Here is a 60,948-nt window from a genome sequence, read left to right on the forward strand (position 1 = left end):
TGAAATTTTGTTAAAAGAAATAACTGAATTCATTAATTAAAGAAACTCGTTATATATAGGAATATGCACTGTAGGATCGAAACTTACTATTATGCTACAAATTTAAGCTATTAGTAGAAGTACAACTCTAATTTTGTTAGTTAGTAGCCCAAACGCCATGGCTTGAATGGGTCTAAGCCGGATTCTGGACCAGCATATATAATCCATCAACAATTACTAGTTGGTAAATCGTTCATCCAAATCAACTGATCATCAGTGGAAGTGAGAGGTTCTTTAGCTATGCAGTGTGCAAGCTGCAGGATTGAAATTTACAAGTAGTGATACCCAAGCTTTCGAATTGAAATATCAACGACTCAAAGAGACTGATGGGAAGTGCTTGGCCACCTTCTAACTGTGCTGTGTTGGAGCCCCAAATATAACCTTGTCTTTTTGGTAAAATATTATTTAATTAATTCGATTAGCGTCGGATAGATCTATTAAATGAATAAAGTATTCCCTTTCAATAAAATTTGAACTCAAGACGTTAAGAAAAAAAGGCTCCATACCCATTCCATTTCACCTATTGAAATCATTTAATATTATAAATTAATAAATCGAGTAATTAAGTTAATTTCATGTGGTATGAGTAAAAGAAATTCAGAAAGGCCGAATGAAAGATGTAGGAGTATAAATGAACCAATTCATTGATGAGCTATTGAAGGTTTGATTCGATAAAAATTTAATTAGACTTGGCTTTTTTTCTAAACAAACTAAATTCAAATTAAATTTTGAGCTTATTTAGTAAATGAGCTAAGTCTAAATTCTGCCGTGATAGTCTTGTTAAAATTTATGAGGTTAATTCATTTTAAAGTTTATGAACAGATTTAGAAATAATCTCGTTAAATATATCAAATTTAATATTAAAGAGAATTAGACTTAGAATTTACGTATGACTTAATCCCAAATTTTCTAAATTTTAGCTCTATACACTTTAATTATTTTCCTAAAACTTATAAATATTTGGCTTGTTAAGATTAGATAACTGTTTTTTTATAGGTTTATGAATTATTTTATATATATATATTTATTTAATTAATATTATTTAATTTTAAATTAAAACTTATATAATTATAAATAAAATGAACAATTCATTAAATATTCAATATAAAATTTAATAAAAATTCGATACGTCCAAAATTAAAATTTATTAATAATTGATTTGAGTTCAAAATAAAATTTAAATTTAAAAATTTTTTGATAAATTTAAATTTAAACTTTTAAAATTTAATTTGATCCGGTTCATTTACGCTCGACAAATTTTTATAATTAGAGTATTAGCTTGGTGGTTTTTATGTTCCGCTCATGATTTTTACCTCCATGTTAGCAAAGCTCTATGGGCTGTTAATTAGTCTTAACTTAGCTTGAGATCTTGGCTACCATAAAATTAAAGCAGAATTAGATTTTGTAGTTTTTGAGTTTGCGAACTTAGTGTAAGCATCTTATGGACTGCCCATGGGATTTTTGTTTCAACAATTGCTTTGAAGAAGCCACTATGGTCGATGATAAACTGGCAAAATTGATTGTGAATGCTGCTGCTGGTGTTCATGTGTTGCGTGATCCTCCTAGCTTGGTGTTAGACTTGCATGGTGGCCTCACCGTATTAGGAGATGTAGGTAAAAAAAAAAATAAAAAGGCGATTTACTTTCTTTTATTTGGATAAATTATTACAACAGCGAGAAATAAAATTTCTATAATGTAAAAAATAATTTATTATGCTTTTAAAATTAAAAAATAGAGATTTTCAAATAATGAGAGTATATGAATATTTTAATATAATTAATTCTCACCTAAAATTAAGGGAATATGAATGAAAATTACCAGAATAACAAATGGACTCCGATTATTGATACAGAATGGCGAATCTGGCCCAATATGGGCACCAACGTACATCGGGTTGACCCGACCGATGTTTCTTCATTGCCCGAACTGTAAAACCATAACTATAAAGAATCCGAAATCGAAATAAAGGTCCCCCCTCTGCCTCTCTCTGTAAAGGAAGCTTTCAAGTCCAAAGTCCCTCCTCGGCTCCTCCCTCGCTCCAATACATTCATCTCCTTCTCTCTGCAAAGCCTCTCCCTTCCCACACCTTCAGCGGTTCGAGGATCCCATCAATCTCTCAGCTAACCCTCTCTCTTCTCGTTTTCTCTATCTCCATATCCCTACATATATCTCTGTGTCTCCATTTTTGCCAATTGCAATGCTTTAGAAACAGAGCAGCCTTCTGGTGGTTCTTGTTATGGACTATGAACTTTCAGATAGTAGTGGTACGTTTTCTAGTTCCTTTTTCTTCTCTGTTTCATCGTTTGTTCGTTTTTGCATTGTGTACGCTGTAAAAGATATCTGTTTTATTGAATTTGTTGTGATAGTGGGAATTGGTTTTGAGGGTTAGGGTTTTGCTGGATTTTATTTAATTGGGCATTCTTGTTGTTGGGGGTGTTGGTGACTGGACTGGGTGTTTCTGTCTTGAATGGACTTTCTTGAAAGATACTAGGGTTCTGGGTTTCGAAAAGTAAATATAGAACTGTCATCTGGAGTTTTAAGTTTGGATATTGAGTGAGATTGATTTGTGAAATCTAATTAGCGTAGAACTTGTTCTGGCCTTCTGTTTTTTTTTTTGTTCACTTTCTGCTGTTTTTATAGTATGGTAACCTTTTGCTTATGATACTTAGTGCTGCTTTGAAATGTTTTGAATTGCTATCATGGCTTTTTGTGCACATGGATACTGGTTTATTAAAGAGGCAAAGAAAAAAGGTTAGCTTGAATTGAAGTTCTTAATTATATTGTTATCTTACATGACCTGAAGCTTCTGCAATTTTTAAAATTTTTTACCCGATCGGTTTTAAACGTGTTAATATTGGACAAGAGAAAAAGAGAAAGAGGAAATGAAGTCCCTTTTAGGTTTGCATAGTTGTCACTTATCTATCCAAAATGGATTATCTTCTTTTGAACTTTGCAGGCTCAATATGTTGCCAGGATTTGTTGGTCATGGTAAAAGTTGGGTTGGAACTTTGAAATATAATGAGCAAATTGTTGCATAGTAAATGAATGCGAATAAAATTTGGAGGAGTCTAGTTCTGCATAAGAAAAAATAAGCCTGGGGGAAAATTGAAGTGGAAGTTAGAAAATGTGAACAGTTGATATCAAAACCTGTAAAAAGGGTGAGATTCAACTGTATCTGTTTTACTACAGGTTAGAAGCCAAAAATTCAAATCTGGCTGGTGTTAATGTTCTATGAATGCCTTTATATATTCATTTATTTCTTTTTCAGTGAAGGAAAATTTTCCTAATGAAAAAAGAAGGTAATAGTTACAGAAAGAAGCATACAGCATCCTCTTCAAATTTCAGATCTGAAAAGAAAAAGGAAAATGTCAACATCATGAAATTAATTGTATTTTAAGATTCTTTTTTATTCGAGCATTATTTATTAGCATATTCTTATACATTTTTGCACTGTGTAAATTGTCTAAAGTTCAAACTTTCAGCAATTGTTTACTATAGTGTTGAAGAAAAAAAATCTGTTCAATGAATTCTGTTTGATTCTTTAAATATTTGGAAGTTATAACATGATGAAATGTACACATACTGAGATTATGCTTAATTATTTTGCAATTGCAATTATTAAAGAAGCGATTACAAATGGAAGCAATTGGAGATTTAAAGATGCATGAAATTTAAATCGACTCAATCCATGAATCCATGCTTAATTTAGCCCTTATTTGGAAATAAAGTTTATGAGGACCTAAAGAAAGTGTTTATAACCTCATAAACGTCTTTGTATTTGCACATGTGCAAAGATATTATATGAAGCTTAGCATGTAATTACAATCTTAAAATTATGGATATGTGATGGCTATTTTTTTTTTATCTTTTTAATTAAAGTACTAATAACATCATGACCCCGATGTTCCCAAACTGCAGGTACTGATGATGATCTACCTCCACATCAAAATACAATTGCGAAGGGAGAACGGTTTTTAGGAAACGGAAGATCTGCTGTTGGTTGTGCCGCATATTCTAGAATGTACACTGACATGGAGGCTCAAATTCATCACCTTGAGCAAGAAGCTTACAGTGCTGTATTGCGTGCTTTTAAGGCTCAGTCTGATGCCATTTCTTGGGTATCTACTTTCTCTTTGCACATCTCTGCATACTTGAATTCTCCACCTTTATGTTCATATTTAAACTATGTTACTTGGACTTGTATACAAGTGTCGGAAATGGGTGACTATCTTTATGTCTGGTTTGTCAATTTTCTAAATGGAAAATACAGGAATGTTGATCTAAGTTTAGACAAGAATGCTTGGATACGTTATGTTATATAGAATAAACTAGAATAAAAATATAAAATTATATAGTAATAATTATAGTCTAAAATAGATGATCAGATACAACCAAATATATCATCCAAAATACAACTAAATAACTAATTTTTTAAAATACACTCTTCATTTTGAGAAAAAAGAATGTTTTATTAACTATGCATGAATATGTCAATCAAGTGTTTGAGTGCATGAATATGTGTTGGACACATATTCCATATCATATCCCACAAAGTGTTGTATCAACACGGTTACGACATGGAAAAATGAAGAGTGTGAATATCAGAGTGCTTAAATGCTCTTTCATGTCCTTTTTCAGGAGAAGGAGGGTTTAATAACAGAACTTAGGAAGGAGCTCAGAGTATCAGATGATCAACACAGAGAGCTTCTGACCAAAGTTAATGGGGATGAGATCATCAGAAGGATCAGGTTTGAATGCTCTGCAAAGCAGCTGAAATAGTTAAATTTGGGAATTATTAGTCAGTATGAAATGGCTTATATGTCGGAAACACTAACAGGGAGTGGAGACAGACAGGTGGCCACCAAGCTGCAAGGAGCAGTGCATCACAACCAGTTCATAATGTTGTACCCAGTCCTAGTGTTTCAGGCTCCCGTAAAAAACAGAAGACATCCCAATCGGTATATTTTCTTGTGTTTATGCAGTGTCAGACTTTATCATCTTTATATCAGTAGATCTATCCATTGGTTTCTCTCTGGCCTTGGCTTTATAACCTGTCTGCAGCTGTCCTAAACTATTGCATGGAGCTGAGAATTGAAGTGCGACTGACAGCCTAGTTCAGAATGTTGATTGTTTTGAATAGAAGTGTAAAGTTAAGTTTCAGCTTGACCTCAATTTGGGTTCCTTTTTGTCCACTTTCTTCAGCAGGGATCAATGCCTGGTCTACCCTCTATGAAGTATACGCATTACCCTTCTAGTGTTCCTGCTGGAAATCATTATGTTAACCGTAGTTCTTCTGGAGCCCTTGCTGCAAATGAACATACTGAAGCAGCAACTTCTGATCCATTAATTGGAAGGAAAGTGTGGACAAGATGGCCAGAGGACAACAGCTTTTATGAGGCCGTCATAACTGATTACAACCCCGCTGAGGTATGTATAAAAAAGGCATACATCATAGTCATTTGCAAGGCCCATCTGAGAATGAGGCATCTAGTCTTAAGGATTCTTACATACAAAAGAAAATTTTGGCATGTGCTTGCTGCGCATGGCATGGATGAGGTCTTATTTTCTGGATCTGTGAAAGTCTCCACTTTTGAGACAATAGTTTTTGTAACTGTTAAATTTTATTTTAACAATTTGCCCGAGATTTTTTAAGTGTGGCTGCTGAGCCCCCCAGCTTAAAGTGTGTTAATCAAGACCCTATACTTCCCAATTTGAGAGTATCAAGTACCTTTTTGCCAGACTTTAAAATGTGTAATATGTGTTTTGGAATTCTTGTCTGACCGAGGTACAATTGTAACTTAATTATATATAAAATATCCTTTTTAATTTTTTTTAGTAATATGTTATGGATTTCTTAAAAAATTCTGCAGCCATTGCCATGGCATAACCAAATATACACGATCCATTATGATGATCACCCTGTGAGCATTTTGCCTACTCCTCAATCCTAGAACTTGCATGCATGATTTCTGAACTGTAGACAAAGTGTACATATAAGGAGAAAATTATACTCTTACTGTTTGTTTCTAATGGCCACAAATCACATCTAGTTTTTTAAAGGAGATGGCCTGTTTAGTGTCAGTAAATGCAGTGAAGCCATAAAATATGATGACTTGATAATGAAGCCATGAAATTTGCTGACTTGATAGTGAAGCCATTGGTAGTGGTGTATATGTTGTAGAGGAGGGAATCAGAGTTGGAACTTGGAAGTGTGTTGTCAAGGGAGGATCACTAGGGGGATTGTAAATTAGTGTGATGTCTCATGGATTGAGAGGGTCATTGTCCTGCATGACAGTTGGGGGTTGCATATGGTGGTTAGGGATGTTCTAAAGAGGTAGTGCCACATTGTGTTAATGATTTTGGATGAGATTGTCTTTAGTTTCATGGAGATTCATGAGATAGATGAAAGAGAAGAAGAATTGGAGTGAAAGTGAGAAATAGAGAGGGAGGGGGGTGTCTCCAAGTGACTTCTGGAATTTTGTTATGTCTGATTTATAAATGGATAAATCATAGTTGCCAGATTGAGCTAGCCCCTTTGGCTGCATGACCCAGATAGCGTGTATTCACTTGCTGTTTCCATCTCACATCACTTGGGCATGTGATCCAGGTTGCCAAATCAAGTGATCCCATTCACTTGACACAAAATCAAAGAGAAAGTGGACATGAGGAGAAGAAGCTTAAGAATTTGAAGAGCTGTAACTGAAATTGTACATTTGTTCTGAGCTTTTCTTGTCAGCAGTGGAGGTTCATAATTCGTCAAGATTGGCTCTCCTGCTGTTGTTACGACAATGCAGTGGTATAGGGAATAGTGCATGCCGTCCCTACAGTAGGAAGACAAGGAAATGTAGCTAGCAGACAAGAAGAGGTAGAAGGTTTGAGAAATGACCCATTTGAGAGGAGAAGAAAGTGGTGGAAATCTCAGAAGGAATCACCACTCGAACTCTTTTTGCCCCTTTATATGTGAAAATGTGAAGAAAGGGGAACGAAGTATATTAGTCTTAATGATAGACAAAGAGAAGAAACAACCAAGAGAAAGATTTTGAGTAAGTTGAAATAAAAGGGTATGAAGAAGATAGGGTTAAAACAGATGTGTTAGAAAGGGAAATTTGGTTGGCTTCAGTGCAATTAAAGTTGTACAGCCCATTAAGAGATTAGAAGCTTAATGCCAACTGACTGAGCGCCCAATTACCCTTTATATAATCAAGGATCATTTTATGCCTTTATTCCCATACCATGTTCTAGATAACTATGGGATAAATTGTGCAATTTTAAAATCTTCAATTTTGATTAACCCTTTTTTCAATTTTTTTAATTCTTTGATGTTGCATCAAATACCTGATGCTCTCAAATCTAAAAGTGCAAAGCCTTCTCTGAAAGTTGAAGGATTCAAATGCCAAAAGCTGGCAAAGTTCAGGAGCTTTATTTTTGGCACCACAAAGTAAAATGTTTCAGGAGCTTATATTTAGGTTTTCTTACATTTCCAGTGTAATTAGTACCATCTTTGTTGTCTTAGGGTCATGGTTTGTTTTAGTAAAGGTGCTACCTAATTATATTTTATCTGCTTCTATCTTTGTCACTCTATCCCTCCCTGTTATTCTTCCTGGTATTGTTAACATGTAACCCTATTTTCAATCTTTTCTCTTTCTTGAATTATGGATTATAATTTGATCTTGGTCACCTGATTGTATTAATTTACAGGGCCGACATGCTCTAGTCTACGATATAAATACAGCTAATGAGACATGGGAATGGGTAAATCTCAAAGAGGTAATTTTTTGGTATTTTGCATGAGCTGAAACTCATTTTGCTTCCATATTCAGTAGTTTTTTCTTTTATGCTGAACCATTTTGCAAGCTTGTCGTAGGCTCGATGGATTTAACGAATCTTATCTAGGTGGTAAGGTTATTTTCAGATGCCTGCAAAATGTCCACAAAACTTAATTTCCCTTGTATTATTAGAACTTGAGAGCTGTGAGGTTGGTCATGGAAGGAGGCATAACAGAGGTTGGTTAGGACCCATGTAGTCTTGTGATTGAACAAATTGGACTGTTACAAATTATATGCAATTTGAAGGAATGCTGACTTCTATTGTTTGTTATCAGTTTGAGAGACAAGATGCTTAAATTTGTTTTCCAGATTCATTATCTCACCATTAGGCTCTATTGAAGCATGAATATTAGTTTTAATAGTCTTGCCATAGGCCATATCATGTTGGGCTGAATCTAAATGAGCATTACTTTATTTTTAGTTAAGTTGAGAAATTGTTAAAGCACAGCTATTATGCACTGACACTCTGATTTCATGGCAAAATATGATATCTTGATTCAGATAATCTCTTCTTACTGCAAAATTGTGACTCCAATGTTGAGCTTTGCTCTGTAAGGACAAATGATAAAGGAAAATCGTATTATGATCCTGTGGACTATGCCTAGACAAATTTATAATAATAGGGGATGATGAGCACAGTTAATCATTACCGTCCATATCGATCAATAAAGTGGACAATTCAGAAATGTAGCAGGATGTTATGCGCTCTGTAAGAGAAGATAATAGGCTTTTCTTTTGAAATTTGTTTTTAATTCTGATAATTTCAGCATTATATTTTCAATTTTTTCTCCTAGAAATTTGCTATATGCTGATATGTTGTACATTGATCCCGCTGGGACATTGAACATGAACAACTTTGGTCAATATTTGCTTTGGGAAGTAAATACGCTGATCTGATAGGAATGATAAAATGATTGCATGATATTGGGATGACAAAAGAAACTAATTTGAAAAAACAAAATTGAAAACCTTAAATACCAAGTTAGAATACATTGTGGAATTTAGCTGACAAAATGAAAGTATCACTCAGTGATAGGTTTTAGGCAGGTGATTGATGCATGGTAGAGGTTATAAGCTAAAGATTTAGCAGTAAATAGCTATGTAAGCATTATTTGTTACTTCCAAAAATTTAGTCTTTTGTAGTGCAAATGAGTGGTTAAGATGCTTAAATTACATCAACATGATACAGAGTCACTTTTTATCAACAGTATGCTTTTGGAAGCAAATTGGACTCAAGTCAAGTTACTGGATTAGATTCTCTGGGCATGACAATTGTTGTATGTGCAAGATTCTGTTTCTTTTAGCCTGCCCTGTTCTCTTAGCCACTTGCTCTATGTGCTACACCTAGTTTGAGTAATAACCTTTTAAGTTTTAACTACACCTAGTTTGTTTGAGTAAAAACTTTTTAAGGTTTAACTTTGTTGCTTCTGTTAGTTTGCTTTGTCTGTATAAGGCTCCAGTCTGTTTCTTTCTTTCCCCGGTGAGATCTTTTTAAAGAGGAAAATGTTTGTGTCCTTATCTTTTCAGATACCTCCAGAGGATATCCAATGGGAAGGTGTGGACCCAGGAATTTCTCTTCGTGGTGCCCATAGTGGGCCGGGCCATGGAATCAAGAAATCCATGAGCCATGTTGGTTATCCTAGCGGTGGAAGAGGGAGAGGAGGATCCATAAAGGGAGAATCCAGGAGAGAATTTCTGCCAACACAGAATGGTTTTACAAAGAAAGTTTCTGATGACATTGAATTATTCAACACAGAGACGTTGGTTCAGGAGGTATGTATGGTAACATGGCATCTTTTTCATTTGACATGTCAGCTTCTTCACTTTTTTGGTTCAAATTCATGTTACAGGTGGAGAAGGTTTTTGCTTTGAATCATCCTGATCCCCATGAACTTGAGAAGGCAAAAAGGATGCTGAAAGTAAGACCATTTATACATTGTTCTGTGTGTCTACCGTCTCTCCTTACTGCTTGTGAGTTGTTGCTAAGTGCACAACTTTTTGCATGATGCAGGAGCATGAACAGGCACTTGTCGAGGCAATTGCAAGGCTTGCAGATGCATCTGATGGTGAAAGTGGTAATGAATATATGCATGCATGAGATAGATCTGAATCTGGTTGTCTTGGAGATGACAATTGCCTCTGTACTCACCCTGTGCTGAAAATAGTTTGTTACTCTTTTTTATTAACCAAAATTTTGTTCATCCTCTTAACTTGTTGAATTCTCGGATCATTATTTTTTAATTATTATAATGGAAGTTTGAGGGACTAGTTTCAATTTTGTCAGCATCCAGGTGCTTGAGAAACAAGTTTAGGGTCATAGATAAAAGACCAATAAGGGGAAATTTCCAAATTGTAGAGAATAATTATATTGGCTGTCAGAAAGATACCTGCATATCCAGTCAGCATTGTATTGTTTGATGATTTGGTTATGTGAATCTCTTAAATTCCTTCCTTTTACCTCCCTTTGCGCTCCATATCAGGTGAACACCAATTCTTGCATGGCCAGGCAATGGATGGGGATAGAGGTTGAGAAAAAGAATTTGGCAGAAAATTTCAATGACGATCAAAGGAAGGGTGCATGGTTCTTGAACTGTTAATTTAGTGATAAAATTTCATCAACCAGGCAAGATTGTGTGACATTGTTTTCCGTACCTGGTTGGATTTGTACCTTTGATCTATTCAATAGAAAATTTCCATGCTTGTAACACAAACATGGCCCAACTTTTTGTGCACACCCTTTAGAAAAATAGCCACTTTGTTTTTACCTTGAAGGGAGAAGCGGTGACTTTGTAGACAGTGATATTTTCAGATTTAGTTGAGCAAATTGTTTCATTCATAGGTTTGGACCATATTGTAAAATTATGCATTGGCATCTAATGAAATGAAATTTAAAGATTTGATTCTTGATGTTATAATTGCTTCTTATTCTTCTGGGTTTTATCTTCTGTGATCAAGCTCTTCTGGGTTGATCCTTGATTTGCATCAGATATTACAAGTCAGTACGCTAAATGGTTTATCTGAACCTATTCCTTCCTGAAGACAATGAAACCATCTTTTCATTTTCGTTGAGCATTGCAGATTGAGGAGAATCATCAAGTTTTTTACCTAGCTATTGTTTACAGATTAGTTCATACGAGTATTTTGGTCAGCTAGGAATGCTAATCTCTACCATCACAGACAAGTGGGAAATTCAGGCTGCTCATTGCTTCAATGGTGCAACAAAGCCCACAATTAGGTCTACCATCCGAGCTTCATAAGCAGGACCCTCGACTTCAAAGTGGCCGACTCCTACGATAAGATGGGCTTGAACACGGCCACAAGCAGACATCAGCTTCTTCTCCAACTGTTGTAAACTTGTAAACTCATCCTTTGTGCCCATTATGAATAATTTTGGTTTTCTTGATCGTAAAATTGCTTTATAGTGTCTCCCGAACAAAACAGAGGCTGCCAATCCAAATGGGTAACCAATACTCACATACCCAATCACTTCCTCCACCTGATCAACGACAGAACCAGCAATGGGAGCTCCTACAGCCAACAAAACGAACCTTCTCAGTCAGAAAGAAGGCAAAACAATAAGAGAAAATTACTATTTGCTAGTTAAGATCGGTTTTGAAAAATATATAAAATATTACATATTAAAAAATTTATTAATTAATCATTTCATTTAATATATTATTAAAAAAAGTTTAAAACATCGTTATTCTAAATGATCCAATTAATAGAACAACTAAAATTAATGAAAACATTAATTAATAGATTTTTTAAAATCTGGATAACAATTTAATGTAGATCCATGATATAAAGAATAAATTGTAAATTGTTTTACTAATAATGTTAATAAATGTAAATTTGCACCGGAAGAATCCAAATAGTTGAGCATGCCAGTGTTAATGGGATTTATGAACAAGAGGCATACCTGCAGAGGAACCCACCAACAAAATCTTTTTAGCAGGCAAGTTCTGTGAGACCCATCTGCAAACAGCAATAACATCTTGGATTTCAGGCAAGCCAGTGAGCGAACACCTGCCTGTAGATCTTCCAACACCTCTCATATCAAAGGTTATGGCAAGGAAGCCTTTGATGGCTAATCTCAATGCCATTCCCTGCATGAGTCCTTGGCATCCACCCAGCTTCGAGTACGGATGCACCAGCACTATTGCAGTGCCTGAGCTGCCGTTTTTGGTCGCTTCTTGGGGTGGCTTGAAAATTCTTCCTTGGAGACACACTCCATCTGTGGTCGAGACCATGCATGATTCCATTGCTTTAACAAAGAAACTTAAAAAAACTCGGGGACTAATCAATAAACACTAAATGGAGTTTGGGTGCTTAAGGTTAATAGAGATTGAAATTGTTTTGGTGGCGAAAGAAATGATAACTTTTTTTCATAAATAACCATGAAAATTTTATTTTTAGGAGATAAGCAGTTTCATTAGCAGTTTTTTTTTCTTATAATAGTATTAATACTGTTGTTATTACTGTTATTATATATTTCAGTGGAGTTTATACCAAATCATTTTGACAAGGATACTAACTTAAAAGGATCTAAAATAGGAAAACACTCTCATTCAACAGGAAACTAATTAAATCCTATTTGGAGACTCAACTTCATTCCCACGTATATGTAGAGGGAATCAGAGTAGGGGGATTGTAAATTAGTGTGATGTCTCATGGATGGAGAGGGTCATTGTCCTGCATGACAGTTGGGGGTGGCATATGGTGGTTAAGGATGTTCTAAAGAGGTAGCGCCACTTCGTGTTAATGATTTTGTATGAGATTGTCTTTAGTTTTTTGGAGATTCATGAGATAGATGAAAGAGTAGGAGAATTGGAGTGAAAGTGAGAAATAGAGAGGGAGAGGGGTGTCTCTAAGTGACTTCTGGAACTTTGTTATGTCTGATTTTGTTGGGAATTGGAGCATAGAATAGATAACTAAATACTGAAATTAGATATTTAAAACCAGCAATGAACTGAAAAAAATAGAGCAACTTATTACATCTCTAATTCTCTTATTCTCTTACTGAGAGATAATGATTCATTGATTATATAACCAAAACGAAACTGATTACACATATTACAAGAGATATTAGCAATTCACACAAGTAAAATAAAAAAAATATAGTTAAGGTATAGTGAGTTGTACTGCAATCAGCTACCTAACCTTTACATTATTACATCTACAATAAGAAGTAAATTTTAAACAAAACATTAACTAAGACTTAACCAACCTAAGCATCTAGGAAAAGTCTCATCAGTCAGCACTTATCCTTGAGATTTTTCTTTGATACTCCATGCTTCTTCCTTAGTTTTTGGACAATGCCTTTATAAGTATATCAACAAGTTGTTTATCAGACTTGCAATACAATAGCTTGATCTCTGAATTCTTCTCTGCTTCTCTTATGAAATGAAATTTCACCTTGATGTGCTTAGTTCTCCCATGCTGAACAAAATTATTTGCAGTGGCAATGGCTGATTTATTATCACACCATATAACAGTAGACTTGCATTGCTCAATTCCCAAATCCTGTAGTAGTTTCCTAAGCCAAATTGATTGACTTGCAACACCAGCAACTGAAATATATTCAGCAGTAGATTAAGCAACCACCTCTTGCTTCCTTGAATTTCACGAGAAAGGATTTGAACCAAGGAAAAAAACATAGCCCTCCCGAAATGCTCTTTGAATCATCAATATTTCCAGCCCAATCACTGTCCAAATAACCTTCAAGTTTGACAGTTTTTCCTCTTTGAAACCACAATCAAATTCAACAGTACCCTTCAAGTATCTTAGCACTCTCTTACCCGCAGCAAAATGTAATTGGTTACGAGAGTGCATGAATCTAGATAATAAACTTGCTGAATACATTAAATCAGGTCTAGAAGCAATCAAATATAGTAAACTACCAACCAAACTTCTATACAGTGAAGCATCTACTAGTTCAGCTCTATCATCCTTGCTAAGATTCTCATTCACAATAAGCGGAACAACCACAGACTTGCAATGATCCAAATTAAACTTTCAGCATTTCAAGAGCGTATTTCCTTTTTAGACACAAAGATACTATTAGCACCTTGCTCAATTTTCAATTCAAGAAAATAGCTCATAATTTTCAAATCTGACATTTCAAATTCAAATTATATTCTCAGCTTAAAATCATCCCATAATTGAGAATTTTCACCAGTCACCAATATATCATCAACATAAAGTGACATAATCAACTGAGATTTATCTCCAACATTGTTCACATATAAGGTTGGCTCATTCTTACTCCTCTTGAATTCATTTTGGATCAAATGTGAGTCAATCCTTGCATACCAAGCTCTTGGAGCTTGTTTCATACCATAAAAAGGCTTCTTAAGCTCGTACACTTTGTCTTCTCGTCCCTCTATTTCAAATCCTTCAAGTTGCTGCACATAAATATCCTTATTCAGTAAACCATTCAAGAATTTAGATTTGATATCCAAGTAAAATCTTGTCATCAATTTTGGGCTGCTAAAGACAACAACAATCTGATAGTGTCATGCCTACCATTGGAGCAAAAATATCTCCATAATCAACCCCTAGTTGCTGAGCATAACCCTTCATAACAAGCCAAGCTTTGTACTTGAAGATAGAGCCATTAGGATTTACTTTAACTCTGTAAACCCATTTCACACCAATTGCATTTCTGTCCTTTGATTTGGAAGTCAATTTTCAAGTTCCATTTCTCATTTGTTTCAATTTCTTCTTTCATGGCATGCTGCCATTCTTTAACTAGAGAAGCTTCTTCATAACAGCTTGGTTCTACTATTGCCACATTACACCTCTCATAAATCTCATAAAGAGACTTGAATTTAGGAGCGCGTGCTTCATTATCGAAATTATACTTTTTTGCAGATTTTGAATTAGAATTAGACTCATTTTATATTCTAAATCAGAATTAGACTCTTTTTGAGATTCTAAATCTCTATTACTAGAATTTCCATAAATAACTTTTAGCTGCAGAGAATTTGCTACTCTAATAATATGCTATTTCTCAAAATCTCAATAGGCTCCTTCATCAAACTTTTTATCTATACTAATAACCACTTTTTTTTTTTGTTTTCACATTGTAGATCTTATAGCCTTTTGATGAAGTTGCATAACCCAAAAAAATACTCAAATCAACTTTATCACCCAACTTCACCCTTTTGACATCAGGAATAAGCATGTAACAAACTGGTCCAAAGACCATCAAGTGACTTGCAGAAGGCTTTGATCCAAACCATGCTTCAATTGGAGTTTTCCCTTCCACTGCTATTCAACAAATACACAACTATATAAATAGCTTCAGCCCACAGCATCTTTGGTAACTCTTTCTCTTTCAACATACATCTAGTCATCTCAACAACTATTATATTTTTCCTCTCAGAAACTCCATTCTGTTGAGGTGAATAAGGAACTAAAAGTTGATGTTGAATACCAGTATCTTCATAGATTTTGTCAAATTCCTTTGAGGTATACTCTTTACCATTATCAGTCCTCAAAGTCTTAAGAACATAACCACTCTACTTTTCAACTACAGTTTTAAATTTCTTAAACACATTGAAAACTTTACTCTTATTGTTCAGAAAATACACCCAAGTCATTCTAGTCAAGTCATCTATAAACAAGATAAAATATTTATTTTGGCTCAAGGATGGCACACTCATAGGCTCACACACATCAGTATATACAATCTCTAATTTTTTAGTAGTCCTCCTAACTTGATGCTTAGGAAAAGAGTATTTATGCAATTTTTCAAATTGACAACTAGATCACATCTCATCACATATAGAAACAACATGCATGCCTATAATCATATCATGAAATTGCATAAACTTCAAAGAACTCAAGTTATAGTGTCCATATATTTTATGCTACAATCAAGACCCATCTATAATATCTTTACATGTAGATTCAGTAGCATCACAAGACATTCAAGGAAAGCTATTACCAATCATTCTAACCTCCACGATTCAGAGTAATTTGAGTCATAAATATGGCATGAAAAGTCTTTGAAAGATAAAGAATATCCTTTTTTTATCATTTGAGCATCATTCGAGCAACACACAATAAATTCTCATCTAGATTAGGAATGTAGAGAACATCAGAAATATTTTTGGTACCTTTCTTTTTTTTTTTTTGTATAGCAACGGTGCCCTTACCAACAGTCTGAACTATCTCTCCATTTTCTATCTTCACAGTAGCTTTTACTAATTTGTCTATGGAGACAAACAAGATTTCATCTCGAGCCATGTGATTTGTACAACCACTATCAATGAACCAATTGAGGTTATCAGCAACTCTATATGACTGAAAAGCCAGAACAAATGATCTTCCTGGTGCTTAGGTTGATCATTGATGAAATTAGGCTACTGACTCTGCTGTTAGTTTTGAGCTTTGCGTCTGACTAATCTTTAGAAATATGACAATATTTCTTGCAGTAATGGCATTGCACAGGTTTTATACCATTTTTCTGCCAGCAATCCTTCTCCAAATGATTTGTTTTTCTACAGGTTGGATAAGGTGGAAATTTACCCTTTTTTGCAGCACTACTTCCACTTTCATATTGCTTGCCTTGCTTTCCTTTTTTAGATTCCAGCACTTGTTTTCCTTTCTGTTTTGCAACAAATGCCTCCTCAGAAGCATCTTCTTGTCTAAAAAAATCTCCTTTGTTCAGTAGCTTGCAAAGAATTTATGAACTTAGGCAGAGTGATCTTGCTAAGATCTTTAGAGTTCTCCAAAGATGGATTTTAGACTTAAATCTTTCAGGCAGGCTCACAAGATCCTTCTCCACAACTTTTTTATCTGATAAATCTTCACCCAAAAACCTGATTTTGTTGATCACAACCATCAATCTATCTGTATACTCCTTCACAGTTTCATATTCTTTCATTTTTAGAACCTTAAACTCTCTTCTCAAGTTGAGAACAGTCATTTGCCTTGAGTTTTCACTTTCTTAGGACTCCTCCTTGAGTCTGTCCAAAGCTTATTTTGCAGATTCACAAGCCATAATTCTTGTGAAAATCACATCAGAGACAGAAGCATGAAGACATGACAAAGTTTGAATCCCTTAGCACACTCTTCACTATGAGCCTTAATCTGAGTATTGATTATCTCTCAAGGGAGCCGGTTCTCTACCAGTTTCAGTCACCTCCCACATATCAAAACTTTTGAGATAAACCTTCATCTTTCCAGTCTAGATCGTGTAGCCTTTTTCAGAAAATAAAGGTGGTGAAGAAGCAGAATACCCACTAGAAACCATCATTCTCTACTCTAGTATTTTAAAGTTTTTTAATGAAAGGGTTGTTACTTGTTTTTTCTCTTTTACAGGCCCTTAAAGAGCATAAGGGATTTTGATATCATTGTTGAGAATTGGAGCAGAGAATAGATTATTAAATATTGAAATTAGATATTTAAAATTAAAAATAGATATATAAAATGAGTAGCGAACTGAGAAAAAATAAAGCAACTCAAAATGTCTCTAACTATCTCATTCTTTTAATGAGAGACGATAATTCATTGATTATAAGCTAATTATACAAATTACAAGAGAAATTAACAATTCTTACAAATAAAGTAAGAAAAAATAGTTAAGTTACGGTGAGTTGTCCTATAATTGGCTACGTAACTTTTTGCATCATTACAATTACTATAAAAAATAAACTTTAAATGAAACTGATTTAAGCAACCTAGATATCTGCAAAAAAGTCTCATCAGTCAATAGATTAGATTGAGCTAGCCCCTTTGGCTTCATGACCCAGATAGCGTGTATTCACTTGCTGTTTCCATCTCACATCACTTGGGCATGTGATCCAGGTTGCAAATCAAGTGATCCCATTCGCTTGGCACAAAATCAAAGAGGAAGTGGACATGAGGAGAAGAAGCTTAAGAATTTGAAGAGCTGTAACTGAAATTGTACATTTGTTATTCTTCCTGTCATTGTTAACGTGTAACCCTATTTTCAATCTTTTCTCTTTCTTGAATTATGGATTGTAATTTGATCTTCGCCACCTGATTGTATTAATTTACAGGGCCGACATGCTCTAGTCTACCATATAAATACAGCTAATGAGACATGGGAATGTAATTTTATGATATTTTGCATGAGCTGAAACTCATTTTACTTCCATGTTCATAGTTTTTTCTTTTATTCTGCAACCATTTTGGAAGCTTGTTCACAGGCAAAATGGATATAACGAATCTTATCTAGATGGTAAGGTTATTTTCAGATGCCTGCAAAATGTCCACAGAACTTAATTTCCCTTGTACTATTAGAACTTGAGAGCTGTGAGGTTGGCCATGGAAGGAGGCACAACTGAGGTTGGTTGGGGCCTCATGTAGTCTTGTGATTGAACAAATTGGACTGTTACAAATTATTTACAATTTCAAGGAATGCTGACTTCTATTGTTTGTTATCAGTTTGAGAGACAAGATGCTTAAATTTGTTTTTCAGATTCATGATCTCACCATTAGGCTCTATTGAAGCATGAATATTAGTTTTAATAGTCTTGCCATAGGCCATATTGTGTTGGGCTGAATCTAAATGAGCATTACTTTATTTTTATCTAAGTTGAGCAATTGTTAAAGCACACCTATTATGCACTGACACTCTGATTTCATGGCAAGATACGATATTTTGATTCAGATAATCTCTTCTTACTGCAAAATTGTGAGTCCAGTGTTGAGCTTTGCTTTGTAAGGACAAATGATAAAGGAAAATCATTTAATCATCCTGTGGAGTATGCCTAGTCAAATTTATAATAATAGGGGATGATGAGCACAATTAATCATTACTGTTCATATCGATCAATAAAGTGGACAATTCAGAAATGTAGCAGGATGTTATGTGATCTGTGAGAGGAAATAATAGGCTTTTCTTTTGAACTTTGCATTTAATTCTGATGATTGCAGCATTATATTTTCAATTTTTCTCCTAGAAATCTGTTAGATGCAGATATGTTGTACACTGATCCTGTTGGGACATTGAACATGAACAACTTTGTTCAAGCTTTGGTTTGGGAAATAAATACTCTGATCCGATGGGGACGATAAAATGATTGCATGATATTGGGATGACAAAAAAAAATTTTGAAAACCTTAACTACCAAATTAGAAGATATTGTGAAATTGAGCTGACAAATAGGAAGTATTACTCAGTGATAGGTTTCAGGCAGGTGATTAATGCATGGTAGAGGTTTATAAGCTAAGGATTCAGCAGTAAATATATAGGCATGATTTGTTACTTCCAAAGATTGTCTTTTGTAGTGTAAATCAGTGGTTTTTTCCCCTTTCCCTTTCTAACTCTGTCAGATGGAGGGAGAGGAGGGAATTGTGACTACTAGGAGGTTAAGGCTTAAATCATATCAACATTATACAGAGCCACTTTTTATCAACAGTATGCTTTTGGAAGCAAATTGTCCTCAAGCCAAGTTACTGGATTAGATTTTCTGGGCATGATAATTGTTGTACGTGCAAGTACTATTTCTTTTAGCCTGCCCTATTCTCTTACCTACTTGCTCCATGTACTGCACTTAGTTTGAGTAATAACCTTTAACTTTGTTGCTTCTGTTAGTTTGCTTTGTCTGTGTAAGGCTCCCTTACTGTTTCTTTCTTTCTTTCCCAGGTGAGATCTTTGTAAAGAGGAAAATGTTTGTATCCTTATCTTTTCAGATACCTCCAGAGGATATCCAATGGGAAGGTGTGGACCCAGGAATTTCTCTTCCGAGGTGCCCATGGTGGGCCAGGCCATGGAATCAAGAAATCCATGAGCCATGTTGGTTATCCTAGTGGTGGAAGAGGGAGAGGAGGATCCATAAAGGGAGAATCCAGGAGAGACTTTCTGCCAACGCAGAATGCTTTTACAAAGAAAGTTTCTGATGACATTGAATTATTCAACACGGAGACATTAGTTCAGGAGGTATGTATGATAGCACGACATCTTTTTCATTTGGCATGTCAGTTTCTTCATTTTTCTTGGTGCAAATTCATGTTACAGGTGGAGAAGGTTTTTGCTTTGAATCATCCTGATCCCCATGAACTTGAGAAGGCAAAAAGGATGCTGAAAGTAAGACATGCATACATTGTTCTATGTGTCTACCCGTCTTTCCTTGCTGCTTGTGAGTTTACTAAATGGACAACTTTTTGCACAATAAAGGAGCATGAACAGGCACTTGTCGAGGCAATTGAAGGCTTGCAGATGCATCTGATGGTGAAAGTGGTAATGAATATATGCATGCATGAGATAGATCTGAATCAGGTTGTCTTGGAGATGACAATTGCCTCTGTACTCAACCTGTGCTGAAAAAATAGTCTGTTATTCTTTTCATTAACCAAAGTGTTGTTCATCCTCTTAACTTGTTGAATTCTTGGATCATTATTTTTTAATTATTATAATGGAAATTTGAGGGACTATTTTCAAATTTGTCAGCACCCAGGTGCTTGGGAAACAGGTTTAGGGTCATAGATAATAGACCAATGAGGAGAAAATTTCCAAGTTGTAGAGAATAATTGTATTGGCTGTCTGAAAGATACCCTGCATGTCCAGTCGGCATTATATTGTTTGATGATTTTGGTTATGTGAATCTCTTTAAATTCCTTCCTTTTACCTACCTTTGCGCTCCATATCAGGTGACTTCCAATTCTTGCATGGCCAAGCAATGGATGGGGATAGAGGTTGAGAGAAAGAATTTGGCAGAAAATTTCAATGATGATCAAAGGAAGGGCTCATGGTTGAACTGTTAATTTAGTGATCAAATTTCATCAACCAGGCAAGATTGTGTGACATTGTTTTCCATACCTGGTTGGATTTGTACCTCTGATCTATTCAATAGAGAATTTCCATACTTGTAACACAAACATGGCCTAACTTTTTATGCACACTCCTTAGGAAAATAGCCACTTGGTTTTTACCTTCAAGGTAGAAGCGGTGACTTTGTAGACAGTGATATTTTCAAATTTAGTTGAGCAAATTGAAAATTGTTTCATTCATAGGTGTCGACCATATTGTAAAATTATGCATTGGCATCTAATGAAATGAAATTTAAAGATTTGATTTTTGATGTTACAATGGTTGCTTATTCTTCTGGGTTGATCCTTGATTGTATCAAATATTACAAATCAGTAGGCTAAATGGTTTGTCTGAATCTATGCCTACCTAAAGACCATGAAACCATCTTTTTCATTTTCGTTGAGCATTGCAGATTGAGAAGAACCAAGAAGTTTTTTGACCTAGCCATTGTTCACAGATTAGTTCATACGAGTATTTTGGTCATTATGAATGCTAATCTCTATCATCACAAACAAGTGCTGGGAAATCAAGCTGCTCATTGCATCAATGGTGCAACAAAACCCATAATTAGATCTGCCATCCGAGCATCATAAGCAGGACCCTCGACTTCAAAGTGGCCGACTCCTACAATAAGATGGGCTTGAACAAGACCACAAGCAGACATCAGCTTCTTCTCCAACTGTTGTAAACTTGTGAACTCATCCTTGGTGCCCATTATGAATAATTTTGGTTTTCTTGATCGTAAAATTGCTTTATGGTGTCTCCCAAACAGAACAGAGGCTGCCAATCCAAATGGGTAACCAATACTCACGTACCCAATCACTTCCTCCAGCTGATCAACTGCTGAACCAGCAATCGGAGCTCCTACAGCCAACAAAACGAACCTTCTTAGCCAGAAAGCAGGCAAAATAATAAGGGCAAATTACTATTTGATTCCGCGTGTTGAAATTCATTAGTTATTCTATGGTAAATAAATTAAAAATAAATTAAAATATCGATGATATTTTCAAAAATTTATTAATTAATTAAGTATTTTAAAAAAATAAAATTTAAATAGTAAAATAATGAATTAACTAATGATTTTTTTCAAATTACAAAACTAATCAATAAATTTTTAAAATGTTTTAATATATTTTTTAAAATTAAAAAATCAATTAATAAGTTTTCACAAAATATAAAACTAAATAATAAATTTTTTTAATAATAATAGTAATAAATGTAAATTTACACCGGAAGAGTCCAAATTGTCCACCATGCCAGAGTGAATGAGATTTATGAACAAGAGGCATACCTGCAGAGGAACCCACCAACAAAATCTTTTTAGCAGGCAAGTTCTGGGAGACCCATTTGCAAACAGCAATAACATCTTGGATTTCAGGCAAGCCTGTTAGCGAACACTTGCCTGTAGATCTTCCAACACCTCTCATATCAAAGGTTATGGCAAGGAAACCTTTGATGGCTAGTCTCAATGCCATTCCCTGCATGAGTCCCTGGCATCCACCCAGCTTCGAGTACGGATGCACCAACACAATTGCAGTGCCTGAGCTGCCTTTTTTGGTGGTTTCTCGCGATGGCTTGAAAATTCTTCCTTGGAGACACACCCCATCTGTGGTGGAGACCATGCATGATTCCATTGCTTTAACAAAGAAACTTTAAAAAACTCCGCCACTAATCAATAAACACTAAATCTCGTAGTAATCAAAATGTAAAAGTTCAGGTGCTTAAGGCTAGTAGAGATTGAAATTGTTTTGATGGCGAAAAGAAATGATAACTTTTTTTCATAAATAACTATGAAAATTTTATTTTTAGGAGATAAGCAGTTTCATTTGCAGTTTTTTTTTTATAATATTATTAATACTGTTGTTATTACTGTTATTATTTATTCCAGTGGAGTTTATACCAAACCATTTTGACAAGGATACTAACTTGAAAGGATCTAAAATAGGAAAACACTGACATTCAACAGGAAACTAATTAAATCCCATTTGGAGACTCAACTTCATTCCCACGTATAGAATCTATTTCTTAAAATTGTTGGGAATTAAATTTTTCCTTTTTTCTTTGAGAAGAGAAAATTAAAATTTTTGATAAGAAATTGTTATGATCCTCAACGTCCGGGTAGTTATTTTGTTCTTGCATGAATGATTCGTTAACTTATGGGTTAATTACAATTTTTTTAACATATTAAAATGTATTTTGGTCCCTAATTATTTGAAAAATTACAATTTTGTGTACTATTAAGATTTTGTAATGTAATAATTTAAGGACTAAAGTATAAATAAAATTTAAAATTTTAGAATTCAATTAATTAAATTAGCCTATTTTAAAAGGTTAAAAGGCTGTAATACAATTTGATAATAGCATTTTTTTTAATAAGAATTAAGGCATGTATTTGGTCAGGAAGCAATGGGCTTCTTTGGCAGAATGACCCTTCTAATGCAAAGGAAATGGAAGATTGCTGGTCTGGGAGAAAGAATAGAGCAAACCGGCAGGGATGCTTCAACTCTTACCTAAATTCCACCCGTACAAGGTAAAGCTAAAATGCAATCTTGAAATTTCTTCCATTTTCTAAATCCATAGTTTGTATCTTTGTTTTTTTGGACTATGTAATGCAAATTCGTCCATTTATTATATATGTTTTGGTTATTCATACACAAATTTCAATATCATACATTAATATATTGAGGATTTTGTAAAGAAGTCCTTTCAAATGATTTGCAAAGCATCTATGGAAAAGTATCATTTCGCCATCTAAAGATGATGCTCTTTTAAGTAATCTAGAGGATATTCAACATGTATCCTCTTAAGAAATCTCTTAAATTGGAAAATTATTCAATGAAAACTTATTCCACAATAACTGAGTATGCATGGAGATGTGTAAAACTATTTCTTTTTATTGAACACTACTTTCACTAGCCTCACCCATTATTCAATACCATCTCCAAGTTGGAATTTAAATCCCTAACAGGCATGCATACCTGTGCAGATATAATTTTTTTTTAGAAAAAGTAGCTCCTATTAAAAGGACATGAGTTATTATCTCGTCAAAAGGGAACTCAAGTCGGCTATTCACCATAATAGATCAAGTAAACAAAAAAGAAAAAAAGGGGAAAGGTTACAACATTTATTTTGAAAATTTTGTGAGTGTTCACTAATGAAAAATTAAGAACTTGGACCTAATTTTCAGTTATCCTTTGGGATGTCAAGGTTCGCAAAGATTGGACTGTCAACTCCAACTCCCATTGCATTTAGACCATTGTCAACATACACAACTGCGCCAGTAATGGCTGAAGCCAATGGTGAAGCCAGGAAGGCAGCTGCATTACCCACCTCCTCTGTTTCAATAAACATAAGTTTACAAAGTTAAAATGGAATATCAAAGTAGGAAGCAATGCATGCAATTGTCTGCCTGTAATTGGTCATAACATTCTCAGGCATTTGTATAATCCAGCCAGTTGGATCGTCATAAATATACAATTTTGTTTTATCATTTTGGCACCAGTATAATGAGATGCAAACTAAGCTTTAGGGAAAAGTTCATGTTCACCTGCAGATAGTTCCTTCTGTAGAGGTGCATTTGCCAACGAGTAATCAATCATCATATCGATGAAGCCGATTGCTTTTGCTGCGCGACTTCTCAATGGACCTGACAATTTTGGTTGGCACGAAATGTGAGAACACGTACATGTATGCAAGTTGCAGTAAAACATGTTAAACAAAAAATAGCCTAGATAGAATTAAGGAAGGTTGTGTATATTTTTGAATTATCTACCATTTCATCCAATGGAGGAAAAAGGAGCTGGGGGTGGAACAAAATTAATTGCATTTGCTTCCATGCGAAGATAGCAACACCATTTGGAAGATCTTACTAATGTTCCATTTGCCTCTTAATGTAGTATTTATTTCCAATTATTGTACCCACAACTAATAAATTTAAAATATAAGCCAGTAGAAAATCAATTTCAACCAATTGTTTAGGCGGTTCTTTGCACTGACTTCGAAGGATCCATACATACTCTCAGTCTTTCAGATGCTAAAGGTTGACTTTAGCCAGAAACTGAAAGAAGCAAGTTAAGATCCAGATCCTATAAGATAACTCAAGGGAAGACTCTTCACTGGTCTGTCTGTATGGACCCAACTCATCCTCAGCTACAGCCTCGATAGAACCAACTAGGACAGCCATTTTCTATGCTCGTGGTTGCTTCCATCAATTTGGCCGATACAAAGATGTTTAGTTATATGAACAAACTATCTTTTGGCAAATTAATGAAATTATCTCCCCAGATGGAATGTATGTCCTATAACCGGTAGAATGATGAATCAAAGAGACGCTCACAAATTCTACCAAGTCCAGGGGAAGCTCAAATGCATTAGTAGGAAGTGAGGGGATCAGAAGAATTTATGCATTTCTACTAGAGATCTTCTAAAGAATACCCAAGTGGAAGTGATGAAAATATTTGAATGGCACACATGCAGAGGAGGAATGTAGTCACTAGTTTTGAATATGAAGTAACTTAATTACCTGCAGAAATGGTGTTGACTCTGATTTTGTGTTTTCTTCCAGCCTCAAAAGCTAGCACCTAAGTCAGTAAAGAAGAAAGTTGGAATTTGAAATGGATAATACTAGAATATGATCAGCGAGATACAATTTACATTTAAAGAAAACCCACCCGTGTGTCACTTTCTAAAGCTGCCTTTGCTGAACTCATGCCTCCACCATATCTGTGCATGGAAAACAGTTGAATTGGTTTTTCTTTAAAAGAAAAAAGGTCATTTGTGAGAGATAGAGAAGCAATCCAACTGTGCCATACCCTGGAATGATCCTTTCAGAGGCAATGTAGGTAAGAGAAATTGAAGAACCACCTGTAATAATCAAACATCAAAATGCAAGTTCTAAGACAGTGACAGTCTCTTGTATAGCCAGGATTCCTTTCTTGAGCACCATGTGGGTGGTTTAAAGGAGTATGGTGAAGTGAGCTAAATACAGAGGGATAAAAATCACACAAAAAGGAAAGGAAATTGGGCTATAAGTGTACCTGGATTCATTATTGGAACAAAATGCTTCAGTAAGGAGACATATGAGTAACTTGACGCAGAGATGGCTGCAAGATATCCATTCCTTGATGTCTCTAGAAGAGGCTTGCTAACCTGAGCAAGTTGAATATCTAAGTACCACCAACAATCTAGACAGAGCAGCATAGAAAAAGGAAACATCGACAGCAGTATACCTCTGGCCCATTAGCAAGTGAATGCACAAGGATGTCAATGCTGCCAAAATCCTGCTTTACTGATCCAACAAGCTCCTGCAAGATATTATTACGTAGACCAATCAGTAACTGTGGTCCAGTTTTTAACCCAAATGTATGGCTTTGGCATAAAATACACTTAAACCTAGGCCCAGTCAGCAAAACAACAGGAAGATGAATATTAAGGCAGGAAATAGACCATGAATTGTACGGTACATTGAGTAGAAGCGACTTCATTTCTATATAGTACTGAAAACATATTGAACCCCAATATGCATGCAGAGAATTTATGTCTCACAAAACTTGGCTTCAATGCTGATCTGGATTCATGCAAAATGTTTCATCATAGACATGAGAAAAAGAAGAGAACAAAGAAACTGTGACGCATGTTGTTGCACAAAACAGCTGAAGTACATTAGGAATTAGAAAATTGAAATATATTTGTTAATTTTGGATTAGTTCTAACTCACCAAAAAAACTAGATAAGAGAGAAGAGTATCCAAGACCCTAATAAGAGCACATTACCCCATTGCTAACCAATGTGGAATTCAACACATCCCGTCACGCCCAAGACTAAACTGGAGCATGAAATACTCATGGGAGGCCCAACATTGGATATGGAGATTCTGATATCATGTTAAATTTAAGTCCCAAAAGCTAGCTCAATGGAAAAGAGTGCCCAAGAACCTTATAAGGGCACGTTACCCCTGTTCCTAACCAATGTGGGATTCAATGATAATATTGACATATCATTATTCCAAATCCTCCTTTTGACCATCTTGGATATGCATGCTAATTCATAATTAAACAATGTAAAGAATGATTTATCATATGTCACAACAATGAGATTTTATTTTTGTGGCACACCATGTTATCTAATCAACTAGCTTGATCAGATAAAGCATGATGCAACAATTTCACCAAACAGTATATGTATAATTTATAACTAAAGACTACCTGGACGGTCCATTTTGAGGCCCCTGCATAACGTTTATTTGTTTTTACCTGCAAAAGCCCACAACTAAGAGTATAACAAAAGATATAATATAATTTTGCGCACTCCATCCCACAAATTAGATGAAATATTGTAATTACATCTTCAGGAACATCCTCAGGACTGTCAAAAACTGCATCCATTGGATAAACTTTGGTAATTTCCATTAATGAACCATCTGGCAATCTGAACATTCAATTCAAATATTAAATTAGCATGAAGTCAGTCACAGATATTTAAAATTTTTATGATCATGAAATACTTGAGGAAGCGGAAAATATGTTCTTACACGCGTGATTCATCAAATTTCCCACGCCGTAGACTGCTTTCAAATATGTTCAGTGCCTGCATAAATGAATTTTTTAGAAGAAAAAGACAACAAAAACAAAAAGAACTCACTGTTATATGAAGCTGAGAATCTCAACCACCAAAAGGGAAATAAGTTAGATCACTTTACATACAGGCACCCATGTACCAACAATAATCTCAGCACCTGCAGCAGCAAGAGATTTTGCAATTGCCCAACCATATCCATTGTCATCAGCTACACCAGCAATAAATGCTCTCTTACCTGCTAAAGGTTGTCCTCACTGTTAGACGTATCAAGAATCAAATGACCATGGAAATGATTATCAAAAGCCAATACTCAATGCTTGAACAGTAAAGCAGTAATAATTCATTTCCAACACTATCTAAAGGTTTATGCAACTAACATTACGAGTTATGTTTCCTAAACTTTTCTTCTGTTTAGACCTAATTAATAATACTAATTTGACAGTAAATATGGAGACACAACTCCTCATTCACAACAATCACCACTGCCTTTCAGTAAGACATACTAACAACTTCAGCTAATCTAGAGCTTCTTTACCTATTCTTCACATTGCTTTCAATTTTTAGCTTCCCTGCCTCACATTGATGTGATAGAAGATGATTCTGTAATTTTATTTGACCTCATAATTCAGAGTTGATTGGATTGGATTCACATGATTTTTCTTTTATTTCACTTGAACTTAATTCATAGAATTAGATTCCTTAAAGTAGTCAGAAACAAGTCATTTTGTTACAAGCTGAATGCTGGAATTATGTGTTGTGTTCTTTCCCTTTAATGGCAATAATTTTGTCATTTCACAAGGATGTTGATTTTCCCAGCAAACAAATGTAATTTCAAACCATAATTATTTTTCAGCAGCACCAAACCCACATCTTTTTCAGATAAATGCTGGTCCGATGGTTATAGAACTTAGTGGCACTGGCCAAGTAACAAACCTTCCAAGCTACAAGCAGGTAGTAAAAAAAGGAGGATATCCAAATTTAATTTTTCTAAGGAAGTAAAATCATTAGAATCAATGCAAGAAAAGTTATCAAACCTAAGCATCTGAGATGTAAACACCTAGAGAACAAAAGTATTCATGGTAAAATTGTTAATCCCACTACTATGAGGATTTGGTCCTAACAAGTAAATACTTAAACAAATACTAATTAAAAATCCCAAACCAACTCAAACTTCCAAGATATGATAAAATACTATTCCAAATAATAATAGAATTCTTAAACTTCCTAAAACTAAAGAAATCTAAATTAAATATCTTAATTTTGCAATTAAAATTAAATAAAAAAATTACTAAATTGAATCTTCCTTGACAGCATCAACTTGCGAGGCTAGCCTGAGTTTATAGTGGGCAGCAATAGCAAAATATGGGAATAACATTTGAAGCTGTTTATCAATTTCACGTTTTTTTCTATATATTTTATTCTGTAATATTTATTCTGAATAAAATATAAAACTTCTGAAGGAGTAAAATGCAGCTATTAAAATTCTTTTAAAATGTGAAGAATAAAAGAAGATACATAACCTCTTAAATCAATAGGCAACCCAGGCAGAGGCTTGTCCTCATTTGGTGCAGACATTGCCCTAGTGACAACCCTTTTATATGTTACAGGCACTGAAGTCAGGCTACGTGAGAATGGCAGCTTTGATGTGATGTGAGAGGAGCTCTTAAGTCTAGTCCAAGACACCTCCTTAGACTCAGTATTGAAACGAGCTATGCTTGACATAAATACTTTGTTAGAAGAAGATAGGCAAGGATTGATTGTTGCCATATGTGTGCTAGGAGTTGCAGCCACAGCCATATTTTTTTCCTTCCAAATTGCAAAATTTTATAATGGCCCGCAACTGCAAGAAACAAGATGATAAATAGTAATTAAGACAGGAGCATAGTGACTTAGCCTGTTACATATTAACCAAAAATTAGGTGCGGTGGAGGAGAAAGAGTGATGCTACCCGTTATATATGATTGCATCACCAAAATGGCATCCCCAATACAATGTACAGTAAGTTAAAAATCATCAAAAATTGCCAACAGAATCACAAACCAAATCTATTAGTTAAAAAGGAAGATGCAAATTTGTCACTAGATTACTGTTCTAAGATGACCTAAAAGTAACCAAAACAAAGAATTTTAATTAGTAATTTAGTAGCAACATTTACATTCGAAGCCCACATTTTAAATACGCACAGGAGAACAAAAAATGGCGTCAATGACTTTGCTGAGCTGATCAGCTGAAATTATTCACAATAACAAGCAGAATCTAGCCATAAACCAAGAAAAAAATGAGAAGCATTCCCAATTTTAGTAAGAACAATTTCATATGGGAAAAAATTTTATGTCATAACTAGTGAAGGGCTCCATTGGCAATGCAAAAAACACTCATCTATAAACAATACAGGAACAATAGTGGAGTAATACTCCCATAATAGCCAGCCAGGATCACAAAATATATTAAACCAAACAAACATTTCATCGTTTCAGCAAGTCAAATTTGAAAGCTCCTGTTTAAACCCACTAAAGAGGAAATGGATTCGACCACATGTAGAAGCAGCAGCAGCTCTGATCACAGAACACATTTTTCACATGCAAATGGGCACTAAAAGATCACTGAGCAATTGAAACGTTTAACACAAAATCTAATGAAATGAGATGAGAAGATCCCAATAATTAAAACCACATTTTGGTTTCAACGATACAAACTCACTGTACTGGAATCAAAGAGGAGGTATGGAAGCCCACCTGCGTTTGACAAGATTTGAACTTGGAAGACGGATGTTTTAAGAGGAGAAAGTAAATGGCTCGATATACAGCACAGATGTGAATGTGAAGTATGGGTTATATATGTGACCTGTGAGGGTTTCGATGAAACCAAAGTGGGTTTTTACTTTCTCACAGTTGGGAAGCTTTGGAATTGCCGAGAGAAACAGGTGGAAAGAGCTTTCTGTGCTGTTTGGTTTTGGCGCCCTAGTGAAAGTACTTTTCTACCCCTGTTTTTTGAAAAACAAATATATTATATTAAAAACCAGCAAAATTTTAATGTAAATTTACTTCTACGATATAAGATGATATAAAAATATCAAATTTTATTTTTAATCAATTACCATTAAAAAACAAATAAATTCATCACTTAATTATCAGTTTTAAAGTGCAAGCTACATAGCTAATTATTATTCATTTTATTTAAATTTATTTGACTTTTTAATATTATTTGCTTTTTATAAAATTAATTTATTATTATTATTATACTTTATTCATATTAATGATAAAATAAATTGCTTTTTATATTTCAAATATTTTAAAAAAATTTATTACATTTTTTCGGATGATATTTTTTAATTATTTAATATATTGAATTTAAATGATAGAACTTAAGTTAATTTTTCTTTTTAGTTAGAATCTGATGAACTAATTTTTACTAAAGAGTAAAATGAATAAAAAAAATTACAGTCAGATTAAAAAATAATATTGTGAGAGCAAAAGAAAATTTTCTTAGTAATATTAATTTCCTTTTTAAATTATAAAATCTTGAATTAAAATTGTGGTTGAAGCCAATTATGAATTAGACGGAGCTCTTGTGTCTAAGGCAGCTTTGGTTGGTCATCCGAATACACTTACCATTATAAATATTCCATAACAATAAGCCAAAATTATTTTAAATTATTCTTTAAACTAATTTATCTTATAAAATATGAAAAATCTACATGATTTCTACATTAGCTCAAATAATTTCGTTTCTACTTTTTTTTTCTTTTTTTTTTCATAAAATAAGGCCTACCCTTTTAAAAGGTTTTTATAATTACTTATCTTCTAATTATTCTTTTCGATTCGATTTTTATTTTAAAAATTTTAATTGAATTTAATTTAATTTTAATAAAAAAATTAATAAAATCAAAATAAACTGATTAATAATATATGAAAAGATTATATTTAATAAATTAGATGATATTGTAATTTATTTTTAATAAAAAGTATATTATGATTCTAATGTTTATAAATTTTATTTAAATTTATTGAAGTTGATTGAAAGGTAAAATGAATCATTTATGTAGAAATTTTATTATTTTTCATATTAATAAATATGATAAATCTATTTTTCCTCTTGCTCCATGATAGATCTGATTTTCTTCTTGGTCCATCATATGGGTCCATCAAATGGGTCTCTCAATATTCTATTTGATGAAAGGACCTGCAAAAATAAGAAAAGATGGTCAGGGGTCTACTAGGATGTCCCGGTGGAGACCCTCGGACGTTCAAGCCAGATTTTATGAACTAGAGTAGTATGGATAGGCAAGAGTTGCAGAGAGAAGAACAAAGGAGAATGGAGTCCAGGAAGAAGAAGGAAGAAGAAGGCCTCTTTCTCTCCACCCGTGATGTATATCTGCCTCTCTGCCACAGTGCTAGCTGTCTCTGTCACCCAGCTCCGTACGTACGGATGTGTCAGACATCTGCTCCATGCGTAACAGCCATTTAATTCCTCCCAGTACGCGTGTAAGCAAGTCTGCTGGATATGTGGGCCGGACATCTCTTCTTCTACGGGGCCCCATTATCGAGCATAACGTAAGGGGACTGGCCCAAGGGAGGTCCGACCTCGAGGCCGGATGATCAAGCCCCAATCCTTATGGCCGAGTGATCCAGGCCGGGTTGTTGAAGGAGCATCTTGTCCTTTGGGTAAGGGTTGTTGTTATGGGCCTGGCCTTATACCGGACTGAGGAAACCCATCAGTCATCAATTGCCCCTTTACCTCCTCGGCAGTTATTACATGAGTGGCAAAGGGGTAAATCCCTAGATTCCATTTATGACAGCGTGGCCCGAGAACTGCTCATGTCAAAAGCGTCCTTTCCTTGCCTTTTTATTTCTTTGTCTCTTTACTTTGATGTTTGAATGTATGGAGATCTGGAGATATATATTCGATGATATTTTACCCCGGCCTGTACCTCATTATTGTTATTTTTTACCCAGACTATCTTCTGGTTTTATCAACTTTGCTTAATTGATGGACCAGGCTATCTTTACTGGGACTTTGCTAGTCGAACTGACTCAGACTAAGAGCTTGGCGTCTGGCTAAACTTCTGACTTGCTAGTTTTTCTTGTTTTCGTGAGGGCATTTCTGTTTTTGGGCCCACGACCTTGGCAGTGCTGCGAGCTCGGATATATAATAGCTAGAGGAATGTCTTATTTGCCTGAATGCCCTGCATTAGACGATTTTGAATCCTATTCTTGTTATGGGCTCGAACATCTTGTCCCTCTGGATGTAACCTTCTAGTAGTCAGTGTGGTTTGAGCTGTGTGCCCCACAGGGATAGGGAGTTTGGCCTTTTACGTTGCTCCTGTCTCCTCGATTTTTTATCTGAGCATTTGGTTCTTGGGTATGTCTCGGTTAGTGGGATTTTTTGCCCCTGAATGTTTTCTGGGCTATTTACCCTCTAGCGTTTTGCGGGCTCTTTGCTGCTTAGACCTCTTTCTAGGCTAGCTGAGCTGGTTTAGTACCAGTGGTTAATTCTCGAGGTCGATGCTTCTTATGATTGCCCCTGATTCTTTGTTTGGTTATTTATCTTGGTATGCATTTTGCTTAGGATTCGCCTCGCCTTAATCTAGTCTGCCTATTGGATTTATCAGTACTGAGCTTATTTTCTTGAGATCATGGTCTTTGGCACCTTTGGCTGTTGTGTGAGATTAAAGTCTCTTTACCTTATGATCCGAGCTCCCTTGGGAGGTCGGAGTTTAGCTTTTCATTTATGGTCCAGTGCCCAATCTTTTGTGTGAGATCGGAGCTGTGTTCTCATAGGTTGCTTTTGCGTGTTGTCATCATATGCCTGCTATTTGCTGTGAGCGTACAGTATTTTTTAATAAAAGGCGAAAGAATAGTTCCCTTCATCCTCTCAGCTCGGTTTTGTGGTGCCGGGGGCGCTTGGAGAGCTCGGTCACCTACCTCACTGAGGTCTTGAACTAGATTCAGGCACTTTGGCCTTACTATCGCTTCATTATTCCAGCTGGTTTTGTGGTGCCGGGGGAGCTTAGGGAGCCCGGTCACCTACCTGACTGAGGTCTTGTGCAAGATTCAGGCTCTGTGGCCTTATTGTCGCTTCGTCATCTCAGTTCGGTTTTGTGGCGCCGGGAGATCTTGGGGATCTCGGTCACTTACCTCACTGAGGTCTTGCGCAAGATTCAGGCAATGTGGCCTTATTGTCGCTTCGTCTTCCCAGTTCGGTTTTGTGGCGCCGGGAGATCTTGGGGATCCCGGTCACCTACCTCCCTGAGGTCTTGAACAAGATTCAGGCACTGTGGCCTTACTATCGCTTCGTCTTCTCAGCCGATTTTGCGGTGCCGGGAGATCTTGGGGATCCCGGACACCTACCTCACTGAGGTCTTGCGCAAGATTCAGGCTCTGTGGCCTTACTATCGCTTCGTCTTCTCAGCCGGTTTTGCGGTGCCGGGAGATCTTGGGGATCCCGGTCACCTACCTTGCTGAGGTCTTGCGCAAGATTCAGGCTCTGTGGCCTTACTGTCGCTTCGTCTTCCCAGTTCGGTTTTGTGGCGCCGGGAGATCTTGGGGATCCCTGTCACCTACCTCCCTGAGGTCTTGCACAAGATTCAGACTCTGTGGCCTTACTGTCACTTCGTCTTCCCAGTTCGATTTTGTGGTGCCAGGAGATCTTGGGGATCCCGGTCACCTACCTTCCTGAAGTCTTGAACAAGATTCAGAATTTTTTCTGCAAAATAAGAGCTTGCACAGAGCGTATATAATGAGGATGCTCATTGTTAGTTCAATAATATTCATCAATAAATAATATGTCGCACATGTCACTTAGTTTCATATTTCGGATGAATGTAAATATTAGCTCTAACTAACAATATTAGCTCATGCAATTTAGAGATTCAATAAATAATATTTTGCATGTGTATATTTTTTTCAGGATTTTTCAATCTATAAAATGTAAGCAATTATCAAGATATTTAAATTCAGAGAGGTATATTTTAATTAAATTTAGTCTTACTGTTTACATGCGAAGTATGCCTTTTAATAATCTATGAAATTATTTGTATTCAATAATGTTTAATTAAAAATAATTGCCAATAACTAAAGGCATTCTTGAAATTCTGAAGCAAAATAATAAATATGCATAGCAAAGTACAATTTGGGTGACTGGAGCATACATATATATCATGAGTATTTAAAATAAGTGATTAAGGGCTTGTAAATTTCTCCAACAGTAATTAGACCTGTTGAGCTCTTGATTTCCCGACCTACAGGCTTGACCATACAGATTCCTCGATGCCTCGATCAATTGTCCTGGTGCTAAAGCAAGTCTGTTCAATCAGAGGTTGAAGGATTGCCGACCTCGTAACCCAACCGACCTGTCCAGCTCTTGAGTGTCCGACCTACGGGCTTGCCCATGCAAATCCCTCGATGCTCTGATCAAGTGTCCTTTTGATGCTTTGTCCAGCGAAACCATTGGTGGTCCTACTAGTGATGCTTGATCAGTCGTCCTCTCGACGGTCAGACGGACTAATGCCGACCATGCCGACCAGGGTATTTCAGCTCACCTCGTCTTCAAGTTGGACGACATACAGAGTCCGAGTTCATCCACCTCGATCAGCCTGGACATTTGATCATTTCTTATTGTCTTCATGTTGCCCCGATACTTGAGGAGCGCTGCTGTGCACTCAAGTTAGATGGCCATGGATCGTGCCCTACCCAACCTAAAATGCTAGTCCAACCTCGCTTATTTTTTATTTATTAATTTTCTCTCCAACTTGCTAGCCTGGGATTTTATAGCCGATCTGCCCCTCTCACCTTGACAATATATACATGGCCGACCTCACAGTTTCAACAAATATATATATTACTCATTATTTTTTTTCTTTTACAGAAAAGATTAAAATTTATACTCATAGACAAGTATTTTGATCTAAAATTTTGTTTCACCAGGTTTCAAAGAAAAAATTAGCCGTAATAAAATCTAATAAATATTAAAACAAACTATCTGAAATATTATCAAAATATTCTTTAATACAATGAACCTTTCTTTTCAGCTGGGTTATTCACTCAGACTTTCATACTTCTTATGTGGATCTCAATGGGTGGATTTGGAAACTTTGGAGATAGTAAAATCTCTTTCGTTTCCCACAGACGACGCCAATTGATAAATATGTTTTTCCTCCTGCTCCATGATAGATCTGATTTTCTTCTTGGTCCATCATACGGGTCCATCAAATGGGTCTCTCAATGTTCTATTTGATGAAAGGACCTGCAAAAATAAGGAAAGATGGTCAGGGGTCTACCAGGGATGCCCCGGTGGAGACCCTCGGACGTTCAAGTCAGATTTTATGAACTAGAGTAGTATGGATAGACAAGAGTTGCAGAGAGAAGAACAAAGGAGAATGGAGTCCAGGAAGAAGAAGGAAGAAGAAGGCCTCTTTCTCTCTACCCGTGATGTATATCTGCCTCTCTGCCACAGTGCTAGCTGTCTCTGTCACCCAGCTCCGTATGTACGGATGTGTCAAACACCTGCTCCATGCGTAACGTCCATTTAATTTCCCCCAGTACGCGTGTAAGTAAGTGTGCTGGATATGTGGGCCGAACATCTCTTCTTCTACGGGGCCCATTATTGAGCATAACGTAAGGGGACTGGCTCAAGGGAGATCCGATCTCAAGGCCGGATGATCAAGCCCCAATTCTCATGGCCGAGTGATTCAGGCCGGTTTATTGAAGGAGCATCTTGTCCTTTGGATAAGGGCTGTTGTTATGGGTCTGGCATTATACTGGACTGAGAAAACCCATCAGTGATCAAAATATAATTTAATTTATTAAATAATATTTAAATTTATTTATTAATTTTTATCATAAATTTACAAATAAAACGGTCAATAAAATATAAAAAAATATTCATAAATATCAAAAAATTAAAATAAAATTTTAATGATAATAATTAAAATAACAAGTATTATAATATTATTAAAATATTAAATAATAAATAATATTTATTTATAATCATAATATTTTTTTAAAATAATGATAAAAAAAGATGAAATGCCTACAAAAAGTTATTAAATAATTTACACTAATTTAATAAACTAAGTACAATATTATGCATCATTCAAATCCTGTAACTCAAAATAGATGCAAAAATTTGATTTACATACTCTTCTCTTTTTGAAATTTAAAAATAATTTTATAATTTTTTTATAAAGAGTTTGAGAGTTGCACCGTATTTAAACTAAAATTTTATTAATTAACTTAAATTTAATTTATTACTTAAAAATTTTTAAATTTAATCTATAAAATCTCATTTTTATAAAAAAAATCATTTATTATTATATTTTTAACAAATAATTATCTATAGAAAACATAATTATTCCTAATCATTTACAATGATAATTATTTTAAAATAAATAATTAACCCTCATCCTTTATTTAAAATTTCTTAACTAATTAAAAATAATTTAGAAAATAAAATTATCATTTATTTTAAAAAATAAAAATATCAACTAATTAAATATTATTATAAATAATTTACAAGTTCAAGTACACAGTAAAAAATCTCATCATTCTCCCTCTTTTTATTTTTTATATATATTATAAATAAATTAAATATTTTATTTTTAAAAAATATTTAAATAATATTAAAATTAATCATATTTAAAGTTAAAATAATTTTTTTCAACGTATAGTAGAAATTATTTTATTATTAAATATTTATTTAAATATATTAATAAATAATTTCATTAAACTGAACTTAGGGATGGCAACGGATCGGGTATTTTCGAGTATCCGATCCGACCGAACCCTAATAGAATGAATTTGGGTAGTTATAATTGGGTTTGGGACGGGTTCGGGTTTTAAAAATAATATCCGTTGCGGGTTCGGATCGGATTCGGATTTTATGTACAGGGTATCCACCACCCGAATCTGTTTATATAAATAATTAATTTAATATAAAAAATATATTTTACAATAATATTTATAAATTTTTTTTTATATTTTTATTTAAAAATTTAAATTTAAATATTTTTTAGAAATATTAGATTTTTTAAATGAAAATTATTAATGAAAAATATTTTTTATATAAATTATTAATTAAAATATATAAGATTAAACGGGTCCGAGTTTTATTCGAGTAATAATAATTGGGTTTGGTACGGATTCGGATAATTTAAATTAATTTTTAATCGGGTTCGGAACGGATTCGGATATTACTAATATAAATCGAGTTCGGGTTCGGATAGTTTAATTTTTGCGGGTATCCTAGCGGTTTACATCCCTGAACTGTCACATAAACCGCATAAATTTTATTGAATTTCGTTCTATTTATAATTGTTAGATAATAATTTCAGTGTATATATAATTTTAAATAAAGTTATTTATTTTAATTAAAATTAATTATTTATCTAATAATTATATATATATATATATATATATATATATAAATCCAATATATAATAAATTTTATATAACAGTAAATGAAATTCATTTATTTATATAATAAATTCTATTTAAAATCTATATTTATTTTCAAATTTTGAAAATTATAATATTCAAAAATTATAAATTATTTTTAAAATGTATTTTAATTATTTTTCTAGAATAAAATAAATATTTTAAATATAAGAAATAAAATTTAAAATATTTATTCTATCATAATTTTCAAACTTGTTTTATTATAATATTTATTTAAACTTATATTAAGAAGTAGAATTTAAATATAAATAGAATTAAGAACTTTTTAAAGTTAAGTGAACTTTAAAATAATTTTATATAATAAAATTTAATTTAAATTAAAATAATCAATAAAAAAATATTTAAGTAATTTTAAGTGTTTCAAATAAATACTTAGTTTAATTGTTATTAAGCTTAATCTCCACCGTTCAATTAGAGTCATTAACTATTTTTTTAAAAGTAATTTAAAATTTCCAATAATAAAATTAAATAGTATTAATATTAGTATTTTATTGAGGTGCATCTTACTTTTATTTTTATAAATAAAACTAAAATATTAAAAATTAAAATCACTACATCTCAAAAAGAAAACATCTAACTGTTTTCTTCTTCTTTTTTTTAATAAAATAACTGTAAATTGTTATTCTCTTGCTATTTATAATATCTGTTTTATAATTTTTGTTATTTTGTTTTTGTACACCTTAAGAAAATTAAAATTTTTAATTATATTTAAAAAATTTAATTTTATGAAATATTAAAAAATATTTTAAAAAATTTAAAAATAAAATAAAATTATAATAGTTAATTTATTATATTATTATAATATAAAAAATATCAAAAGAGAAAATATGGAAAATAATTATTTTTAACAAATAAGAGAGCTATTTAAAAAAAAAAAAAAACATATAAAAGAGCCGGTATTAATATCTCATATCTTATACTGTTCCATGCTCTACATCTTTCGAGCCCTATCACTTCTTTTCCTTCCTCTTTGAAAAACCCTTTTCTAGGGTTAGGGTTTTTGCTGCTTCTCTTAAATATAGCTTCCCAATTTGGGTTTTTCTTCTCTACTTCTCAATATTGAGGTTTAGTTCATCTATTCTTTGTTACGGTTTCGCGCTTCTATTCTTTCTGTGGATCTAGATCTGCAATCCTAATATTAAATCGATGATGAATGCAAAAAAGAGAGGGAGGCCTGAAGTTGCTAATGGTGGATTCAAGAAATCTAAGCAAGGTCAGCTCTTCTCTTTTGTGGAGCTACGCCTAAACTCTTTCATAATTATTATTATTATTCTAAATAAAGGCTGCTAATATTGTTACTTTGTTAGGCTTGAGGTTGTCGATATATGTAGTTTTTCTTTAGGTAGTTATGAACTGTGCTAAGGCTGGAGAACACTTAACAGGGTGTGTTAAGTTTGACTTTTAACTTTATGAGGGCCTTTGCAAATCAATAGAATTATGCAGGGAAAATTAAGAGAGCTTTAATGGGTTCGGGAGGAAAAAAATTGCCATAGTGTTATTATGTTTTCACATTCTTTGCGGCTGAGTGGCAATTTTTTAAAAAAATTTTTTTACTTGCAAAATTTATAAGTACTAGAATATTGGTTCTTGAATTAGGAAAACGGTGGTCTTTCAGTTGGTCATGACTCATAAAGTTGAGGCATTTGAGTACATTGGAAAAAAGTTATGATTTCTGTAAAGAAAAGGCCTGTTACAGAGCAAAGCTTGGTAATTGTTTTCTACTGTCGGTGTGTGTCTAGATAGTTTTGTCATGATTTCCTTCTTTTCATTGAGTTTCTGTTACTTCCCCCCTTGAAAATGGTTTAGTATTTTTCTTAACCATAAAAAGCTTTCTGTAGTTCTAATTTTTCTCATAATTGAAGAACGTATTGGTCCATGAACCAAATACAACCTTGGTTGTTTCATGTATGATTTTTTGTTTTTTCTGTATTGTTTTATATGTTATGCGGTTTTTGTTTCTCCAACAGCCTTTGCCTCTTTGGTCTATGTAGTGCTTTGGCACTTGCAGTTGGTGTGCTTTAGTTATACAGATTTCCCTCTTTTGGAGCCAATTTCATATAGTTTCCTTTTCCTTTTTGCTTATGAAAAGCAAAGGTGTTGTTTTGCCACAAGGCCAGTTCTGTACTAACTATTTTTTGTTTTACTTGCGCTGCTAGTTGACACGCTGTGTGTGTGTGTGAGTGTGTGTTGGATCGGATAATCAGAAACCACCCCATGGTGTCACCCGTATCAATTTTTTACTTTTGAAAAAAATTGGAGGAAAATTTGTTGGAATATTTGTGCTTGATTGAAAATTGTTTGTGGAATTTAAGTTTTGGAAGAAAAACATGAGTGGGTGCTATGTGGGGACAAGACAGACATTGGAATTCAGTTGTCTATATGTACGTCTGTTTACCATAAATTATAACCTCTTTTATATTAATGGAAGTTGATCTAGAAAAGGTTCAATCACTACTATTTATACCTTTATTGGAATTAAAATTTTGATGATATGGGATATTCTAGAGTAAGATAGATTAAAAATCTGGAGAAATTTAACTAAAAACAAGTAATTAATGTCTTGTAACAGAAATGGACTCCTTATCAACTGGTGTAGGAAGCAAATCGAAGCCATGCACCAAATTTTTCAGGTTCAAATCTTTTCTCACCTAAATAAATATTTTGATCTGTAATGTTTAATGTTTATAAGTTATTGTAAGAATTTAATTTACTACTTTGACAAGATAAGATTCTGTAATGCTCTAATGAAGTGGGTATTTATAGGTGTCATACAGGTACATTTCATAATTGTGCTTTGTCAAATCAACTAATGGAATTAACAGATGCTTGGTTTACTTATGGAGTATAAAAAGATAACTATTTGCCTGAGGAGGTTTATTTTTTTGGGAAACTGATTTATATGATTCTCATTGTGCAATAATATCTGCAGTCTTCTGCTAATCTGATGAAGATAATATTGGATGGTAACTTTTTTCCACTGTTAAGTTTCCTGTTACAGCTACTGAACACAACTTTCTGTTGGTAAGTTATAAATAAAGAATCTGGAAAAGTAAGTTGAATAGCACTGGACTGGTTCTGCTATTGAACCCAAACTTTTAACAGTAAGTTTACTCATAAACAAGGTAATTTATGGAAGGTTGATGAATTATATTCAGGTATGACACGAATAGTTTCTTTTCCTATTAACATAGTAAGAATTATCACATTATAAGATATATAAATATTTTTTTACTATTACAGCTGATGCTGTTTGATATTCTAGTTTATGGTAGAAGCTGATCTGTTGGTAATCTTATCACTCTGTAGGCCAGAATGTGAATGAATGTTGATTTAACATAGGTTTTGCTTCTGTTCCCAACTGATTCTCTTTTTGTTGGAGGTTATCTATTCTGCTTTTGTACCTTGCTTTCGTTAACGGCATGTCATCTTGATATTTGAGCTGGCAATGACATAGTTTAGAAATAGATGTCTTGGTGGATTTTTGGTCGAGTTTGATAGATATGAAAAGCGCTGCTTGTGAAGCTCGTCAATCTTTGTCATGATGCAGTCTTGGTGACAGTTGTTGCCTATTTTTTTTTTTAGTTTCTACTGTGTACTTAATATATGATAGACTGATTTGTGAACCTGATTTAGTTGCTTATGCTTTAAATTGCAGTACTGCTGGATGTCCATTTGGTGAGAGCTGCCATTTTTTGCACTATGTTCCGGGCGGTTACAATGCTGTGGCCCAGATGATGAATCTTCCCCCAGCTGTCACTCCAGTGTCCAGAAACATGGCTGCCCCACCGGCGATTCCTAATGGTTCTGCTCCATCTGCAGTTAAGAGCCGCTTGTGCAACAAATATAATACTGCTGAAGGTTGCAAGTTTGGTGACAAATGCCATTTTGCACATGGCGAGTGGGAACTTGGCAAGCTTATTGCTCCATCACATGAAGATCCTCGAGCAATTGGAACTGTTCCAGGCCGTATGGGTGGTCGGATGGAACCCCCTCCACCTGGTCCTGCTGCTAGCTTTGGTGCCTCGGCCACTGCAAAAATCAGTGTGGAAGCTTCTCTTGCTGGAGCCATCATTGGGAAGGGCGGTGTGCATTCCAAGCAGATCTGCCGCCAAACAGGAGCCAAGTTATCCATCAGGGAACATGAGACAGATCCTAATCTTAGGAACATTGAATTTGAGGGATCATTTGAACAGATTAAGCAAGCTAGCTCCATGGTTTCAGAACTAATTGCCAGCCTTAGTTCTGCAAATGCCCCCGGAAAAACCATTGGAGCGCCTGCAGGCCATGCCCATCCAGGTAGCAACTATAAAACTAAGATGTGTGAAAATTTTACCAAAGGATCTTGCACCTTTGGTCAAAGATGCCATTTTGCTCATGGAGCTGCTGAATTACGCAAGTCAGGGATGTGATGAGGCAAATCAGTTTTTGTAGCTAGTTCATTGCACAAGCTGTGTGCCATCTCTGTATTAATGAGAGCTTTGTATTAAGTGCTGGCTGTGCAGTGTTACTAAATGACAGTGATGAAACTTTGATAAACTTGAGTTTTGGGTTACTTATATTAGAACCGTTGTAGCTTTGGCGGCTCGTTTACCTCCTTTAGAATTCTGTAGGAGTGTTGTGCTTTGTGAGTTTGATCGCATTGGACATGTTTTTGGTGGCACCGTTCGATATTGTCCTACTCGCAAAAAATCCTGCAATTAGAACATTTCTTAGTGTTTAATTTGTGACTGAACGGCTCGCATTTCAAGCTGTATTGGGGGGGTTTTTTTTTTTATCATGTTCCATGATTTTTTGTTCTTTAATTGGGAAGGAGGTTCTACTATGTTCATGCATAATGACCTTTCAATGGAAATCCATTAATGTTCATATTCCAATCATTTAGCCAGATTCTTGTATAGTGTGCAGCCTGTGCGTACATTAATTTGCTCTTAGAATAATTGTTTGAATTAAAGGGTTAAGGTATCTTATCTCAATTTTTGTGCATCTCAATATTAACTTCTTGTTTTCATTTGTTACATTTCCTCATATCTCATAAATTTTATCTATTTTTTAATTATTTCAAAATTATTATTCACTTTATTTTTTTCACTATAATAACATATAAATTTACTATTATAATTTGGCAAAAAATTGTACATAAACTCCATTTGAAGAGATGGATTACACTTGATGGAAGCGTCCTTAAAAAACATCTGAACTAAATCATGGGCAACACTATTTGCCTGCCTCTTTACAGAATCAAAAGAAACAAAATCAAAATTCTTAGCTAAAAGAAGGGAATTTTCAATAATGTATTATTGAGCTCCCCGTACATGTGTCGATAACAATTGAAAAGTCCATTTCGATTATAACTTTTGAGAAATTTCTATTCTTTGTTAACAACGCAGTTTCACGGCAAGTCAGGTCTTCCAATATTAAAGGATCCTGAATATTTGGCCATAATCTGCAGCACCAGTCAAGAACATATATAAATAAAAATAATTTTTAACCTCAATATACAGTAAAAAAGGAAGGTGAGGCTAAATGCATCGAACAAGGTAATGATTACCACTATACGACACATTGAAGGTCAAGTTGATGTGTAAAAAATTGGAAAATTGAGGCCACAGCTCCAAAGCAAGCGGGCGGCCATGAAGATGAGAAGACAGAAAGTGAGCCATTGAAGAAAAAGACAAAATCAAATTCATGATTCTAGGTGACTTGAACTGCTAAATTTATTGTGGATGATGGTCTGTTATAGCTTTTGGTATATTATAATTTATTTATATTAAATTTACTGATTTTTTATTTTAAGATTTATAATTTATTTATATTAAAATGGTATATTATAATTTATTTTTATTAACAAACTGTGATAAAATTTTGACACCGTTAAATATTAAAATTATTTAAATTTTAACACTTCTAACTATTTTTGATGTGATATTTTTATTATTTTTAATTAATAATTTAAAAAAATTATATATAAATTGCTATATTTAATGTCGTTGGAGAGTTAAGAATTTTATTTTTTATTTTTTATTAATTAAAATATTAAAAAAATTAATAATTAAAACGTCATGATTGGTAACAGAAACAAACCATTTGCTAATGAGAAAATTACTTTGTAGTCCCTGAGATTTAACGTAATAAATACTTATGTCTCTCTATTTTGACGACTCAACACTTAAGTCCCTCACTTTTTTTTCTGTCCAAATTCATAGTCCATCCGTCCAAAATAGCCGTTTGGGACACGTGAATTGACAAAATTAACCATCCTCTTCTTCTTCTTCTTCTTCTTTCTTCTTCTTCTTCTTCTGGAATTTCACATTGAAAGAATAATATTTTTGGAAAAAATTATCACATCTCAACTTTGACTCTTTGACCAAACGGTTTAAATGGACGGAAGGACTACGAATTTGGACGGAAGAGAAAGTGAGGGACTTAAGTGTTGGATCGCCAAAATAGAGGAACAAAAATGTTAATTACGTTAAACCTCAGAGACTAAAAAATAATTTTCTCTTTGCTAATCGATATAAATCACGAGGTATGATTTGATATAAAAAGAATCGTATACTCTGAAATAAAATAGAATGAACTTACAAAATATTTTTTTATAATTTCTCTAATTTTAAATGTAGTATAAATTAATTTTAGAAGGGAAATATATTGGGGAGAGTAATTTTCTAAAATCTAGACCTACTTTATTATTATCTTCACTCACCAATTATTTGTTATTTGTTATTGTCGAATGAAAAATTATTGGACCTAAATATTTTAATTCTTATTTTCATGCTAATAAACTATTTGCAAGCTACTAATTAATTTTAGAAACATCAGTATAAGTTCGTAGAACTCTAATTTAAATAAATAAAATTATTTTAATTTTGATAATAAAAAGTTTAATATTTAAAACATATTACAAGAAATGGATCAAAATATAATTTTTAGTTTATATACTATGAATTTTAATTAATTAATTATATTGGCTCAAATTCATAATTTAAATTTTAAAACTTATAAATATGGTTAATTTTTAAGAAATTATTTTTAGAAATCAAATTTGACATATGATTTTTTTTTTTAAATACTTTTCCATCAAATAAGATATTTTAAATTATATGTTACAATATTTCAAATAAAATAAAAATTGAAAGTTTGTAATTTAAATTTTTGTTTCATAACTTTTTTGAAAGACTAAAATAAAATTTTATAAATGGACTAATTTTGAATTTTGTTTTAATAGAGTAAAATATTTTAAAATATTAAGTTACATGAAATAAACGGATTAAAAATTAAAATTTTATAGTCTAAATTATGATTTTATAAAAATTTAATAACGGATTTTCATCTTTTAAAATAAGGGGAGGAAAAGAGAAATAAAAATAAAAGTTTCGATACTTGACCGTCGAAAGTTGAGACTTTAAGCCACGAAAAGTCTATTTTAAAAAAGTTATTTTCACCTCCTAATTTCAAAGAGTTTTATTTTCATATCTAAAGGTTGGCTCGCCGAATTTTAATTTTAGATTGCGAAACTTGAAATTTTTTTTCTAACATAAAATAATAGCTATTTTAGTATATAAATAACTTTATTTACATTTAATACACCCTAATTATCATATTCATGTTAGAACGGTAAATGCAATGTGTTTTTCATTTGAAAAAAATTATAAGTCAACAACTATTTGAGCATATATTTTTTGACATTGAAGTACTTGTCACTCTTTTTCTCTTTAAACTTAGTCATAGTATAAATTTCTTGAAATATAGTTTTGAATTGTAATTGAATTTTATTTTGAAATTGAATGAGAATTATTGAGTGAATTTATTATATTGGGTGTGCTTTCAAACAAATAGTTATTTTTATGAAAAAAAAATTATAAAAATTAAGAGTTTTACTTTAAAATTGTAATAAGTTTTAATTTTCACTAAACAAAAATTTGATAACGTAGTTAAACTTTTAAAAAAAAATTTAAAAAAAAGCACATAGAATACCTGAATTTTTATAAATTATTGTGTTCATTTTCAATCTTCTTTTATTCTTCCTTTTTAATTTGTTTTTAAATCAAATTCACTATCCCAAAATTGGATCGAAACAAGCCATGGCAGCATCTTACTTGAAATTAGCTGGAAGAATATCACTCTTACGCTCACTCTTCATACTATGTCTATGGTTGATCTCAGATATTATTTGCTAGTCTACCACCCACCAGATAAGTTAGCAAAACACATATGATAATCTCTCCATTACTAGAGTTTGATTTTCCTCCTTCCCTCAAATACCTATGAATAAAAAATAAAAAAAGACATTATTTGCCAAATCATTGTTAGTCCAAAGCTCATATTAATAAACAGTTTCATCAGTCATCATTATCTACCAAGTATTTTGGACATGGTAACAGAGGTTGAATATGGCAGATCTACTGAAATTACCATGTATAATTTCTAAATGCGTACAAGGATTTTCACGTAACCTGCCACCCAATGATATTTTACGAGAGAAGGCACTGCAGAAGCAAGATTGAAGACATACCACGTGGCAACAGCCCATTGCCCCTCTCGAATTTCATGGGCCACTCGTATAAATCAAACTGATACACTCTCTCCAGAAACCAGGAGAGGGTCCTGGAACTGTTAACAATGGCTGGGATTGCTTCCTCTTGCTTAACTCTCTCTTCCACAAGGTAATAATACCCTTTTCTGTGCTTTTTGCTACTCTGCAAGTCTCTCCCCTTTTCTATTTTATTGATATTGTTACCGTTTCAAGAATCTTTTCAAGCTTAACTGCTCTCTTTTCTTTTACCTCCCGATTCTTTATGGTTGCTGAGAAAGTGATATCATTCATGTCAAATTTAGGTCCTACATGGGAAAATGTGAAATATGAGCTCATAGCTAAAATGGGCTATCCCTTAATTTTAAGTTAATCATCTTCATCAATTCAATTTTATCCCTTAATCCCAGGTTAATCATCTCGTATTGTTTCTCATCTGCCCCTTTTTTTGGGTTCCATTTTAAGAATCTAATCTTGAAAAGTAGATAAAATATTGAGCTTTATCACTGTTGCTCTTTGGTTCTCAACGTAGATGAGACAATGGAATTCAACTAGTTGCCAAATGGTTTTAGTTCCTAGATTTTTATGTCCCCCCCACCCCTCCCAGTATTTTCCCCTGAAAAACCAACCATGGCATGAGCTTTCAAACCCTTTCTTGGTCTTGTTGATAAGGTTATTTAATTATTTTTGTTAACAACATTAGTTCACATGAGAAAGGTCTTGCATTCATCTATAAAATTAGCTGTGAAGATTGGAACAAGGCATTAAAGATGTGATTTCAGCAAGTTCAGGACATCTTGGTTGGATTTTGGGACTCATCCTGCGAGAAACATCCCAGGGAAAACAAATTCTTGGAGAAAGCTTGGAATTAGAGCTGAAGTGAGCTATGTAAATTCAGAAGAAGCAAAGAAACTTGTAGAAACTGAAGGATATGTTGTAGTGGATGTGAGGGACAGAACTCAATATGAACGAGCTCATATAAAATCATGTCATCATGTCCCTCTTTTTATTGAAAACAAAGACAATGACTTGGGTAATTCATCTAACTGTTTATCTGCATTTTTTTCATGCTGCTTCTTGTTTATGCATCCCTTGAAAATAATTTTGTGCAGGCACCATCATAAAAAGGACAGTGCATAACAATTTCTCGGGTTTGTTCTTTGGATTGCCATTTACCAAGCCAAATCCTGAATTTGTGGAAGCTGTGAAGAGCCAGTTTTCACCTGAAAGTAAACTGTTACTTGTATGCCAAGAAGGGTTAAGGTGAATTATTTATCTACCTGATTATTTCTCCAAAGATGGATATTTGATACTTGAGATGGTGGAACCGTTTTACATGTAGGATTGCCTATATGGTAGAATAAATAAATAAAAATAAAACAAATAGATAACTAAAACCTATAAGTGGATTAATGAACTCTAAAAATATGATAACTAACTAAAATTTTGAGGGACTGATGTTCAGAACAGCAGTTATATACTTGAGTAAAATTTTCTCGGCTTCTTTCTTTATCTCATCTAAATCTATTGCATATCTGCTATCTTATAGTTTTGGTTTCTTGGATTTTACTGGTTTTTATTTCCTTATTTAACAGTTACCCAAACTCTTGTATAGAATCCTTTTGCCTTGCCTTTGATACAATTTGACATTTAATGTACATAGGTCTACAGCAGCAGCCAACAAATTAGAGCAAGCTGGTTTCCAAAACATAGCATGCATAACGTCAGGCCTTCAATCCGTGAAACCAGGTTAAAGTTTCTTTCTTTCCATATTCTTCTATATATGCAAGGTCTGAAGGCAGGAAAAGTAACAGAAGCAAAAAAGGGTTTTGTTTTGTGCAGGAACATTTGATTCTGAAGGCTCAACAGAGTTGCAAAACGCTGGCAAAGCTGGTTTGATAACTATTCAAGGGAAGATCTCAGCTGTACTTGGAACTGTGCTTATCTGTAAGTTCTTCAAGCTTGCATGATGATGTCGTTGAACTTTTTAAATCATTTCTCATTTCCTACATAAATGTGTACAGGTGCATATCTATTCATCACTTTCTTCCCTGACCAAGCAGAGAAGCTGTTTCAACTGGCCCCAGCTAGTTAAACCTCACATTTGTGCATTTTGTAGAATGATTGATGAAACACAGGTGCTCAAACACTACCAATGTAAGATCCAAAATGGGAAGGGGAGAGATGATGTTTGTGGGTATCTGTAAGCAATCATGCAGGCTTTGCCCATCATTTGAATACATAAAATTTATTTATGCAGCCAGATTTTATAATTATAAGGACTAATTTGTCAAAAAAGCATTACTCGTAAGGAATTCTGCAAAATGGTTTGCATCGACATCCACTATATATATATATATATGCATGCCAGAGAATGACAATGTTGATAATTAACCAATAGGCAAAACTTAAAAAGCGAACTAAAAAAATCCGTCACTAAAATTTTATAAGGGAGACTAAAAAGGAAGGAAAAAGAAAAGAGGAAAAAATTCACAAGATTGCAAACCTAAGTAAACAAATATTACATCAAGATTTTTCATTTGAAAAAAAAAAAAATTACAATGAGATTAGCGTAATCAATGTATTCTGTGCACCACTGTCATCGGACAAATGTGTTCGATTCCAAAGTACATAGGGATGATTCTCAGCTGCCTCTAGTACTAATAAAAATGGGGCTGCAACAGAAAGCTTCCATCTGTTACCAACTATGGTCATTCAATGCATTCATCATCCGATTAGTCACCTTGAAGGCAGTAAAGCTGACGGATATTGCCTGAAGCTGCATCAGACCAAACAAAAACAAGTTGGCAAAAGCTACCAAATTCTTTAACAAAACATTGTGAACAGGATCGTGTTACAGTTTATGCCTGAAGTTCTGGTTCTAGATTTTGTGAAGATTTGACTAAGATGTAAACCATAACAATACTGACAGCACTCACAACAACCTCAGTCCCAGGGTAAGTTCTCACTTAACTCCTCATTTACTGCTTTTATTTAAACCCTTGATCTGGGTTCTGAAACTAAATGCAAAACTAATTCAAATGAAATCTGAATAAGTCCACCATCATCAATGACATTTATGCACAGCACAAAATAGACACAGAACCTTAATAGGAATGATGTCATTCAAAAAGGTTAGGACTCCAAATGCTAATCATGCTTAAAATAGGCATTCCTCCTAAGATGATAAAATTACCATATAACCAGTCCTTGAATAGTAGATGCAGGGCACATGAGAGTTCGCGCTTCCGATTTTCTTCAAGAGGAGCTTCTCTCAATAATTGCTTTATCTCGTGCAAATTCTTTTGCTGGTAGAATAAATTTAATGAATAATAAGAAGAGTAAAAACATAATGCAAAGCACCATTGGCAACACAGACACATATACTATTTATAGCATAGTCACAAACATTTATATAACACTTGAATTATTCTTTTTCTTTTCTTAACAGAAACACATACATTTCTCTGCTGAACTGACATATAAGGTTCTGGTAGTGGAAAAGGGTTAGCTTTTGTTGACCCAGGTGATTCACTGCCAAACCAGTTAGGAATCTGCATTGAAGAAATGAACATGTGTTATTACATGAATTACAGGTCCAAGAAGCAACAGAAAGCCCGTCTGATAATTAGTATGCCTCCCCAAGAAACTCGTAATAACAAAGTAGGTGGGAGAAAAAGAAAGTAACAAGAACCGGTTCAAAATCTATATCCATCATATGTGCAGGAGCTCAAGTTCACAGAGGGACAGTTGAAGTGAAATCCACAATCAAATGAATACAAACATTATTCATACTCAGAAAACTAGCATTAGTAGGTAAAACATACGAGAAAATTTGTGAATTGATCAGGGTCCATGCTTGTAGCTGACTCAGCTTGAACATCAGAGACACCTGCAGGATGAGATAATGAATCATGTGGGTCAATCACTCCCAAGGCCAAGGGATCATCCCATCTGTTAATAGTTGTATCAATGCCCACTTTAGCCATGTGCTCCTCCAAATCTGAATAATATGTATTGTAAGGTGCCACCTGGTTGAAACATAGAAGGATTTATATACAAATTAGTTTTCATTAGAACTTGAAAGTATATTTAATTACAACTAAACAGCTTCATCATATGCAAAATCTGTCCATAATAAAGTTTAAACAAAAAATACAAATACAACATTCTGCATATTCGCAAGACTGAAAACTGGTTCAGCATTTTTCTTCCATAGTAAAAATTTTCCAAGAAAGTCACAATAGGAGTAACATTTGTATCATTTATATAATTGTAGGTGTTTCTCAATTCTAGCAGAAAAATGTGAGCATAATACTCCAGACATAGTTGCACAATGAGCAATCAAAACAGCATGTACATCAAAATAGCCAATCAACATAGAATTACAATCATCTACAGAATCTAACAAGAAAAATATGAACCTACATGCTATTAAATTGAGAATGAAAAATGCAATGCGCTACCTTCAGTGGTGATGACACTTCAACGGCTATATAAAAGCAACAGGATCGGGCAAATTGACCTACAGATTCAAACTTTATTTTATGGAAGAACAAGAATTATTCTCTCTTTCCCCACTTTTGGCTGGGATGGGTTGAGGGGCAGCAGAGCAGTAAAAGAATGAAGCAGACAAAATTATTTTCAATAATGGTTATTCGTCTTTAGTTTTCATTGAATTATGACTGCTTGTAATATAGTCTCACAAAAAAATAGTTTTATTCCTTAAAGGAACCTACAAATTCACCCAGCACAGGCAGCTCTTGCCTGAGCAAAGTCCCTAAACTTTGTTCCTATTCCTAGTCCTTGGGTCAAAATAAAGAACTGGAATTCTAGCAATCTTCACCAACAGTTTATAATGAATTAAGATCAACATATTTGAAACTAAATCCAATGATGAACCACCTAGAGTGCCACTGCAATTTGCAGACCACAAATCACCAAAAAGCTAAGTAATTACATTAAATTAATCAACAAAACCACATATCAGTTGTATTAGAAATAAAATTTTAAGCTTAAATCATATAATTTAAGATAAAAACATGCAACATGTTCAAAGTATTTTTCTCATTTTAATCATTGATTGGATAATTGAGTGGCAATGGATGTTGACACGCTAATGCAAAACAGTCAACAGGGAGCGAGAAACTAACCTGCAGCTTATGGTTATCACCAACCATGAGTGGTTTCTGGTTTACTCCCAGAAAGAACACACATTCACGACAATTAGCAATACAGACCCGTTTTGCTGCTGTAATCACATGAACTCTCTCGCAATGTTCAATCCTTGCAGCCTACAGAAAACATCAAAAGCATACAAGAGATGTCTCACCACACAATATTTATCCAGAAGATGAGATAAGAAAGGAAATTAACACAATAAAGATTTCGCATTTGATAGACATTCCAAATCCAAACTAACTAGATATTGAAAATTTTCCAACTGAAAACAGCACCACAATTGAAATGATGAATTCATAAAGAGAACTCAAAACATTTATTGGCCAATGCAAGGAAGATATATCCATTTCAGAATCTACAATCTTAAGAACCTAGAAACATACTCTCAGATATGAACCCCTGAGGTGTTACCTAATAAACTGCCTATACACAGCTGAAAGAAATAGAGTCAAATTGATAATATGTTCACAATCCGATTAAGAAAAAGAATCCAACAATACAGGAATAATAATAAAAATTTTTCACTGAAAATATTTACCAAACAAGAGCATGCTAGCATGTACCATACACTTTGCCAGCCGTTCCTTGCAGGACCAGACATGTGATATCTTTGATTAATTTGCTCAAAAAGTAAATCTAATAGCATTAGATATATAAAGGAACCAAGTTAAATTAAAGGACCATTTTCCCAACATTTTATGTTATGCTAACAATTTAACACACTGCTACAAGAAAACTCTCTAAGAGCAACATGGAAACAGCACAAGATGCCCAGAGAAATGAAATGAGTTAATATTACTATCACAAAGACAAATGCAGCAACAAAGCCAAATAAATAAGCTCATAACCTGAACCCATTCCCATTTTGGGCACAAGAGGTCTACTAATTATTTGATTCCAGTAAGTCAGAGGGATCTTGAACTAAGAAATACATTTTAGAAGCTAAAAAAGAGTATCTTAAGCAATTGGGTTCAATGATATTCCTAGTGTAGTAGATGCTATCACACATACAATCATACTCAATTGATGGAGTTGTTTGATATTAAAAGGGATCTTCCAATAATTTCGTACGTGAAGGGTTATTTTTTGCTTCCGTCCAATCATTAATGACTTGATTATTTTTAGATAATAATAGATAGAAACAACGCTCATAAGAAGCCCTATTAAAACCGAGAGATGTAGGTCTGCCAGCCATCCACACCAAATAAATGGAGTTTTTTGAAAAAACCTACTAGTGGAGGAAGACCTCCAAGGGATAAGAGACATAGGGCTAAAGAAACCGCCAAAAAAGGATTACTGGCAAGACATTTGAAAGCAATTTCACTTACAGTTATACAATACTGTTTAATAGGAAAAAGGAGAGTGTTGGTGGGAGGAGCTAGTGGATGAGCACAAAAACTTTGCTTCTTAATTACAACTCTGTTAGTTAAAATATCTCATTCTATCCAAAGAGAAATGTGGCAATTGCCACCAACCTGGCCCTCATTGTCCTCTCAAAAAATAGAGAAAAACAACAATCAGTTACATTTCTACTTGCTGAAACAGAAAAAGGTTCCATGCAGATCTACATGCTATATATCATTCAAACAAATGATAAATGGATGAGAAAGTGATCCAAACATCCAACAGTCACAGATCCCAATGCTTGTCATTACCTTGCCAACAGCTCCAAGAACTATAGTAGTGTCAGAGCATCCATAGATGGTGGCATATCTCAAGGGTGCTAAGATGTAAATGACAGAATCGTGGCAATTCAAAACCTGCAACCATAAAACACTGTCAAAGTAGCTGATAAAGCAAAGCAATGTAGAAAGAACCTTAAATTAATAAAATAATAATCTGCACTTGGATAGAAAATATCTTTTTAATGATAAATCAAGCAAGAAAATAAGATGTTAAGTAAACCATTAAAAAAATTGAGTTGTTATTTCCTTCAGAGGAGACAGTTGGCACTGCATGGCTGGATCAAATCTGGGCATGTTCATTGGTTATATAAGCATCACATACTCGAAAAATAAAATTCACCAAAATTTAAATGCAACCTATGTTTGAATTTAAGAAACTGCCAAGCATGTTTGAAGTTTGAATACGGTTCTATGTTGAGTAGTTTGCTATAAGTTCTTGAGATAAGTTCACAAATCACTTTAAGCACAAAATACACCTTTCTATTTTACACATTTCAGTGCTATACAATCCCCAACTGCATTACAACAGCCATCAAGAATTCAAATTATGATAGTTCTCCTCTCTCCCTCTCTTTTCTTTTGCTTGTTCTTTTTTTCTTTTTTTTTTTTTTTTTTTTTTTTGGGGGGGGGGGTGTGGGGTAACGCTCAGATGTATATGTCATGATATCATGTGCCTCTTCTATCGAAAACTACACAGCAAGTACTGAAACAGGTGTCCAGCATAAATAGTAGGTTGAGAAAATATTGGACTTATAAATCTCAATCATCATTCTAGCAAGCAATCCTGAAATCATTATCAATTGAGGCTAGAATGAATATGGTTAGATCATCAACATCCTTTTGATGCAGTGATTTTGGGTGAAAAAACAAGGCAAATAACAAAGGAGGAAATCTGGTCAAGGATAGGGATTAGGTTAATTGATATTCCTAGAATTGATGCTATCACACATAAAATCATACTCAATTCAATGGGAAAAGTGGCAAGCACTGGAAATGTTGTACACACCCTGGATGTGCAACAGCCACCCTGGATGTGCAACAGCCACCCAGAAACACAGCTGGGGTGTCTGGGTCTCTGGACAGAGTATTTAATTTGTGATTTTGGGTCCTAGCATTCTCACTTTGGTCCTATTTTCAATGTGGACTTCTTGCTTTCAGGAATCAGCAGATGCAACATCTATTATTTAGTCATTTAAGTTTAGAATAAATCCCATTTTTGCTCCCGAATTCAGAGGGGCGTTCAATTTCATCCAAAATGAAGCTTTACCTTTTGATTTAGGATCAAAAAAGCCATTTTCAGTCAAAAAAAGATTTAAATAATATTTTTTTACTTTTCAATGATAACAATATCAATTTATATTTTGATCTTAAAAATTAATATTATTATAATTTGGAATCGTATAAAAATAATAAAAAAAATTCTTCCTATTTAATTATATTAATATACAAATTTTTAAGCTTAAAATATAAATTGATATTTTATTATTAAAAAATTCAAATTTATTATTTTAATGTCTTGTGGCCAAAAATATGTTAACTTCAAAAGATTAGAGTAAGTTGGCCAAAAACTTTAATTTTGGACAAAATTAGACACTGCCCCCCAGTTCAAGGCAAAAATGGGTTTCTTCCATTTAAGTTTCATGTTTTAATTTGGAATTAAGATTTAGTTGAGATATTCCTTTTTTTTATTTTAGCTTATCTAGCTTCCTAATTAGTAGTTCTATTTCCCTATTAGGATTAGGAGTAAAAATCTCTATAAATAGGTCTTAACCTATGTATTTCGGTTTTAGAATTTCATATTTAGAGAATAAAAATTCCGCAGATCTGTTTCTCTCCAATTTCACTTTTGCGTGTCCAGTGTTTTATTTTAAAGCTTCTCACCACATCACCTTTGGTGGCATCAATCAGTGTTATTCTTGAAACAACTTGAGATTGCTTCAAAATTTCAACAAAGACCAAGAATAGATTCTGATGTGTATTTTTATATTTCATAAATTCAAAGAGAAAAAAAGTAAAGCACCTAACCAGCCAAAAAAGTTGTCATTTAGTGAACACTGCTCAAAATCATGGTTAAGATACTGGCTAAAATCATCAGACAAATAAATTTGGTGGCATGAACCAGGTACATACAATTGACATTGCCACAAATTTACCCCAGGGATGCCAGCCTCCACATCCTCCTCCACTAAAGAGAAAAGAGAACAGCTGGTTATGTCCACCTATTTAGCAACTAATTTTCTAACATACAAAAAAATATATATATCTTTGTGCCTGATACACCCCAACACTTTCTCAGCGTAACTAAAGCATAATACCAAGAATAGTGATCAATTACAGACATAGACGAAACAGAATCTAATGTGATAACAGGGAAACAGCTGGTTATGTCCACCTATTTAGCAAGTAATTTTCTAACATACAAAAAAATATATAAATCTTTGTGCCTGATACACCCCAACACTTTCTCAGCATAACTAAAACATAATACTAAGAATAGTGATCAATTACAGACATAGACGAAACAGAATCTAATGTGATAACAGGGAAACAGCTCGTTATGTCCATCTATTTAGCAAGTAATTTTCTAACATACAAAAAAATATATAAATCTTTGTGCCTGATACACCCCAACACTTTCTCAGCATAACTAAAGCATAATACCAAGAATAGTGATCAATTACAGACAGACGAAACAGAATCTAATGTGATAAACAGGGGAAGGAACCTCATATAAATCAAAAGTCCACACCACTCCTACTTTGATGACTAATAACTGTTTGGACAGTCCTAGCAGTTTGAATAAAATAAAATCCTTCAGAATGACCAAGTAATGTTAGGTAACCTGTACTTATAAGAGTTGCACCTTCAAATACCAGCAATTCAGAGACTATTTGAAAGAAAATATGCAATAACTAAAAGGGGCCTAAATAGTATCAGGGAGAGCACCTTGCAATTACTTGCAAACAAGTGCCAACACATTTACTAGAAGAGTTGGAAACAACTGACCTAACAGTAGAATAAGAACAAGCCATCTAAGTGCCATTGGATCACTATGCCCTAATGGTTGACTGCCAACCTCATTGTGCAAGATCTCAAGAGAGATCGCCTGATTTCTGCTACCCTTACTAGCAACAACAAACCTTCCTGGCATCCTTTACAAGTGAATTGACCCCTACGTTACAGCTACATAAGAGAGTCTTAGAGCTTTCCTCAAGATGCAAAAGAAAGCCCCATTATTGCTTGACAGACTGTGGCAAGTTAAAAATTAAGCTAACACCATATGGACTATTTGCAATCATGAGCAGTCCACAACTCCACAGAATGATTACAATGCATTAAACACATGCTAGTTCTTTTGTGGCTTCATAGCATAAAAGTTCCTGAAGTCGCACCATCTTAGAAGCAGGAGCAGAACTATTTCTTTTCAATCACATTTCCTGTGAGTTCAACTACCTCTGTTGCAAGATATGCTTCTCTTGAGCTTCACCTTTTTAAAGATCATACTCAGAACAAACTTGCCAAGCATCTCAAAGACAGCATGCAGATTATACAGATAAAAACAACTTCATTCACTATGGTTGACAGAAAAGGTGGACCAAGTTACCAAGTCCAACTTAAGGCATGCAACAAGGAAAAATACGCAAAACAACCAACAAAAAGAACTCAGGACACTGCAAGTGATATCTCTTATTTTCATATCCTCATTGTTATACATGATGTCCAATTCCAAGTTCAAACATCAAACGATAGTATATAATAGATTTTGAAACTGTACACACTTTTGCACAAACTTTCAGATTTCAATATTGTGGATGTATAACCTAAAAAGCATACATACATAGCCACTCAGGCTTTTCCAACTTGAAAGCACATGGAAAACTTTCTATGTACTTGGGGATTAAGAATATACTTGATAACATATATACTATTTCTATGTGATAATTATATCTCATGGTGGATTTAGGTTCAGTTTTTGAGCTTTCAATTGTTTTGTTATATTTACATCTTTGGCCAAATTTGGCTGCCAGGGCTCCTAATTCCACATTTAACAGCGCAAATAAAAATAGCATCAGCATATACAGATTCTAATTCCTAAAGAGTAGAATTTTAGGAATCACAAGTTCTGTATTAATGATTCTAACTCATCTCAAGCCCAATACCTATTTCATTAGCTTAGTAGGGAAAGACACAAAAAAAGTATTCCAAAACTGACCTTTACAGAAGAACCTTTAAAATCAGATGCTTGTTTTACATATGAAGATTTAGAGATCCCCTCAATAAAACTTGATACCCTAGCACTGATGGAACTTGTACAGGCATCAGCCATGGCAACATCCTGATCAGAGACACTGGGTGACCCATTTTCTTTTGAAGAAATTCTTTCAGTGATATGTTCCAAAGCAGAGGCTATATTCTGTGAAATCCAGTCATGAACTTGTGCAGCAGGCACAGGAACAGCAGGCATGTCGGGATCTGAGTTGGCAAAAAATGGAGCAGCTTGGCTTAATGGAACTCCTTCAGATCCCTTCTCACCAAATTGAATCAGAAATCCAAGGTGTTCAAAACCTTCCATTGTCAAAACCTAAGACGGTGATTAACCTTACAAATTAAGCTCAAGTTGAAGATATCAATAAGCATAAAACAATTTTAAGAAGCAACAAGAGATATAAGTACTAATATTTTGAAATAAAGCTTCCCATTGTGAAAGCCATTAGAAAATTTCTCAAAATATATTCATATAGGAAACATAGTCTTTCAGACACAGGTTTGCATTGAGAGAGATGGGATAGATAAGAAATTGGAAAACCACTATAATGCAAATGCATCCTTCGCAAGAAGGATGAGGGCATGGAGAAATTTTAGCATAACATCTTTATACTTATGAAACCAAGCAACAAATAGCTCCAAATGAACGCAAAGCCACAATAGAGGCCTCTTCAAATAGAAATGATTTGGCAAATGAAATTCCACATTTGAAACTTCAATCAAACAGATGAAATTCCCCAAAAAACTTCTACTACCATGGTACTTGTACAATCATCCAGTTTGAAAATCCAAAATAAAAACGTCAGTTACTTTCTAAGCAAACATTTTCACATGCTTGGCACCCAAAAAGTGCCCTGCTACCCAATGCAAACCTTTCCAAACAGGTTTTAATAATTTTACACAAACAGAATTAAACACGCTCTAGTTTGGAACCATGGATTTTGTGAGGTCCATTCAGCTTTTTGACATTTCTAGACAACAGTAGGGAAAGGTGTTCAAAACACAATTCACCTAAACTTAGTTAAATACAATCCACGTGCCAAAAATTCAGTAATTTAATTACAGATTTCCCTTTCAATCATTTGAGGAACTATACCCCTTCTCTGTTTCAGATAATTAAAAATAAAGTTAGGAAAGTGCTGTAGAAAACAACTTCCTCTTTCCACTAGCACTACAACTGAACCATGTTTTACCAAATTCATCCATAAAAATATGCACAGCATGAACATTAAAGAAGTAACAGCAGCATTACGGAAAATATTCTTAAAAAATTGCTTTATTGCTTCAATCATCAAACATTTCAGCAAAAAATTATAAAAATAATAATATAGAACATACAAAGCAACTAGTAGTTTATTGACATTACTAAAGAAGAGTATATTTAACCAAAACTACATAAACAAATTAATTCACAAACCAGAGACTCTTCGCCTTCGCCTTCCACCGGCTCCGCCAAAAGAGAGAGAATGTTAGCCATGTGCTTTTGTAGATAGGACAACTGATGAGCCTCTTCATCAGCCTGTGATGGCATAAAACGACGGCTATTGCTACGCACAAGCTGCAATGTAGTGAACCACTAAGCTTAAGTAACATTCTTATCCACATAACCTAATTGCCCCTCAAAATTTATGATAATAACTATAAGAATAAATAAACCATTAAACGTTAAACCCAATCTTGAAAACTCATTGAAGAATGATGTGCAACTTAACACAACAAACAAAAGAAAGACAAAATGCTATTTTTATGGTGGGCAATATAGAAACTTATTTGCAAATCAAACACAATGGGGGGAACTGGTAAATGAACAAATAATATTAGTATGTCAAGTTGTCGCCATATATTAAAACCTATACAATGCAACTAAAATGTGGACATTAGGAAGGTCCCCTACACCCCTCACAAGATGTGAAATTCCATTGGAATCAAGTTAAATACAAGATAGCAAACTGCCACTTTCATGAATTGTATTTCAAAAACAAAACACAGTATCCCATCTCCCAGAGCAAAAAAATTATAACTTTCTTGAACCACCATAATTTAATCGATTGCACCTTTTATGAGTTGCAAATAGGTACTACACATTGCACTGATTCTTTAAAAAATATCACACATTACATTGCATTTCCTGAGTTAGTTTCAACAACTCCGGCAATCAAACAAGTACCAACCACTATGCAACCCACCATTCCTACTGCCATTTTACACAATTGCTGCAAATTTGCTTTTGCAAATAGAGTATTCGATTACATTTAACATCATTTTTAAACCAACAAACAGATTATCAACCAAACCAATGTTATTATACCCCTACTTGCACTAAGGAGCATAGAAAATAAACAAATTTCATAAACATTTTATGATAATGATAAGCAAGCTAATCAAAACAGGAAAAAAATATCTTATGCACCAAACAACTCACTATTGAAGTGAAGCAAAAAGGCACTGATCTATTATCTCATTCCAAACCAGAAACAAGCCCAAGATGAACAAACCCCAATTCAATTTGAAAGTCCAAATCAAAATATATCAATCAAGACACCAAGTCACAAAATTAAAGGCCAAAATGGCGACATTTTCACAAGGTACCAAATAAAAAAAAAAACACCAAAAACAATACCTGAAGCGGTGATAAAGCCGACAAGTACCCATCGAAAGCTGAGGTGGAGGGCCAGACATCGGCCACGGCAGCAGAGTCTTTATGTGTCCTGGGCAACAACTTCTTATACGACTGTATATACAAAAATAATATCAGATCATGCAAATCCGCCCCAACCGAATCAATCTCTCCAGGTTGGGCCTTGACGAGCGGGTCAGCCTCGTTGTGAAGAACAGAGGCGAGGGTGTCGAGAACGAGCTTAGCATGGTCGGCGGAGATCTGAAGGGTGTCGGCAAGGGTGGCATAGTCAACACGGGGATGGGAAATGAGTTTCTGCCTGAGTTGGGTGAGCGTTTGAATCGGGTCAGGGAAGATGAGCTTGGGGATTGGGAGGAGTCCGTGCTCGAAAGGCTCCCGACGAGGATGAATAAGGGAATTGGGATTCGGGTTGGGGATTGAATTGGGCTCGCTGGCCGACGTGGATGGTGACTCAGTAGAGTCCGCCATGAGTCGGAGAAAGGGAAAGCGTTTTTCGAGAGAAAAATGAGAGCTTTCTGTTTTTGCAGATCTTTGGGGAACGATGAAGGGCGTTTTTGTGAGAGAGAGAAGGGAGAAGAGTGTGAAGGAATTATTTCCTGCGGGTGGTTGCACGGAATTGACTACGTGGTGGTATTTTGACTGGGGACTTTAACGGAACATAGCAAATCAGCTTCTGACACGTTTGAAATTAGTTATAATTGTGGTCAGAAAGTGGACTATAATAGCAATCTCGTGAATATTATTCATCATTACATATAAATTCTATATTCTTATTTCATAATACTCTTTAATCTCTTTTATTAAGATTTTTTTTTTCTAATTTAAAAAATATAATTCATATTCTATGAAAAAAATTAAAAATATAATTATATAGTTTATGCATTTTTTAAATTCTGAACAATAAAGTCTTAGTAAATGTAATTTGTTTTTTCTTTTATTAAAAAAATAAAATAAAAGTGCTGTTTT

The 60,948-nt window shown here is 34.1% G+C and overlaps 7 protein-coding genes across 12 annotated transcripts; 3 read left to right on the plus strand and 4 right to left on the minus strand.

The window, feature by feature from the left end:
- Window positions 1-1,997: 1,997 nt before the first annotated feature.
- On the plus strand, window positions 1,998-20,621 carry LOC110620993 (protein EMSY-LIKE 1). 5 transcript variants are annotated; one of them, XM_043958713.1, is made up of 10 exons: window positions 1,998-2,303; window positions 3,958-4,157; window positions 4,678-4,787; window positions 4,877-4,997; window positions 5,242-5,466; window positions 7,738-7,806; window positions 9,393-9,638; window positions 9,716-9,784; window positions 20,020-20,082; window positions 20,493-20,621. In XM_043958713.1, exons 1-10 carry the CDS (start codon window positions 2,276-2,278, stop codon window positions 20,604-20,606), a joined length of 1,245 nt encoding a protein of 414 aa, XP_043814648.1. In that variant the 5' UTR covers window positions 1,998-2,275; the 3' UTR covers window positions 20,607-20,621. The 5 variants fall into 5 exon arrangements, 4 of the variants coding, with proteins under 4 accessions (XP_043814648.1, XP_043814649.1, XP_021620667.1 ...); XM_043958714.1 differs by having other exon boundaries at window positions 5,245-5,466; XR_002488888.2 differs by lacking the exons at window positions 20,020-20,082; window positions 20,493-20,621 and adding exons at window positions 9,877-10,029; window positions 10,346-10,487 and having other exon boundaries at window positions 1,999-2,303.
- LOC110620554 lies at window positions 11,065-12,127 on the minus strand. The gene is made up of 2 exons (XM_021764343.2): window positions 11,785-12,127; window positions 11,065-11,393 (listed from the first exon to the last, which is right to left on the minus strand). Exons 1-2 carry the CDS (start codon window positions 12,125-12,127, stop codon window positions 11,065-11,067), a joined length of 672 nt encoding a protein of 223 aa, XP_021620035.1.
- On the minus strand, window positions 20,603-23,373 carry LOC110620692. The gene is made up of 2 exons (XM_021764513.2): window positions 21,944-23,373; window positions 20,603-21,516 (listed from the first exon to the last, which is right to left on the minus strand). The coding sequence occupies exons 1-2, from the start codon at window positions 22,284-22,286 to the stop codon at window positions 21,188-21,190; spliced, it is 672 nt and encodes a 223-aa protein (XP_021620205.1). The 5' UTR covers window positions 22,287-23,373; the 3' UTR covers window positions 20,603-21,187.
- Window positions 23,374-23,604: 231 nt separating this feature from the next.
- LOC110621720 (enoyl-[acyl-carrier-protein] reductase [NADH], chloroplastic) lies at window positions 23,605-30,147 on the minus strand. Its single transcript, XM_021766008.2, has 13 exons — window positions 29,964-30,147; window positions 28,749-29,068; window positions 27,354-27,463; window positions 27,182-27,237; window positions 26,994-27,078; window positions 26,856-26,903; window positions 25,881-25,955; window positions 25,689-25,800; window positions 25,464-25,515; window positions 25,323-25,374; window positions 25,175-25,232; window positions 24,200-24,298; window positions 23,605-23,987 (listed from the first exon to the last, which is right to left on the minus strand). Exons 2-13 carry the CDS (start codon window positions 29,023-29,025, stop codon window positions 23,836-23,838), a joined length of 1,176 nt encoding a protein of 391 aa, XP_021621700.1. The 5' UTR covers window positions 29,026-29,068; window positions 29,964-30,147; the 3' UTR covers window positions 23,605-23,835.
- An 8,462-nt stretch (window positions 30,148-38,609) lies between these two features.
- LOC110621420 (zinc finger CCCH domain-containing protein 14) lies at window positions 38,610-42,414 on the plus strand. The gene is made up of 3 exons (XM_043959281.1): window positions 38,610-38,895; window positions 40,252-40,312; window positions 41,338-42,414. The coding sequence occupies exons 1-3, from the start codon at window positions 38,829-38,831 to the stop codon at window positions 42,089-42,091; spliced, it is 882 nt and encodes a 293-aa protein (XP_043815216.1). The 5' UTR covers window positions 38,610-38,828; the 3' UTR covers window positions 42,092-42,414.
- A 3,781-nt stretch (window positions 42,415-46,195) lies between these two features.
- On the plus strand, window positions 46,196-48,471 carry LOC110620210 (rhodanese-like domain-containing protein 9, chloroplastic). Of its 2 annotated transcripts, none has more exons than XM_021763843.2 (6): window positions 46,196-46,345; window positions 47,004-47,245; window positions 47,325-47,475; window positions 47,876-47,961; window positions 48,055-48,159; window positions 48,237-48,471. In XM_021763843.2, the coding sequence occupies exons 1-6, from the start codon at window positions 46,302-46,304 to the stop codon at window positions 48,305-48,307; spliced, it is 699 nt and encodes a 232-aa protein (XP_021619535.1). In that variant the 5' UTR covers window positions 46,196-46,301; the 3' UTR covers window positions 48,308-48,471. The 2 variants fall into 2 exon arrangements, with proteins under 2 accessions (XP_021619535.1, XP_021619534.1); XM_021763842.2 differs by having other exon boundaries at window positions 46,202-46,345; window positions 46,995-47,245.
- A 220-nt stretch (window positions 48,472-48,691) lies between these two features.
- On the minus strand, window positions 48,692-60,530 carry LOC110620209 (TBCC domain-containing protein 1). The gene is made up of 9 exons (XM_021763841.2): window positions 59,965-60,530; window positions 58,762-58,902; window positions 57,292-57,660; window positions 53,049-53,153; window positions 51,366-51,506; window positions 50,040-50,243; window positions 49,674-49,766; window positions 49,409-49,520; window positions 48,692-48,991 (listed from the first exon to the last, which is right to left on the minus strand). Exons 1-9 carry the CDS (start codon window positions 60,448-60,450, stop codon window positions 48,948-48,950), a joined length of 1,695 nt encoding a protein of 564 aa, XP_021619533.1. The 5' UTR covers window positions 60,451-60,530; the 3' UTR covers window positions 48,692-48,947.
- Window positions 60,531-60,948: the final 418 nt, after the last annotated feature.

Source organism: Manihot esculenta, chromosome 8, assembly GCF_001659605.2.
Source record: "Manihot esculenta cultivar AM560-2 chromosome 8, M.esculenta_v8, whole genome shotgun sequence".
NCBI classification, from domain to species: domain Eukaryota; kingdom Viridiplantae; phylum Streptophyta; class Magnoliopsida; order Malpighiales; family Euphorbiaceae; genus Manihot; species Manihot esculenta.

Coding starts and splice junctions, on each gene's coding strand:
- LOC110620554 (XM_021764343.2), bottom strand. CDS start 12,127: ATGGAATCATGCATGGTCTCGACCACAGATGGAGTGTGTCTCCAAGGA. Junction 11,394..11,784: donor GTTGGTGGGTTCCTCTGCAG/GTATGCCTCTTG, acceptor TGTTGGCTGTAG/GAGCTCCCATTGCTGGTTCT.
- LOC110620692 (XM_021764513.2), bottom strand. CDS start 22,286: ATGGAATCATGCATGGTCTCCACCACAGATGGGGTGTGTCTCCAAGGA. Junction 21,517..21,943: donor GTTGGTGGGTTCCTCTGCAG/GTATGCCTCTTG, acceptor TGTTGGCTGTAG/GAGCTCCGATTGCTGGTTCA.
- LOC110620210 (XM_021763842.2), top strand. CDS start 46,302: ATGGCTGGGATTGCTTCCTCTTGCTTAACTCTCTCTTCCACAAG. Junction 46,346..46,994: donor TTAACTCTCTCTTCCACAAG/GTAATAATACCC, acceptor ATGTGATTTCAG/CAAGTTCAGGACATCTTGGT. Junction 47,246..47,324: donor AAACAAAGACAATGACTTGG/GTAATTCATCTA, acceptor AATTTTGTGCAG/GCACCATCATAAAAAGGACA.
- LOC110620993 (XM_043958713.1), top strand. CDS start 2,276: ATGGACTATGAACTTTCAGATAGTAGTG. Junction 5,467..7,737: donor CTGATTACAACCCCGCTGAG/GTATGTATAAAA, acceptor ATTAATTTACAG/GGCCGACATGCTCTAGTCTA. Junction 7,807..9,392: donor AATGGGTAAATCTCAAAGAG/GTAATTTTTTGG, acceptor TTATCTTTTCAG/ATACCTCCAGAGGATATCCA.
- LOC110620209 (XM_021763841.2), bottom strand. CDS start 60,450: ATGGCGGACTCTACTGAGTCACCATCCACGTCGGCCAGCGAGCCCAAT. Junction 49,767..50,039: donor ATCAATTCACAAATTTTCTC/GTATGTTTTACC, acceptor TCTTCAATGCAG/ATTCCTAACTGGTTTGGCAG. Junction 49,521..49,673: donor TGTCAGTTCAGCAGAGAAAT/GTATGTGTTTCT, acceptor TTATTCTACCAG/CAAAAGAATTTGCACGAGAT.
- LOC110621720 (XM_021766008.2), bottom strand. CDS start 29,025: ATGGCTGTGGCTGCAACTCCTAGCACACATATGGCAACAATCAATCCT. Junction 26,904..26,993: donor CTGAGGATGTTCCTGAAGAT/GTAATTACAATA, acceptor GGGCTTTTGCAG/GTAAAAACAAATAAACGTTA. Junction 24,299..25,174: donor AGTCAACACCATTTCTGCAG/GTAATTAAGTTA, acceptor CAAAATTGTCAG/GTCCATTGAGAAGTCGCGCA.
- LOC110621420 (XM_043959281.1), top strand. CDS start 38,829: ATGATGAATGCAAAAAAGAGAGGGAGGCCTGAAGTTGCTAATGGTGGA. Junction 38,896..40,251: donor ATTCAAGAAATCTAAGCAAG/GTCAGCTCTTCT, acceptor GTCTTGTAACAG/AAATGGACTCCTTATCAACT. Junction 40,313..41,337: donor CCATGCACCAAATTTTTCAG/GTTCAAATCTTT, acceptor TTTAAATTGCAG/TACTGCTGGATGTCCATTTG.